The following is a 69,323-nucleotide window of genomic DNA, read 5'->3' on the forward strand; positions in this document are numbered from 1 at the left end:
ACCTCTCATCCGAAAGGCATCCTCAGTTCTGTCTGATAGTAATCTGTGGTTGGTAGAAGACAGCAACTGGACTTGCTTGAAAAGTCTTGAAGACGTTTCGCCTCTCGTCCGAAAGGCATCCTCAGTTCTGTCTGAGATAGTAATCTGTGGTTGGTAGAAGACAGCAACTGGACTTGCTTGAAAAGTCTTGAAGACGTTTCGCCTCTCGTCCAAAAGGTATCATCACTGAACAGAGGTGGGTGTCTATGACATCTATCAGCCACCTACAATGCAGCCATCAGCATTCTGATTCGGATTCTATGATGATCCATGAGAGGATAAATACTTGATACTCCCTATTAGACAGACAGAACTGAGGATGCCTTTCGGACGAGAGGCGAAACGTCTTCAAGACTTTTCAAGCAAGTCCAGTTGCTCTCTTCTACCAACCACAGATTATAATAGGCTCATATCCTCAATTGTGATTATAGGTAGAGTTTTTTTTTTTTTTAAATCTTTCTCGTGCAAGTTATTCCTTTTGTCTTTACTACTAATGACACATTCATGGAGCGACAGTTTAACTACAGTATACAGTATATTATCTCATCTCATCTCATTATCTCTAGCCGCTTTATCCTTCTACAGGGTCACAGGCAAGCTGGAGCCTATCCCAGCTGACTACGGGCGAAAGGCGGGGTACACCCTGGACAAGTCGCCAGGTCATCACAGGGCTGACACATAGACACAGACAACCATTCACACTCACATTCACACCTACGGTCAATTTAGAGTCACCAGTTAACCTAACCTGCATGTCTTTGGACTGTGGGGGAAACCGGAGCACCCGGAGGAAACCCACGCGGACACGGGGAGAACATGCAAACTCCGCACAGAAAAGCCCTCGCCGGCCCCGGGGCTCGAACCCAGGACCTTCTTGCTGTGAGGCGACAGCGCTAACTACTACACCACCGTGCCGCCACAGTATATTATATAAAATATTAATCCGATTTCTATTTATTTAGCTGCCATGTGGGCTTAATAAACAGACACAAACAAATAAATGTAGAATTCATACAGTGCTGTAGGGCGATGCTGTATAGGAATTGCACTTTATAATGCATCAACCTAGGAATATAATTCTCATTCCATGCTCCTGGATGATGTGGCGATCCAGAAGTAGACATTTCTGCAAAGATAATGTGACATGCAGGTACTTTATACCGGTATAAGTTGACTCAAAGCTTTGTGAATGTGCTGCTTGTAAAAACTAATCAGCAGTGAGATAAGGATAAAAAATGACAAGCATTCAACAACCGATCTATAATGCTGAATAAAACCTTTATTCTCTCCACGTTACGTTACAGACATTTAGCAGACGCTCTTACCCAGACCAGTTAGAGGTCAGGTACCTTGCTCAAGGACACTTCAGCCATTCCTGCTGGTTGTGGGAATCGAACCGGCAACCTTTTGGTTCCAAAGCAGCTTCTCTGAACTATTAAGGCATGGCTTTCCTGCATGAGCCTTGTAGAAATCCTCCAGCACTGCTTTCTGAAAGATTATGCTCGAGCCTATTCCGGGAATGCTGTACAATCTAGATGGAACAAAAAGAAATTTTTCGATAATTAAATTGAACAGGATGAACGAGATGAAGGCGCTGCTGAGTTGTTTTCTTCTTTGATTCAATCTACCTCAGAGCATTTGGTTTTCTTTAACCAATCATGACATTCGAAATTTTATCAAATGGTAGCCTGCCAAGTTTCTGTCCTCATGGTCTCGCTTTCCTGTCCATATCAGATAAACCTTTAAGGTAACAGCAGTCCTTCACTGAACCTTAAAGTGCATAGTTTCAAGGCCCATTCATCTTAATTAGTATTCGTTTGCATCAACATTGAGGATAACTCTAAATAATGCCAGGGCCTGCGTCTCGCCAAGAACAATGCAATCAATATGAGATCATTTAAACAAGTTGTATATCTTGGCTCACGGTGGTCTAAACCATCATCGGATATAAACCAACGCACCATGAGGAAGCTTTTTAGCTTCAGTTCTGACAGAAAACAGGGCTTTTTTTGTTCCACGAAGACAAAGAGAGAAAGGGGGATGGTTGTTTGACAGGATTTGCAGAACTGCAATACACACTTCCGACATCACTGAGAGAGGAGTCAAAGAACGTTTAAGAAGAATGCTAAGAAGTATAAAATCAAGTGAAAAAAAGATTGAAAGACTGATCAGGCGATATCAGATTCAAAATATCCAGTGAAAACTGGATGAAACACTTTTATAAACTTTTATACAACGATGCCATTGAATGCTCGAATCGGATTGGTCAGAATGGTTTTGATTAACTTTCTTTAACATCGAATACTTTCTTTGGTATCAGCTTCCACTAGGATTTAAATAGCACATGACCTAAGCCAAACAGCAAACAAGTAAACAGCTTCAATTATGTATTGTTAATTAATGAAGTAAGACTGTGGCACCGGGGGTGTGGTCAAGTGTCGGTTTGTGAATGGAGGGCGAGGGCGAGGCCGAGGAAGATGAGTGGCAAAGTGATCACACCTGTCGTTAATTAATGCTGTGTGTGTGTGATCACCTTCCCTGACCTCACCCTCCAGTCACAAACTGATGCTTGACCACGCCTCCAGTGCCACAAAGATGTACTATATAATCGTTGACCTGGTGATGGAAGGAGTCTCCAGTGTCAGAACTTTGTACCTGTTAGTACTGTACGTTTTCCACCAGGTGAAAGTCTTCTGGATATACAGTAGACATTTTTCTGGTGAGGAAACAAACACCTTTCTGTTTTAGTGATACAGGAGCTCTTCTGTGGGATTGGACCATATGGGCAAGCCTTCGTGCTCCATGCAAAACAATGAGCCTTCGACACCCATGACCCTGTCGCTGGTTTACCGGTTGTCCTTCGAATCCTTGGACCACTTTTGGTCGGTATTAACCACTGCATACCAGGAACACCCCACAGGATGTGCCATTTTGGAGATGCTCAGACCCAGTCATCTCGCCATCACAATTGGGCCCTTGTCAAAGTCGTTCACTTACGCTTGCCCATTTTTCCTGCTTCCAACTTCAAGAACTGACTGTTCTCTTTTCTTCAAAGTCCTTCCCACACAACGTGGCGCATAGGGCGGTGCTGATCTCCATTTCCATAGCCCTAGGCCTCTTGCCTATTACATAGCTAGGGTTACAGTGGGGGACTAGTCCTCTCGACTAGTGGGCAACTCCCCACTCGCATCTGTATTGCAACGTGCCTTGCCAGATAGCAGTAGGTACCATTTTTTATAATGGTCTTTGGTATGACCCGACTGTGAGTAGAACTCGTGATCTCCCGATCAAGAGGCGGACACGCTAACCACTAGGCCAACTCGCAGGTGTTCTCTTTTCTTGCTGCCGAATATATCCCACCCCTTGACAGGTGCCACTGTAATGAGATAATCAATTTTATTCACTTCACCTCTCAGTGGTCAGGTCATAATGTTATGGCTGATCGGTGTATAACGTAAGTAATAACAGGACTTAGCTTTGCTTCGTTAAATGGCTAACAAGTACAACATGTATTTTAATGAGAGTGTCAATGATGGTGTAGCTCACTCCGGCCCCGTCTAGTCCAGAAGGAACGATCTAAAGTGTGCAATAAATGTTGCGAGCTATATCCACTATATACGAGCTATATATAGAAGCTATATACACCCTAGGAATACCAACCTATTTGCCAGAAAGAATCCAGAACGGCGAAGAATTGCCCGAGAAGAAGGGATTTTTGTTGAACTGCTCATTAAGGCTTAATTAGTCCATAACTTCATTAATAATTGTAATTAAACAAATCTGGGTAGAAGTTACATGTATGCACCCTAGGTACCCCTACAGTACCTTCATGCCAGAAAGAATCAAAATCGGTGAAGAATTGAGGGAGAAGAAGTGATTTGTGTGGAAACTGCTCATTAGGGATTGATTAATTACTCCATATCTTCATTATTAATTGTAATTATGCAAATTTGGGTAGAAGCTATATGCACCCCAGGCAGACCTATCTTCCTGCCAAAAAGAATCAAAATCGGTGAAGAATTGAGACAGAAGAAGCAATTTTCGTGAAACGTGGACGCCGCCAGACGGACGGACGACAGGCAACACATGATGCAAATAAATCAGAAACCTGTAATTGTTGATAAATTGCAACGATGAGGAGTAAAACACTTTGGGTAACTCTGCTTCCCATTACTGATTATTGTTCTATAATAACAACCCCTGGAGCATTTAGTTTCTTCCATAGAGAACCTGCGATGGAAATGGTTTATGATCCAACCCGATGCTTCGGTTCAGACAGGTGAATGCATCTAAAAGGGTACGTAAGAAACATTTCACATGCTATACAGTATAACAGCATTACACTATATACTTTGTCCAATATTCTCCTGTGTGTCCCTGTACAAACTCTGAAGCACAGTGTAAATTAACCTGCCTTGACTCTGGTCCATTCAAGCACGACGACACAGTGTCCGTCTGCATTGTAAAGCGGGCAGGTTGGTCAATCTCCCGGAGAGGAAATGTCGTGATGACAGCCCGCGCCCATACTGTTCAAAAGACATCAATGACGGCCCTTTAATTTACTGATGCATTCCGAAACAGACAATTTCCTCAGCAATGAACCTCTCCTCTTCAGTAATGACACCGTTCAAGCCCTCTAACCAGAGGCATTTGAGAAATGTGTCTTCTCATTGTCCGTTGTTTCGAGGTCGGGATGGACAATTCAAGCATGCTCTACTCTGGCTTAGTTCGAAAACTCTGTTGCTACTGTTGAGAAAAAAAAAAGTTACGTTGCATAGCTTTAACTGAGATGTTCTTACTGGCCTGAGGGCTTCTTGTTAGATTTTACTTGTAAATACGCAGTGAAGAAGGAGCACTTCAAGTGATAAGAAACCACTTAATACTTACACAGCACAATCCTCAGTGCTGAACTTGTTCTTTGTGTGCACTGACAGGAAAAATTGGACCGAATACTGTCAGCTGTGCAATTTTAAGACCTCAATTATGTTGTTTTAGTAACATATTTACACTCAGCAGTCTTTTTATTATTTGTGTAATTAATGAATTGTCCAGTCAGCCAAATGGCAGCAGCGCAAGGCGTAAAATCAAGCAGAGACAAGTCAAGGGAAAAAACGTGATCTGTGTGAATGACTTTGGACATGCTTCTTGGTGCCAAATGGGTTGGTTAGAGGATTTGAGAATCTCCTGGGATTTTCATACACTGTGATCTCTCACAGAATAGTGAGAAAAATAAAAAATATCCGGGGGTTCTGAGAGCGGAAATACCTTGTTGATGAGAGAGATCAGAGCAGAAGAGTCAGGCTGGTTCAAGCCGATACAAGATAACTCAAGTCTTTACAACCACGGTGAGCAGAAAAGCATCTTGGAATACAGAACACGTCAACGCTTGAGATGGATGGGCTTCAACAACAAAAGACTATATCGGGTTCCTGTCCTGTCAGCCAAGATAAGGAATCTGAGGATGCAATGGGCACTGAAAGTGGACAGATGAAAATGAGATAAAGATCTGGTGATGTCCAGTTTCAATCAGATGCCTGTCTCATAATAATGAGATTTTTTTTTCTTACAGTAACAAATGACGTATTTCAACAATATTGGCTGGCTTTTTTTCATGGTATATCAGATATATTCCATTCAGCTAGCATGATATTGAACGAGTCGAAGACGAGTAGCTGAATGGAATATATCTGATAGACCACGAAAAAAAGTCAGCCAATACACATACACATTCAGTGGAACGATTATAGATTTTACAAAAAGTTAAGAATAGGGGGTTGGCGTCTTTCTCTTTCAAAATTCTCTCAAAATCTTCCGTTTTTAATGACGCAAATCTGGCGGCCATGTTTGTTTACAAATGATTCACAGTCGCTCGCTTGTGCGGAAGTTTTACATCTCTGACATCTCTTTTCCAGTTTTTCGATGTCCGTTGGTATGTTTTTCTCTTGTAAATATGCGTGAAGGATAGCTAATGAAGGTTTGGTTGCCTTTCGAGTGTTCAACGTGTCTTTCTCTTTCAAAATTCTTTCAAAATCTTCTGTATTTAATGAAGCAAACCTGGCGGTCATGTTTGTTTACAAATGATCACAGTCGCTCGCTTGTGCGGAAGTTTTACATCTCTGATGTGTCTCTTTTCCAGTTTTCCGATATCCGTTGGTATGTTTTTCTCTTGCGAATATTTGTGAAGGATATCTAATGAAGTTTTGGTTGCCTTTGAGTGTTCAACCCATCTTTCTCTTTCAAAATTCTTTCAAAATCTTCCGTGTTTGATGAAGAAAATTTGGCGGCCATGCTTGTTTACAAATTATCACAGTCGCTCGCTTGTGCGGAAGTTTTACGTCTCTGATGTGTCTCTTTTCCAGTTTTTTTATCTCCGTTGGTCTGTTTTTCTCTTGCGAATATGTGTGAAGGCTGTCTAATGAAGTTTTGGTAGCCTTTCGAGTATTCAGCATGTCTTTCTCTTTCACGGAGAACACAGAAATGCTTCAGCAGAAAACTCCCTCATCGAATATCCGCATCAGCTCTGATGTGTGACATCATGTCTTGACAACCATGCAATATCGTAAACCATATTCAATGCTCATTCTCCATCGGGTACAGCGACGTAATACATGCAGGATAAGCGATGTGCGAACAATATTGCATGCTGTCAAACAAAATGAATGAAACTTGCTAGAAGGGAATAGAACACGTTTTTATTCCATCGAAAAAGCGTCCTCATCTCATTATCTCTAGCCGCTTTATCCTGTTCTACAGGGTCGCAGGCAAGCTGGAGCCTATCCCAGCTGACTACGGGCGAAAGGCGGGGTACACCCTGGACAAGTCGCCAGGTCATCACAGGGCTGACACATAGACACAGACAACCATTCACACTCACATTCATACCTACGGACAATTTAGAGTCACCAGTTAACCTAACCTGCATGTCTTTGGACTGTGGGGGAAACTGGAGCACCTGGAGGAAACCCACGCGGACAACATGCAAACTCCGCACAGAAAGGCCCTCGAACCCGGACCTTCTTGCTGTGAGGCGACAGCGCTAACCACCACACCACCGTGCCGCCCTCAATACACTTTTGTATTTTGTAAAAAGGACACTATTTAGATTTAGACGTACACTACCATTCAAAAGTTTGGGGTCACTGTGAAATGTCCTTATTTTTGAAAGAAAAGCACTGTTCTTTTCGATGAAGATCACTTTAAACTAATCAGAAATCCACTCTATACATTGCTAATGTGGTAAATGACTATTCTAGCTGCAAATGTCTGGTTTTTGGTGCAATATCTCCATAGGTGTATAGAGGCCCATTTCCAGCAACTCTCACTCCAGTGTTCTAATGGTACAATGTGTTTGCTCATTGCCTCAGAAGGCTAATGGATGATTAGAAAACCCTTGTACAATCATGTTAGCACAGCTGAAAACAGTTGAGCTCTTTAGAGAAGCTATAAAACTGACCTTCCTTTGAGCAGATTGAGTTTCTGGAGCGTCACATTAATTTGTGGGGTCGATTAAATGCTCAAAATGGCCAGAAAAATGTCTTGACTATATTTTCTATTCATTGTACAACTTATGGTGGTAAATAAAAGTGTGACTTTTCATGGAAAACACAAAATTGTCTGGGTGACCCCAAACCTTTTGAACGGTAGTGTATAAGAATGCCTCACAAAGAGTTAACAGGATGATCTCAGACTTAATTCAGCACTCAGGGCTCGATTAAACATCACGATTAACGTGGGGGGTTTTGTTCATTCCCACCAGCCGCCCACAGCTGCAGTGTAATTATCACTAAACTCAAGATCAAACTTGTATCTTCAGCCTACGCGCTTCTGCCACATGATGTTTTGTTGGATAGAGTTGAATAACAATGCATTTATTTTTGTGCATGCTCAGAAAAACAAAACACAAGCTTTAACTGCACTAGTTGGGTCGCAGCCCACTGGATGAAAACCGAACCCCTTTGCGCACTGAGACGCACGCACAGGGCCCAGACTAAGTCACGTGAGCGCTCATGAACTTGTCCCTCCGGCCTGAGAGAGAGAGAGAGAGAGGGAGAGAGAGAGGGGGGAAAAAAAAAGAAAAGCAGGGATGGAATTTGAAGAAAAAGAGAACAAAGGACTCGGAGGGTATAAAACCTCTGCAGCAGCGCGGCTCTCGGGCACTGCACCGGATGAAGAGCGCGCGCGCACACCTCCTTTCCACACCTCTCTCTTTCATTCTCTCTCTCTCTCTCTCTCTCTCTCTCTCTCCCATCAAGTAACCAGTGCGTGCGAGTTCTGGTCCGGGTTGGATCGAAGCGCGCGCGACAGGTGCTGTTCGGGTGCGAGAGAGAGAGCGCGCGCGCGCGCGACAGGTGTTGTTCGGGTTCGAGTTGCGCGCGAGTTTTTTTTTTTTTTTTTAAATAAACAAACAAATAAATAAACAAAGCACGATGAGCGCGCTGCTGCTGCTGCTGCTGTCCTGCGCGCTGTGCGTTCACTCTTTCCCGCTGTCATTATCGCACAAAGACCAGCCGGTAAGTCAAAGGTTCAGTATAATCAACTACTTTCTGCAAATTTTTTCACTTTTTTTAAAAATTTGTTTTACAGATAGTCTGCCCATGAGAGGCCTGGCACAGTGAAAGAGCTCACTATACCCGCCCCTGTGCAATATAGGCTACACTTTATTCATTCCTAATCTAGGTACTAATAAATATCCTACACCGTTGGTGCATATTTTGCATATTCAGTGTGCATAATTTAAGGCGTAGCCTTTAGTTCTAAAAATGTAATCCTATCTAATTGTTTTTTTTTTTTTTTTGCAGCCAAGGACTTTGAATGACTCCAAAGATATTGTCAATTTATTATCTCGCCGATTTACGGTACACTACCGTTCAAAAGTTTGGGGTCACTTTGAAATGTCCTTATTTTTGAAAGAAAAGCACTGTTCTTTTCAACGAAGATCGCTTTAAACTAATCAGAAATCCACTCTATACATTGCTAATGTGGTAAATGACTATTCTAGCTGCAAATGTCTGGTTTTTGGTGCAATATCTCCATAGGTGTATAGAGGCCCATTTCCAGCAACTCTCACTCCAGTGTTCTAATGGTACAATGTGTTTGCTCATTGCCTCAGAAGGCTAATGGATGATTAGAAAACCCTTGTACAATCATGTTAGCACAGCTGAAAACAGTTGAGCTCTTTAGAGAAGCTATAAAACTGACCTTCCTTTGAGCAGATTGAGTTTCTGGAGCGTCACATTTGTGGGGTCGATTAAATGCTCAAAATGGCCAGAAAAATGTCTCGACTATATTTTCTATTCATTTTACAACTTATGGTGGTAAATAAAAGTGTGACTTTTCATGGAAAACACAAAATTGTCTGGGTGACCCCAAAGTTTTGAACGGTAGCGTTTTCATTCCTGAACTTTCTACTTCACAGCAACATCCAACGAACTGTTGGAAAAATTTCATCACTTTTCACGTGTCTATGGGTTCAAACCCAATGCACACAACCCATCTATTAAGCCAGTATGTCACTGGGCTGCGACAGCTTGCGAACGTCATTCGTGAGTGTGTTTTCAAAAGTGTCTTGAAACATTCGCGGGGCTTCTTGATTTCCTCGCAAAGTGTCGCTCCTTCGTCGCTGAAATTTTGAAAATGTTCAAAAAATTCGTGCGACAAAATTTCTCTCAAAATAGCTGCGAATGCGTCACCAAGCTGTCGCAAACCCTTCTCAAGTCAGTTTCCGTTAGGCTTCCTCGAGGCTTCCTCTACTTCCTCTTCTTCCCAGCCGGGCTGTGACAGCCTGCGATTAGTTGGAGACACAACAATTGCGGTAAAATATGGAAATATCAATTCAGTGTGATTCCAAGTGAAAATTGTCGCTAATTTTCATATTTTATCGCAATTGTTGTGTCTCCAACTAGTCACAGGTTGTCGCAGCCCAGTGAGATACTACCCTTAGGCTTATAGGAAAATACTATACTATTTATAGCGATGACACTTTTTATCGTCATTGTTTTTTTTTTCTCCTTCGCTTCAACTCATCGACCCAGTTTAAGAAATCTGACCGAAGTTTTATTGACAGTTAATATGACTTTTTTCCCCCTCTATACCTGAACCATTGTGATGTTTTCTGAACACACGTGTGACATATTGAACTTATACCGAGATCCATTTGTGTCAGATTTCAAAGCACAGTCATTTGCTTTAAGGAAGGAACAAAGGATCAAGCACCTCGGGTCTTTCTGCTACATAATGTGTTTGGTAATCAGAGACATGGCTCAGTAGGTCAGTATAATGCTATGTTCACATTAGCACGCTGGAGTGACTCAAATATCTGATTTTTATTTTTTAATCTGATTTGAGTCACTTTTATATGTGGTCCTAGATCGGATGCATATCCAATTCATGGCCCTGTGACATGAATGAGAACAGTTAGATCGGAATTCGTGCAGCTTTTTGCCTCTACGCATGAGCTGAGCTCTGTCTTCATCAGTCAGCACCGGCAGCGCGGCAAATCAACAATGGAGGAGAACTACAATAGCTGTGAAAACAGCAAAAGCTAGCTGTCTGGCTTTTTATCACCTTCTCGACCTGATCATGTGCAGCTGATTAGCTGTTTGCCGTCGTCCAGAGACAAAAGCAATGCATGTGTTTGCTACTAGCATGTCCATTTAGTCAGTTTTAATATCATGAGTGACTTTTATTGTTTGAAAAAAATTCGGATGACAGATGCGTTCATATTACAGTTAGATATACTGTAAGTCGCTTGTAAATATGAATGTGAACTGTCAACGTTGCAGCAAAAAAAAAAAAAAAATCAGAATTGAACAATAAGGCATGTAAAGTGAACATAGCCCAAGTCTCTTACATTACTACATCTATTATTCATGCTTCAGGCTGAACTGTGAAACAGTAGTAACACATTTCCTAACATCAGAAATCCCTCTGGCATGACATAAAGCACAAGCTAAACATAGCAGGTTTAAAAAAAAAAAAAAAAACTTCTATGAGCTCTGCATGTTGCTTCCTTTTCAATCCTTTCAGCTCATTCCCAAACACGCAGCGATGCATCACACTGCATAAACGGTCTTTCTAATCTCACTGTTTTTCCTAATCCACTGTTTTGTAAGATGTAGATGTGTGGAAAGTTTTTGTCCCCAGACCAGGCTATAGACAAGCCAGACAAAGACGAGCCACAGATGGCTGCTTTAACCCAGTTGGAGGCAGTCCAAAACCATTTTTAAGATTTCCCAAAGGAAGTCTTCGTATAGAAAATGAAGCCAAGAATAATAACCCAGAAAACGAAGAGCTCTTTGTGTATGCTCCCCTGATGTGCTGAGGAATCCCAGACACATCTTATGAAATTAAATATTACACAAGCGTGACATGGAAACATGGGCGCCTATAAACACTTTCACTTAATACGGAAACCTGCACGATCATGCTGCACTTTCTCAAACCACGAATACTAACATCTGAAACCAAAGTGTCTCCGAAGCTAATCGGATCATCCCCAGACCCCCTGTGTGGAAGGATAAGGCTCATCGTGGACAGAGTGCTGCAATGCCTCAGTTCCATGTGCACTCAATTTGTTCCTGACTGTTGACAAAGCTGCAGAGTGGAGATTATGCAGGCAGGGGCAAGCCATTTGGCATGTGGTGCAGAATAACAAACCCTCAGTTTGCTGACGCAGGGAAAAGGGAAAGAGCTAGATAGCGTCTGCAGCTGCATTCTCTGACCCCCCTAAGAACAGAGTGTTGGCCTTTAGAGGACTCTGACTATGCCCTGATTGGAAAATATAAACATCATTCACGATACCTTCCAAAAAAAAAAAAAAAAGAGATGCATGAATGGATTAAAGTATGCAGACGACTTAAGTTAAAAGAATGATATCAATATATATGCTGGGAAAGTTGTGCGTGTTCAGAGTCGGGCTACGCACATTTAAGTTGATTTTCGGATTATATAATATAACTATCCAAGTTATTAAAATCACCTGTGAAGATCAGGCTTCCTAGATTTTTTTCTTGAATACAGGCGTCCGAATTAGGGTTTTTAAATAGTGCCGAGACCACCCCTTTTAAACACAATCACTTCCTTTTAAACTTGAAAAAATTTGGGATAGAAAATACGGACTGAAGAAACAGATGACCTCTTTTTTCTTTGCTCTCATTACATTACATTACATTACATTACGGGCGGCACGGTGGTGTAGTGGTTAGCGCTGTCGCCTCACAGCAAGAAGGTCCGGGTTCGAGCCCCGTGGCCGGCGAGGGCCTTTCTGTGCGGAGTTTGCATGTTCTCCCCGTGTCCGCGTGGGTTTCCTCCGGGTGCTCCGGTTTCCCCCACAGTCCAAAGACATGCAGGTTAGGTTAACTGGTGACTCTAAATTGACCGTAGGTGTGAATGTGAGTGTGAATGGTTGTCTGTGTCTATGTGTCAGCCCTGCGATGACCTGGCGACTTGTCCAGGGTGTACCCCGCCTTTCGCCCGTAGTCAGCTGGGATAGGCTCCAGCTTGCCTGCGACCCTGTAGAACAGGATAAAGCGGCTACAGATAATGAGATGAGATGAGACATTACATTACAGGAAGAAGAAGAACTTTATTCATCACACGCTTGTGAAATTCCTCTCTGCATTTAACCCATCTGAAGCAGTGAACACACACACGTGAGCAATGAGCACACACACATATCCAGAGCAGTGGGCGGCCATGCTAACAGCGCCCGGAGAGCAGTCGGGAGTTCGGTGCCTCGCTCAAGGGCACCTCAGCCCAAGGCCGTCCCATATTAACCTAACCTGCATGTCTTTGAACTGTGGGGGAAACCGGCGCACCCGGAGGAAACCCATGCAGACACCGGGAGAACATGCAAACTCCGCACAGAAAGGCCCTCGCCGGCTGCTTGGCTCAAACCTAGAACCTTCTTTCTGTGAGGCGACCATGCTAACCACTTACATCCAAGCAGATGCTCTTTTCCAGACCGACATACAACATTCCCAGAGAAGCCTAGGGACCCGGTAGGGGTTAGGTGCCTTGCTCAAGGGCACTTCAACCATTCCTGCTGGTCCAGGGAATTGAATTGGTGACCTTTTGGTCCCAATGCTGCTTCTCTAGTCATTAGGCCATGGCTTCACCATTTTATCAATGTATATTTCAACAAAACAGGCTTCATGGTGACATGACACACTTTGTCAGCTTTAACTAGCTGGATCCATTAACGTCATCTTTTCAGAGACAGGAAGACACATATATGTGGAAACACTGATAAAACATACTGAGAGAAAGTAAAAGCATTCGCCAGACGTGTGCCGTGACGAGAGAAAACTTCCGAACGCTCACCAACGACTTGTAATATGACCAAGTTGAAAAAATAACCAATGGCTGATCTAACAGGAGTCACGGATAATGCAAATAGCTTTAATGACCAGATTAATGACTACTAATTTGGTTTAATTTTCATATTTCAACAGCTTATATATTCAATAACACTTGATCCTATTATGTTGCATTACCAACAGTTAGTTGCGTGCACAATTTAGTGAAGCCACAAGATACTAAATTGAAGTCATGAAATCGTAATGTGTTCAATCTCTTTGATCTCACTTTTAATTTGCTATTTTGATTTGTCAAATTAATAAAATAATGCCGGGGTTTTTTTGTTAACTCGATGTGTTGTCCTGTAAAGAAATCATGCCCACTGTTTGTACGATAAGCTGACCTAGCGCTCATCTGCTATGCTTTTAGCGTAGTTACTTACTTGCTAGTGTGCTGTTCATAATTGTATCCATAAAAATATGATCCTGAGGAGAAGTAATGTCTCAGGTTAAGATGCTGTCTTCTCTAATGGGATAAAAAAAAAGCATATTTCTGAAATATTTATTTTTTAGTGTATTTACGGTCTAAAGCATGAATTTCAGCATGACAGATTGTGGTTACTGTGAGGCAGTGACACTGGACTTTATACTGTTCCTCACTGAATGAGACACTGTGCAAGAAAATGGGCTTCAGGTATCGTGTATCTGAGATCTGAATATGAAGAGTTTGGTTCCAAAACACGATAAACGCCAAATTTGAAAAATTGAAACTCCTGTCACCAAACCATCAGCAATTATCATATCTTACTCGTACCATATTCGGTTTTCGGCAAAACACGATATCTGCCATTGATTTACACGCTGCGTTACGGCCTTTCATTTCAAAACGCAACAAGCGTCATCACTGATTTTTCTCCAAACCAGACATATCCATTTGGCCACTCGGAGACCGCCATTGGCATGAAGTCTTCTATTGGGGCTTTTCCACTACCAACGCGGCTGAGTCGGGCTGAGCCGTGCCGTGCTGAGTCGAGCTGAGTGGGGCTGTTGGAGTTGCATTTCGACTACAACCGCGCTGAACCGTACTGGCTGGAAGTGGGTGGACACATTGGGTGGAGTTAGCGAAAGTGGGTGGACGTCACGTGATGTCGTTAGGCGGCGCAAACAGTGACATCAGTGACCTTTTAAGCGGTAGTCTCACGACCCGGATAGTAAACAATAAACATGGAGGACATGGAGTCGTTAGTGTCGCTGGTCTTGGCGCTGTGGCTTGTTGTCACCGACAACGCCAACAGATACTGGCAAGAGCGTATAGATGAGGCGAGGCGCATAAGGCTTCTTCGATCTTCTAGTTTTCTGATCTTCTTCTTCTTCTTTGTCGTAATTCTTCTTCTTCCGGGTTTACGGTGTTTACAGATCCCAGTGTGCTCACGGGGCGTGTGTGGGCATGTGAGGACACTCCTCCTCACCAATCAGTGCACAGGGGAGTGTCTCCTCACACCCCTAGCCCCACTCGGCTCGGTTGGGCTCACTTCAGCCCCACTCCAAAACCGTGCGAGTTTTGGGTGCTGAGTAAGGCTGAAGTGAGCTCAGTCGTGCTGCTCTGAGGTAGTCGAAACGCGAGCCGTGTTGGGCTGAAGTGAGCTGAAAAAGGGTAGTGGAAAAGGGCCATAAGATGGCTGCGCCCATGAAGTAGGAAATTGCTTCGGCACTTCTCGCATTTATTGGACAATTTCACGCTGAATTATGAATAATTTCGATAAAATAATCTAAAAAAATTAAATAATCTATAAAATAAAATAACCTGTCATGAATGCACTTTAAATGCACTTTAAATAGAAAGGGCTATGTAGCATTTTGGGGGAAAATGCCGTGGCGTGGATATGTAGCGACTTGACAAAAAAATAATTACTTGGTTCAGTTAAAAGCTGTTAATTAGTTCTGGATTTCATTTTTGAAGTTTATTATCATTAAGGAGTTTGTCAATAAATTTTAAAACAGGATACAGTGGTTTTCCTTTTATCACTTCCCGTAATCAGAAAAAGTGTTTTTTCTCGAAACAATGGAATTGGATATATAGTGTTTTGGAACCAAACTCTCCATATCTTTATGCACAGTTTTGGTATTAAATTCTCATAAATTGTCATATGAGACGGCATTGACTTTACCGGTCCATTTTAACATAATTGTTTAATTGTTCTGCAGAAACAGCTTGGCAATGTACGAATTCACTGTAAGAATGGTGCCGCTTTGTGCCTTAAAGCGAGACGGCCTTTCGATTTCATAAAATTTGTGAAATTTAGTTCCTTCTGAAATGTGATCATTGCGATATATGTTTATTTCTGTAATATCTCACAAAATATCAGGCCATTCTGTGGCTGCAAAGTTATTTAATTTGAGCGCATTAAAGCAAATAACGTGCATAAAATCGCTCGCTTTGTGCAGTCAAGCAGACAGAGGAAGTCCGTGTGTGTGTGTGTGTGTGTGTGTGTGTGTGTGTGTGTGTGTGTGTGTGTGTGCGCATGCGCAGGTTTACCTTTGAGCGTGCACTGACAGTTCCATCATTCTGTCGCTAAACGAACAGCTGATCACACCGAGGTGCTCGCCGACCGCCGATATTTATTAGTTTGGTCCTGCGTTTCCTTTCCTTCGTATATAACATAATGTCTTTAATTCTTGCTTTCCGTTACTGTAGTCGGTCTTTCACGTTTCATTCGTGCCCTCCATTTTTCTCTCCTGTTTCAAATTTGTATCCCACAATGCCTTGCACGAACGGGAAAAGCCCACCACCACCATGTGATGCATGATGTAGTATCTTGAATTGGGTCATGGTGAAGCAGGAAAAAATAGCGGAGAATTTAGGGCCACATGGCCCTCAATTCATTAATTGTTCTATTTTTAAAAAACTAATAAAGTTGGAAGTCTGTGATTCAAATTCTGTTGCTTTCAGTCCACTAAACAAAAATAATTGGGTGTCGGGGAAAATTATTTTTATGACCCAAGCTTGAAAAATCTTAAAGGCAGTCTAGCTTTAAAGCTCTTGATGGATATTCTGGATATTCAGATCCTGCTGCAAATCCTCACACATCCTGTACAGAGTGTGGTTAGTAACAAAAAGGGGATGGTTTTTTTTTTTGTAATCAACTCTTCTGTTAATAGATGTATATTTGATTGAATATTGACTCGAATTGGAAAGCTAAAGCTCCAGTTCACTAATAATCATCTAAAATCTTGACATATGCAGTGAAACATTTGTAGGAAATGTTCAGAGAAAAACAGAAACTTGTGTGATCGGTGCGGTCTGCAAACGTGCACTCACCTGCTTAGATAATTGCAGCTTTAATATGATATATCGCAGAGAAAGTCTACATTCTCCTGCTATCATTTTTCAAAGAGGGATGTCTCAGTGTCTTCACCAGCCTGGCAGACAGGCAGCTTGAGGAGTTGAAATCACACTGAAATCATTTTTTGTCAGGAGTTACTCTTCAGTCGTGTTGATGGTGGTGATGGATTTTGCACAAATACAGATCATGTTGCAGTTTGAATCATTGAAGAACTCATTTGTCTAAAAATGTAGACCATTAACCATCCAAAAAACCCACAGAGAACCATCCAAAGATCATCTGAAGGAGAACCATTAACCATCAAGAAAGACCAGTGAGATTATTTTTTCCATTGTACAACAATTAACCTTTTAAAGGATCATGGGGGAAAAAAACCCATTTCCCAGTAAGGACCAATAATCATCCAAATAACCATCTTTTTTTTTTTTTCAAAGACTACAAAACCATTTTTCTTCCAGAGAAGTCTTAGGATCATTTTTAACCATTTAAAAGCATTCACTATACAAAGAACCCACAAGGAACCCATTGGGTAGAAACATTATTCATCCAAAGAACTCATCAAAGAACCCTTGAGGAACCATTTTTTTCCTAAGCATGTAGAACCTTCCAAAGAACATTTGAGAATGTTTGTTTGTTCTCCACTAAAGGTCGTAGCAGTTTTAATACACTAACTGATCAAAAGTGTAGATGGTGGAGATGTGAAGATGAAAAAAACAATCTTGAAAGTTAAGAAATGTTAAACTCCTGATGAAAAAAGGATCAGTTCAAAACTTAACTTCAAAAGCTAAACTCATACATTGATAAAAATGTAAGCGTAAAGTTAGTTTTAAAAAGTAGAAAAAAGTTAGGTAGAAAGAACTTAAGTAGAAAAATTACATTCAAAACTATTTTCAAAACGTAAACCTGAACTGAGTTTTAAAAAAGAAACTTAGGTTAACTTAATTTAAAACAGAAAACCTAAAAATAGCAATAGTTAAACATGTGAACTTAAACTTGGTGTAAAAAAAAAAATTAAAAACTTAGTTTAAAAACGTAAACCTAAAAAAAAAACTTAGTTAAATAGTAAAAAATGTACTTCAAAAAGGTAAGCTTAAAAAATGTTTAAAATAAGTAAACTTCGTTCAAAAGTAAAGTTAAAAACTTTGTTTAAAAAAGTAGACTTTAACTTAGTTTAAAACGAAACTTAAAAACAAGGAAAAAAAATCAACTTAAAAAAGTAAACGTAAATTTAGTTTAAAAATGTAAACTTCAAACATTTGTTTAAAAAAGTAAACTTGAAAAAACTTAGTTAAATAGTGAAAGACATACTTCAAAAAGGTAAGCTTAAAAATGTTGTTTAAAATAAGTAAAAGTTTCAATTTAAACTCAGTTTAAATTGAAACTTAAAAACAAGGGGAAAAAACAAAAATTCAACTTAAAAAAGTAAACAAACTTAGTTTTAAAAAAATCTAAGCTTCAAATCTTGGTTTAAAAAAGTAAATTTGAAAACATATTTTAAAAAAGTAAACCTAAAAAGACTTAGTGAAATAGTAAAAGACATAGTTCAAAAAAGTAAGCTTAAAAACATTGTTTAAAAAAGTAAACTTAGTTCAAAAGTAAAGTTAAAAACTTTGTTTAAAAAAGTAGACTTTAACTTAGTTTAAAATGAAACTTAAAAACAAGGGAAAAAAAATCAACTTAAAAAAGTAAACGTAAATTTAGTTTAAAAATGTAAACTTCAAACATTTGTTTAAAAAAGTAAACTTGAAAAAACTTAGTTTGTAAAAGCTACATTTAAATTTAATTTAAAATGAAACTTAAAAACAAGAAAAAAATTACTAAAATAAAATGAAAAAGTGAACTTAAACTTAGTTCAAAAATGTAAACTTCAAATCTTGGTTTAAAAAAGTAAACTTGAACACATCTCATCTCATTATCTGTAGCCGCTTTATCCTGTTCTACAGGGTCGCAGGCAAGCTGGAGCCTATCCCAGCTGACTACGGGTGAAAGGCGGGGTACACCCTGGACAAGTCGCCAGGTCATCACAGGGTTGACACATAGACACAGACAACCATTCACACTCACATTCACACCTACGGTCAATTTAGAGTCACCAGTTAACCTAACCTGCATGTCTTTGGACTGTGGGGGAAACCGGAGCACCCGGAGGAAACCCACGCGGACACGGGGAGAACATGCAAACTCCGCACAGAAAGGCCCTTGCCGGCCACGGGGCTCGAACCCGGACCTTCTTGCTGTGAGGTGACAGCGCTAACCACTACACCACCGTGCCGCCAACTTGAACACATATTTTGAAAAATTAAACCTAAACCGTGCTCAAAAAAGTACATTAAAAAATAATTAAAAAATAATCTTAACCTTTTTAAAGTAAACTTAAAACTTAGGAAAGTCATACCGCCTTTAATTGTTGCATTTAAAATGATCAATTTGTAAATTTGCGCACTCAATTTACATAAAATTGTAAATCGGTAAACACAGAAGAGCGACGTGATGCTGCTTCAGTACTCAGGATGAAAACATTAAACTTTGTCTCTGTGTAGCTTGGATATGTTTGGAGGACGTTCGCGTGAGGAAGTCTTACATTGTGCAGCACTGATATTTACGCCACATCCTTAACCTCCAGCCTCGCACTGCTTTTCCATGAGTCCATCCATAGCTACATGACCGAGATACTCCTCATTTCCTACTGACTAAAGGCGTTTTATATCTATCTTCCCCCATCGGCTTTAATCCTTTTCCTGTTTCTACGAAAACATTCTCCCTTGGCGGTGTAATCACTTCGCGTGTGTATACAACCTCCGAGCTTTCAGATTCTCTGGAAGCTTTTTTACGGGTAAATATTTACCCAAGTCGAATTTCCTCAGGATCACTCAATTTTTATCTCAAGTGTGGCTGAATTTTATCTGCTACAGGACGCCTTCGCTACTGGGACGGGCGTTTATCGCTCGTCTTTTAGTGACCCCATGTTGAAAGGTCTGTGGCATGCTACTGGCATGTGATGAAGAATGGGATGTTAACGGACAATGCATATCTGTATCTATATGCTGATTTAAATTTGTGGGCGTGGCCTAAATTGGAACGTTGTCGGCATGGCGTGTGAATTGTAGCTCAACCTCAGCTACATGACTCGAGTACATAATCTGTCCTCGCAGATATGGGGATGGGCATGTGTTTTACTCCCGCTCACGCAGTTATTACTGTAGTTTGTATCTCGCCTGCGATATTTTCGAACACGTTTAGTTGAGTCCCAATGAACGTGGTATTCCTTTGTCCCACAAATATCTTCGTATCTAACCTCTTTCTTGTAAAAACCTCGAACATCATTTTTGTTTTTTGTTCTCGTCCCACAGAATCCCAGTCTCTTGAGGATACACACCTCGAGGGTCAACCAGATACCCTGTGAATCTTTCTGGCAAGCTTCCTGGACAAACAAACAACGCTTACACCTCCTATTCATATCTGTTTATTCTGAATAATGCCTTAGTATTTCGGTTCCATCCCTACTGCATACTGCACGCTGTTTCCTGCCAGGTTAATTCATCTTGATGTGAACTGTGGGTCGCTAATTTCTTGCTTGTATTTTGTGGAGGAATGAGGAGCAGATGATATCACCCCTGAATGCCCATCGGATGATTGGTTGCCAACAGGGAGACAATTATCCTCATGAGCACTGGAGGACAGGAATTAGGCCAAGAGCTCTAAACCCCCCCCCACACACGCTTCCTTAGCTTTCAGCTTTAAACCCGGTCTCACTAGAAAGACACGGAGAAAGAAGATCTCCGGCCATTGGTTCTTGTTATAACATGTCAGGTCTTTTCATCTGCTCTTATGCCTCGTATGAACACAGACTGAAGGAGTTCAACCCCAAAATAATCATCTGTTTTAGACCTTAAACCAGCATACAAACCTGATCCACTATCTTCTCTCATATTCACTCGGGTCTTTCTGATAAAGAAAGCACAATAAGAGGTTTTTTTTTAGCTCTTTGACAGAGAAAGAGAGAGAATTGTTTCTTTAAGATGCGCTGGAATGGCATTCGGCGATTATATCTGTTCAATTTGCTCAGTACGTGACTTATGATCTGCGGAATATATCACTTTCACGTCGTCATCAGTTCACAGAATCCACCCCTATAACTGATGCTTATCTTTATTCCAGGAACAGGAATCAACAACATAACACAACTTCGCAAACAATATGTGACAATAGATTTTTGTTTTTCCCTCTTTCTGGATATAGACATGTTTGTGACCGGACCATTCCCTTACACGAACACGATACGACTTAACAATAGTAGTATAGTAATGCTAAAAATTTTGATATCTTGCTCATGAGCAGGACGTTACTCATACTTTTGGAAACAATTTGCAAATCTAGATGTACGTAAGGAATAAGCGTCTGCTAATGGATTAGAATTAATCGAAACCGGTGGTATGGCTATGGCCTAATGGTTAGAGAAGCAGCTTTGGAACTAAAAGGTTGCCAGTTCAATTCCCTAGACCAGCAGAAATAGCTGAAGGGCCCTTGAACAAGGCGCTGCTCCCCAGACTGCTCTAAGTATGTTGCTCTAGATAGAACATCTGCTAAATACCTGTAATGTAATGCATTGCCTTGCAGCAGATTGGGGAGGGGACTGTCAGAGAAAGTGATTCAACCCTTTTTTGACCAATCAGAATGAAGAATTCGTCAAAGCTGTAGTAACGCTCGTTTTCTATTAGTAATTATCTAGACGTGAAACTGCACATCACTTCTAAGCATGGTAGCCTCTAGAAAAGGACTTTCTTTCTATCCTGATCACTTCCAGATACTTCGACTTGTGCGTGCTTTAAACATGCCACCATTCCAGCCATCTAATGTCTGTGTCACATTGTAAAGATTCAGGAATGAACAGGTTATCCAATATCAGATGCAAACAATGCCTTCACTATTTTGCTGCACTCCTGCAGCTTCTCAACTGACAGGTGACAAATCTTTCAGCGTCGGAACATAAATCCAACAGACATGTAGCAGGGTTCATGCCTGGCTCGAGACACGCTATTATGGGAAAAAAAAAAAAACATTGTGTGAAGCAGCATGGTAGGTAACCTAAGAGACGAAGAGTAAGACATGGCCATGCAGGTATCATTTCCCGGACATGCATTGCCTCCCTCTCCTGACTTGCTGCATGCAGGTGGAGCCTGTAAAATTTGTAAAAAAAATTCCCCCACTTCTTTCTTTTTAAAGGTAAAAATCTTTCCTAGGCAAATTATCCCACATGACACATACATTATTATTACACACACAGGACACTTTTTTCGACACAATAAAAACATGTGTTCTATTCCTTTCTAGCAGGTTTAATTCATTTGGTTTGATAGCATGCAATATTCTTAGCGTATCGCTTATCCTACGTGTATTACGTCATTCTACTCAATGGAGAATGAGCCTTGAATATGGTTTAGATTATCGCATGGTTGTCAAGACGACATGACGTCACACGTCGGAGACGTAAAACTTCCGCACTAGTGAGTGAGCAACTGTGACGATTTGTAAATAAACACGGTCGCCAGGTTTGCTTCGTTAAATACGGAAGATTTTGAGAGAATTTTGAAAGAGAAAAACACATGTTGAACACCCGTAAAGAATGTGTATGTATTATAATAATAATAATAATAATAATAATAATAATAATGGCTGGCTTTTTTCATAGTATATCTTCGACTCATTCAGTATCATGCTAGCTGAATGGAATATATCTGATATACCACTCAACACCAGCCAATAATACAACCCCAATTCCAAAAAAGTTGGGACACTGTGTAAACTGTAAATAAAAACAAAAATGTGATAATTTGCAAATCATGGAAACCCTATATTTCTTTGAAAATAGTACAAAGACAGCAGATCGCATGTTGAAATTGAGAAATTTTATTGTTTTTTGAAAAATACGGTATGTGCTCATTTTGAATTTGATGTCAGCAACACGTTTCAAAAAAGTTGGGACGGGGCATGTCTACCACTGTGTTGCATCACCTCTACTTTTAACAAACACTCTGTAAACGTTTGGGAACTGAGGAGAGCAGTTGCTGTAGTTTTGAAAGAGAAACGTTGTCCCATTTTTGCACGATACACAATTTCAGTTGCTCAACAGTTCGGGTCTCCTTTGTCATATTTTGAGCTTCATAATGTGCCAAATGTTTTAAATGGGAGACAGGTCTGGATTGCAGGCAGGCCAGTTTAGCGCCTGGACTCTTTTACTACAGAACCATGCAGTTTTAATATGTGCGGAAAGCGGTTTGGCATCGTCTTACTGAAAGAAGGAAGGCCTTCCCTGAAAAATATTTTGTCTGGATGGTGGCATGTTGCTCTGAAACATGTACAGTATATATCATTCAGCATTCATGATGCCTTCCAAGATGTGCAAGCTACCCAATGTCATGTGCATTAATGCACCCTCATACCATCACAGATGCTGGCTTTTGAACTGTGCACTGATAACAAGCTGGATGGTCCCTCTCCTCTTTAGCCTGGAGGACGTGATGTCCATGATTTCTAAAAATAATTTCAGATTTCGATTTGTCAGACCTTGGGACAATTTTCCACTTCGCCTCAGTCCATCGTAAGAGAGCTCGGGCCAAGAGAAGGTGGCGGTGTTTCTGGATATTGTTTATATCTGGTTTTAACTTGCATTTGTGGATGCAGTAATGAACTGTTTTCACAGATGATGGTTTTCTGAAGTGTCCCTGAGCCCATACAGTGATTTCCACTACAGACACATGTCTGCTTTTGATGCAGTGGCTCCTGAGGGCCTGAAGATCACAGGCATCCAATGTCAGTTTTCAGCCTTGTCTCTTGCATACAGAGATTTCTCCAGATTCTCTGAATCTTTTAATGATATTATGGACCATAGATGATGTGATCCCCAAATTCTTTGCAATTTTACATTGAGGAACATTATTCTTAAATTGTTGTACTGTTTGCCCAAGCAGTCTTTCACAGAGCGGTGAACCCCTCCCCATCTTTACTTCTGAGAGACTCCGCCTCTCTGGAATGCTCTTTTTATACCCAATCATTTTACTGACCTGTTGCCAATTAACCAAATTACCTTTTTTTAGCATTACACAACTTTTTCAGTCTTTTGTTGTCCCTGTCCCAAGTTTTCTGAAACGTGTTGCTGACATCAAATTCAAAATGAGCATATATTTTTCAAAAAACAATAAAATTTCTCAGTTTCAACATTTGATATGTTGTCTTTGTACTATTTTCAATGCAATATAGGGTTTCTATGATTTGCAAATTATCGCATTCTGATTTTACTGATGTTTTACAGAGTGTCCCAACATTTTTGGAATTGGGGTTGTATTATTTAAATAGTCCTGCCAAAATATATCGTAATTAATTGCTATTGAGGAAGGCTCTATATTCATTGGTTTGTGGGTAATTTTTTTATACTGTATCTATCTTTATTTTATACTTTCAAGTTCTACGAATAGGGGCGGCACGGTGGTGTAGTGATTAGCGCTGTCGCCTCACAGCAAGAAGGTCCGGGTTCGAGCCCCGTGGCCGGCGAGGGCCTTTCTGTGCGGAGTTTGCATGTTTTCCCCGTGTCCGCGTGGGTTTCCTCCGGGTGCTCCGGTTTCCCCCACAGTCCAAAGACATGCAGGTTAGGTTAACTGGTGACTCTAAATTGACCGTAGGTGTGAGTGTGAATGGTTGTCTGTGTCTATGTGTCAGCCCTGTGATGACCTGGCGACTTGTCCAGGGTGTACCCCGCCTTTCGCCCGTAGTCAGCTGGGATAGGCTCCAGCTTGCCTGCGACCCTGTAGAACAGGATAAAGCGGCTAGAGATAATGAGATGAGATGAAGTTCTACGAATGCTGTTTCTCCATTGAAAAGCCACTCAGAATGCATTTTATTGGAAGTTTGTAAGCTGATAAAAATAAGCACACTTAACATGTGGAAGAAAAATAACTGAATATGGAAATTCATTCATATTTATTAACTGCTTTATCCAGGATCTGGAGCATATCCCTGTGAAACACACTGGTGGAAGTACACACTGGTTGGAGACACCAATCCATCACAGTGCACCATGCACACACTCATTCACACCTAGGATTAGTGTAACCAATCCTCCTACAAGCATGTTTTTAGAAAGTGGAAGGAAACCTGCAAGGAGGTCAGGATCGAACCAGGGACCCACAAGCTGGTCTTCGCAATTCATCCATTATCTGTAACTGCTTATCCTGCTCAAGGTCGCAGGAGCCTATCCCAGCTGACTATGGGCGAGAGGCAGGGTACACCCTGGACACTTCGGCAGGTCATCACAGGGCTGACACGTACAGACACACAACTATTCACACCCACGGTCAATTTAGCGCCACCAATTAACCTAACCTGCATGTCTTTGGACTGTGGGGGGAAACCAGAGCAAACACGGTGAGAACGTGCAAACTCCACACAGAAAGGCCCCCGTCGGCCACTGGGATCGAACCTAGAACCTTCTTGCTGTGAGTCAACAGTGCTAACCAGGGCTGCGTTAACCCTTGCCGAGGCCCTGGGCAGACACCCCCCCGAGGCCCCACCCCCGCCTGTTGTCAAATGCGCTCAGCAAATTCACCCCCTCAGACGTGCCTGTCTAACTAGACACAGAAACTTAAATAATGACAGTGGCACAATTAGAAATACTATTGAACGATAAAACTTTATATCCATCAACACCTATTTAATTGAGAAAAAGCAATGGTGAAATAGGCAATTGCATGGTGAAAAAATCCATCAGACATCACGGTTAACAAGTCTGGTTAACTAAAGTTTAGCCTCAAGAAGCCTTTGAATGAGTGAGTCAATGAACAACATGTCAAGAACATAACCGAGGCCTACAACAGTTTCTTTAGTATTCAGAACAAGAACATTCATTTGGTATATAACCGTTAATTTTCATTTTGGAATCCAGGCGACTTTTAACTTGTGAAAACAAAGAGCATTCAGTTTGACAGCCATGGGTCAACTTACAAGGGCACTTTCCTACTTTTCTGGAACGCGAAGTCATTAATTAAATCATTGAACTCAAGCTGGCGTAGCGTGTGAAGACATGGTGGACAGTGATCATATTGACAATGACGGGTGATTTATGCAACAGGACAAGGTGGGCTTCCTTACGGGTGGCGAAATGCATCAAAAATGTTATCAATATGATCAAAACTTCTGAAAATATCATTTCATATTTTCCGATCTCGCTACCTCCAAGGCCCCCTAGTGGCCGAGGCCCTGGGCAGCTGCCCGTGAAGCCCATTAGGATAACGCGTCCTTGGTGCTAACCACTACACCACCATGTCGCCAGCTGGTCTTATAGATTTGTTAAAATCCAAAACAAAAAGCAGCAGACCTGGAAACGCATCCGAGCCAAGCTGGATAAAAGTTTCTATTTATGTAAATTATCGTTTCACTGTTGTCTTCGCGTACACTTGCGATAATGAAAGAACCAAGCATGTTGGTTTGATCATTTCAAGGTACGGGTGTGCAAACTTTTGCACCCAGCTGTAAAAACCCATCGTAATGACGAGTTTGCGATGGCACGCTTATGGGCTTGTTTACAACTATGTTCTTAGCTCCTCCACATGCATTTATTTACCGAGCCTGGTATTTGTGTTTCTGTCATTACAGCAAGTTATCTGCTGACTCAAGAAGCTCGTCAAACGGCTCATTTATTTCTATTTTATTTATTTATTTACCCGAGACACTGATCTTAAATAGCAGCCAGACTCCTATGTAAGAAACATATAAAAGCACATAGAGAGAGAGAGCCAGTACTTGATAAAATAAACTCTCAAATAGAATGCGATGTTTATCGGAAATGGTGATTTCCAGTCCAAACTAATTCTGGAGATAAGTGCAAAGCTGACAGCTGAGAGATATTAAGAGTGCATTTGAAAGATGTTATGTGACACTAGTGGTTGTTTCTCTCATCCGGTCCTCCTGCTAGTTTTTTTTGTCCCTAATGGGAGTTCATGTTTGCTCTGACTCAATGGTCCTGTCTTGTTGATTTAGCCATTGACCTCTACTCTTTGACTGCTGTTGAACTGGAGACACCCCCGTGTTTTTCTTCCATCTCCATCGTTCACTAAGTGGCGCCTGAGGTCAATTTGTTGAGAGGGCAGTCATGAGTGTCCCTGGGTAAAAAAAAAAAGCAACACCCCCCCCCTTTGCTTGGCTTTCGAGAGTCAAGCAGAGTAACAAACTAGTTATTTAGGTATCTCACTGATTATACTTGTGTTCATCAAACCTTGTCGAGTGCTTGCTAAGTCAGCAGAACAGCTCAGATGGAAATAAACCCTTGAATCATCGTGATTGTTATGCTGTGGAATTCACGTGGCTCTTAATTGCCCCGGGGCTGTATGCTTTAAGTAACAATATCAAGTTGGACATGCCTGCCTTGACATGTCATTCGTTGTTTTGTCTTAAAAGTTGGGGTTACGACATTCATTTGTTTGTTTGTTTTCGCCATAACCTTTTACACTGATTTCATCTAAATTTCCTCTTGTTTTTTCCTCCCTCGTTTTATGTGCTTGTACGAATACAGCATGTCATTAAATAACATTACAGCCTTTAAAAACATGCCTAAAGATGAGTGAGATGGAAACGTTTTTTTTTTTTTTTAAATTAATTAACAAGATTAGTTCACCTTATTCTACCCTCTGGTCTGACTAGCATGAGAGAGAGAGAGAGAGAGAGAGAGAGAATTGAAAGGTACATTGAAAGAAAGCTGAAAGAAGGATAAAATAACATACAAGTTTGATCAAGAGACGAACAAATAAAAAACCAAGAGAATGAGAACAGCGATGGGTTTCCCAAAAGCCTCCTAACACAAAGAGCATCTTAACTAGGAGAGAGAGCATTCAATGCACTGCTCTCTCTACCATTTAATGGTGATCTTTGTGCTGCGATGCTTTTGGGAAATTCAGGTGGGGTTTACATTAGACCGTATCAGCGGATCATCAGATTAACGTTTTTAAAACGATTAGCGTGCACACAGCAACACCAATACACGATTCGCGTGCACACAGCAACACCAATACACGGATACGCTCGGCTCCGCAGGCATCCTGCGCTCCAAATCACTCCGCCCTGAACAGCGAGTGCCCTCTGGAGGGTGCGCACTCCGGCCCTGCGCAGCTCACAGAGCGCGCGAGTGAAGTGCACAAGCTGTGATTCGGGACTGAGCCGCTGTGTGTGTGATCCCAGCGCATATCACTTACCACTTGCAAGTGGAAGGATGGCAAGCCTAAAGACAATCATAACTACACAATGGGCAGTATTTGCATCAGTATTTGCAGTATTTTTATACTTTTATACTCTTTAATGAAAGGTGATACAAGGCGGAAGTCCGGGCCGTTTTTCAGCAGTCGCGTCACATGACCAACGCCAGCGAATCAGGAAGGTGGATGTCACAGTGACGTTGTCCAATGACGACGCCAGCTAGAGCTCAGCACAGCGTATCCGCGTATTCTCAATGTTTACACAGCGCCGGACCAGACATGATCTAGATTGAATACGTGGACCCTGGCGGATTCCCGTTTCCCGGCGTTTCCAGGCGTTTTAATGTAAACGGACAGTGCATCCGCGAAGAAAACGAGACAGATACGGTCTAATGTAAACTTGGCCTCAGGCTAGATCTGCAAACTGCATTCCTCCTCCCAGCCAATTAGCAAAGCCATTTCCTCTAAATACTGCGAAGGGAAACTGACAGTAATAATCCTTGCTGGGATAAAAATAAACCTCGCCCTTAAATGGAAACATACAAAACAATCAAAATGCCTGAGTTAATGGAGTTATGCAATAAAAGATGATTGGGGTGTTTGTGAGAGATTCCAGTGAAACTGCGCCTTCTGTGATAATTCAGTCCCACTTTCCCATTCCTGTTCTCTGTCAAGCATCCACCACCACCTTCCCACCATCTTCCTGTTCAGCTCCCTGCTCCTAAAATCTGTTTAGATCTTCAGCCAGAACTTCTGGCCTTCTAACCCAAGGCAGACCTCCAGCCGAGTCCTCAGTTTATTCTGCTTTCTTTCGTTTTGCAATCAAACATCTTGTATGGAGGATGTAGCACATATGTGGATTATTTAAAAAATGTGGAATTATTGATAGTGTTATTTAGTTATATTTTTGGAAAAAGTCTCCAGTGTCAGCGCTTTGTAACATTCAAAGGTAAAGCTGTAATTTTTCCGCCATAGGAAAAGATACCGAGATAGCTGTTTATCTGACAGGAACTGTCTTGTTCTGTGGACATTTCAGAGCATAACTCTGCTCCAAAGTGGTCAAAGGTTTCTAAACACCTGACTGTCACACCCATATGTGGTTCTTCCCCAAACTGTTGCTACCGTACAATGTTAGAAACACACAATTGTCTAGAATGTCTTTTGTATGCTGGAGCTTTACAATTTCCCTTCACTGGTGCTAAGAGGGGTGGCATGGTGGTGTAGTGGTTAGCACTATCGCCTCACAGCAAGAAGGTCCTGGGTTTGAGCCCAGTGGCTGACGGAGGTCTTTCTGTGTGGAGTTTGCATGTTCTCCCTGTGTCTGCATGGGCTTCCTCTGGGTGCTCTGGTTTCCCCCACAGTTCAAAGACATGCAGGTTAGGCTAATTGGTGGCTCTAGATTGACCATAGATGTGCGTGTGAATGGTTGTTTGTCTCTATGTGTCAGCCCTGCGATGATCTGGTGACTTGTCCAGGGTGTACCCACCTTTCGCCCATAGTCAGCTGCGATAGGCTCTAGCTTGCTCGTGACCCTGCACAGGATAAGTGGTTATGGATAATGGAGGGAACTAGGAGGTCCAAATCTGTTCCAGCATGACAATGCTCCTGGGCACAAAGCAAGCTCTATGAAGACATGGTTTGCCAAGGTTGGAAACCTGGTCAAAGAACTTGAGTGACCTGTACAGAACCCTGACCTCAACCCCAGTGAACACCTTGGGGCTGATATGTGGAATGATGTTAATAAATACATATGTTATGTCTTTTACTTTTTTCTTTGTCCATCTGTCTGAATTTAAAATTACTGATAGTTCTTATGTCTGTGCTTAAAGGCTTGGCCAGAGAAGATGCATCATTATCCGCTGAAGAAGAGAGGAAGACTTCTGCACCCCCAAGACACGCTAAATGAAGATTTAAAGATGAAGATATGGCAACATCACCCAGCTATCCCCAACAATGGGAGTGATATCTGGAACAGGCCACGGTGTGGAGTCCCAGACTACCCTTCAAAGCAAGAAAACTTCTATCATGTAGTACGTAGAGGGGGTTTATATGGTGGACGGCACCGAGGCAAGCGCTTTGCTTATTTGACCAAGGGATGGAACAAGACCAACTTCACTTACGCGTAAGGTGTTATTATTGTTATTTTTTTAAAATAAATGACTGTAACACTGTAAGTAAATGGTGCAAGAATTCTTCTAGGTGGAAAGCGTGAAAAGCATCATTTACTTATATTACAAATTCGTGGTATCTTTTGAGGTATCTTTTGATGCATTGCCAGTTATGATGGCGCAGATGTTCTCTAATAATTCATGGCCCCACACAGATCAGGTGCCTCCAGCTACACTCGAGTTTTTATGTATCTGAGGAATCCTGCTCGATACAGACACCTTGTCTTCTCACAACCCATAGTAAAGTGTTCATGAAAGGCTCTGAGTAAGTGATATTTCACAGTGAGTGAGGGTGTTGTGTGGGAGAGAGTGTCAGCTGTGTCTTGCTGTTCTTCCTCTTCTTTCATATCAGAAACATCCCCTTTTTCCAGGCCACCCATCATCAAGGTGTTTTATGTGTTTTGTCTGGATGTTCCCAAACGTCCAAGGTCTCAGATGGTCAGATGTACGTAACATGCCACTGTATCTATAGCACATGTCCTTCTTTTTAAAGTTAAAAAGCTAATGTTTTTTACTGCTTACCTTACATGGTAATCAAGCCTGCATTTCTTTGGGTGCCATTAGCATGTCTTGGGTCTTTTATGAGTCTTGAAGCTTCAAGCTGACTGAAATTCAATCACTTTTTATGAAGGTTTGTGATTAACGTTCTGACCTCTGCTCGAGACTGACTCGCTCCTTCTATTTCGGTCACTGAAGGTCTCCACTGAACATTTGACTTCCCCTGTAATTCGAAAGCAATAGGGTCATGACCTCAAGGTCCAGACAATCTGTCCGTAATGTGCTCATTCGTGTAACGGTGGTGGAACCCATGTGATTCCAGTTTCACCTCTGCCACTCAGCAGGAGATAAGAGACCAGGCTAAGCATTAAATTCAAGAGAAGCTGTCTGCCTGTTGGAGCCACTGTTGATTAAAACTCCCCCAGGTTTATAGCTCACTTGCTGGAATCATGACCCATAAATCTCTCATTGCCTTCCGTGCAGTTCAAGAACTCGATACTTTTGGCTAGACTGGTCTGCCCTGCTTTGCCTCTTCCATAAATACTAAAGGCAAAGAAACAAGGGCTTTGCTGCCTCATTGCATTCTTAGGGATAGAAACAAAAACATAGACATGTAAAGAGAGACGGAAACAAAGCAGAGAACAACAGAGAGAGGAGACGTCTGTCCTTAACTCCACTCTAAGCTATGTTTCTGTAGTATGTCTCTTTGGCCTAATGACTAATGTCTCAAAGAGGTTGTTTTTTGGCGTCGTTTATAGAGCCCCACTCAGCCCCGATCTAATGATGGGCTCTCCAGTCAGAAATGCTGATGGAGGATCAGATTCCTCACCTAAGTGACGCGATTTTTGTCACAAAGCCAAGACAAGACTAGACTCCTAATCTGCAAGGTTTTATGAAACCCAGCCAAGAGCTATCTTCTTTCCATATGGGGAACAGAGGGCCCCAGTTCTGAGATTTTCCTCAGTTAGAGATCATCTGATATACTTGACAGTTTACCAGGGGGATGATACAAGGTGGCACCCTTGAACTTCGCTTTGCCACCCTAATGAAAGGAAAAACCAACATAAAGTGTCTTCATAAAGTGTTAGATATTCATAAGCCACCAGAGCAGCCTCAATGCACCTTACTCTTTGGAACTGAACTGGACTGATGAACACCATTCGTTCCAAAAATATTCCCTCAGTAGGTCTTTTCATGATGGTACTTCTTGAGTGCTGTCTAACACGTAACCCCAAAATCTCCCATAGCTTTCAACTCGGTTGAGATCTAGTCACTGCAGAGGTTATAGCATATTATCATTTTCATTCTCATCAAAACAATGAACGCTTGGGCTTTGTGGATGGGGAATGGGTTCATCCTGGAAGAGACTGAACCTGACCCTTGACCAGGATTAATGGAGGTGCTTAGTCTGCCACAGTGGGTTCTCCTAATCTTGTCTATACTTGCAGAAATAAATTATGGTTCCAACAAGAACCCCTGGCCCACAGAGCTAATTATGTCTCAAGGATGAAGGTTGCCTGGAACAAAAGCCATAGCAAGCAATACAGATGCACAAGACCAAACAAGATAAGTAGAGGTGACTGATGGCGCATTATTTAGGACATTGTGTAGCCATATATAAGGAAGCTCCAGTGGAACATGATATGCTTCTGGAGACAGAATCTGCACTGCCAGCTTAATACTGATCTCCAGGGAGTGAGCTTGTAAAAGAAGAATTTTGTCCAACAGGACACTTTATTTTGCCTAGGACTAGTATTGACTGCTGAGCTCCCCATATGGCATCCAAGTAATGCTCTGCTTTATGGGGAACCTGATCCAGCAAACATCCCAGACTTAACTGCAGGTCATTATTATAGTTTTGGCCTGGATAGAGAAAGCGGTACCTGATCATGTGCTTCTCGTTGGGTGCCAATTCATTGGCAGGGTCAGTCTTTGACCCGACATTTAAAGACACTCCAAAGATCTGATGTTGGTATCCTTGCATTTGAAGACTTTTCATAATCTTTAGTGAGAGAAGTATGTCAGAGCTTATGGTGTAAATGGAGAAAACAATAATTCAGTTATGTTTAGAAGAAATAACAAATTACATACCCAACCTGGTGAAGTGGATCCTTTCTTTCTACATGACGAAAGGGTAAAGGGTGGTAACAGTTTTTTTTTCTTTTCTTTTTCTGAGGTTTCCACCTTATAATTACAACTTGAAGGCACATTCCTGGGCAACTTTAATGTCAAGCTCTTATATTTACAATGATTTTTTGAAGTGAATGTGTGACGTGTGGCGTCCAGGAAAATCCACTGGATGTCACTGTGGCTGAATTCAGGCAAAACATGCAAAAAAAAAAAATCCCCCAGATTTTGGTCATTAAGAAGCAGTAAAATACTGTATTTGACCATACTTGATTGGATAGCTTCATGCCATAATGAAAGGGACATAAATAGGAACTTGTTGATTCTACTTGGCTGGCAGGAATGGAACCCAGTGTGTTCTTCTGCTGTTGCATGCTGAGATGCTTTTCTGCTCACCACGGTTGTAAAGAGTTGCTATGAGTTGCTATATCCTTCCTGGCAAAAAAGCTCGAACCAATCAACAAGGTGTTTGTTTCCACCCTCAGAACTGTCCCTCGCTCATTCATTCATTCATTCACGCGATGTTTTTTGTTTTCCGCACCGTTCTGTGCAAACTCTAGAGACTGTTGTGTGTGAAAACCCCAGGAGATCAGCCGTTTCTGAAATACTCAAACCTGCAGTTCATCTGGCTCAAACCAACACCCATGCCACAGTGAAAGAACGTCACACTTTGAGATCACAATTTTTCCCAATCTGATGTTTGAATGAAGTGAATATTAACTGAAGTGCTTGGTTTGTATCTGCATGATTTCTGCTGTCAAGGGATTGGCTGATTAGAGAACTGCATAAAACACCAGGTGGGTGGGTGGATGGATGGATGGATGGATGGATGGGTGTTCCTAAAAAAAGTGGCCAGTAGAAAACGTTGACATTCCAACATATGAAGGGTTTTCCAGGCTGCCGCACATTGAGGTTAAAATGCTGGCATCTAAGTAAATGCCTTTATCACTTGTTCATCACAATACAAATCCAGATTGGCTTTGATTCATTTTTTGACAAACAACTGTAATATAATAGCTCATAGCCCGATGCCAAAATTCTGCACATCCTTTCTTTCTGGTGTGTATGAAATTATATAATGGTCTGAGGCAATGAAAGAGATGTTTGGTTGGATTCAGTGGCATGAGGATAAAACTTAAACACTCACTAACCCTTATATTGTTACCATGTCACGCACATGCTCGCTCATGTATCAAATCCTTTCGGGCCTGTCAGCGTCTGATGCAGGCTGAACAAACCCCCGTCAGTCCTTCTGCGGCTCAGCTTTCTCAGCAGACAGATTAGCCGAAAGCAGTGCTCTGTGGTTCATAATTCACCCTCCTCCATGGTACCAGACACCTCAGTATAGAGGATTATGGCATCTATGAAACCAGTTCATACTTTTGTGGGTGGTCTATAATGAACGTGCCTTTGTGTCTGCTTGTGTGTCAGGATCCTAAGGGCGCCACAGCAGATGAATTTGGAGAAAGTGCAGCAGGTGTTCAGAGAAGCGATACAGGTCTGGAGCTCTGTCACTCCTCTCACCTTCACCGAGGTCCGAAGGGGCCGTGCCGATATCACCATCGACTTCGTTAGGTAAGGCTTCGGTGCTTTGCATCACACTTGGTGATAACATTATGTGAGGAATTTCCAGTTCCATCTTGAGATAGCTGTGTGGTTTTGGAGTTTCCCAAATGCTTCTAGATAAATTAAGGTGAAGATCATTTTTGCAACATGATTCATCAGCTTGACTCATTAACTCTCTCGTGTTTGTTTGCACGAAAGAGATTTTGTTTGGGGACCTTTTTTGATTTATATTTTGTGATTTAAAACCAAGGCATTAACATCTGTGTGTTTTATAATTGCTTGTTTAATTTAAAGGTGCCCTTCCACCAAAAACGTTTAAGACTGGCTCTTTTTGAAATACCATAGTTCACTCCGGGTTGCATATGCATGCTGCATGCGAAAATGTAATTCTACTCCCATTCCCTGTATTAGCTTATGAAAGAAAATAGTCGGAAAAACGAGCGGATCTGAAAAAGCCATACGATCTTAAGTCACTTCGTAAATTAGTATTCATGGCCTCGCCCACCTTGGCTTGCGACCGCCCACAGGAAGGAAGTTCGGATTTAAACGCGAGGAGAGATAGCAGAGCCAGTGTTGCCAGATTGGGCGGTTTTAAGTGCATTTTGGCAGATTTGAACATATTTTGGGCTGAAAAACGTCAGCAGTATCTGACAACACTGAGCAGAGCCCATCTCATCAGTAGCTAATGAAGAGGACCTAACAGCAAGTTGAAAACATGTCTGAACAAGTTCATGCCTGTGTTATTTGTGGCAGTAACACATCACCGTTGCATTTCTTGCCCAAGATAGAAGAGGTGAAGAAGAAATGGTTGGAATTTATCTTTGGAACACCACCAGCGAAGGATAATGCAGCGTTAGTACTGTGTTCTGATCATTTCAACCACAGTGACTTTTCAAACTTCGGTGCCTTCAGTAGTGGTTTTGCTTCGAGGTTGCATTTAATCCCTGGATCTGTGCCGTCAAGACGATCGACCACCAGCTCACAAGCTGTAAGTAAAACATGAACTTTTTGTTCGAAGGTTTTTGTTCCAAAATAGCATGTTCATATTCTCCACGTTAGCATGCATGACATGGTCACAAGCTAGGCAGGGATGAGAGTTTTCCGCTTTTCGGCGGATTTCCGCTTTTTCTGAGTAAAAAACGACCTTTTTATATTATGCCAAATCCGTTGAGAATTTTTTTTTAATAATTCCGGGGGGTTGGGGTATGTTCCTTCATGCTGTTCAAACTTTATTAACTCCAACGATGTTTACACATTATTTGTAAGTCGCCATCTTTAGTCTCGTTTAAATCTCGTTGAATGTGATGTAAAATTCGTGTTATCTACATTGTTATTGGTCAAAACGTCGACGTCGAGACCATAATAGCCAATCAAAACAGTTTTTACAAAGACACCCACATTCTTTTTTTTAAGTCACTCGTTCATTTTATTCGTTTGTTTGTTCAGTAAAAACCCAAACATTTGTTGAATTTTTCTTATTTCCACGCGTTGCACCTCAATGATGTCAACGTGCGGTATTTTTCCCTTCGCGGTTTGTTCCTTCTCTCTCGCCGTAGTAAGACACCCACATCCGCTTGTTCTGACCCACTGGAGGTAGCGTCACAGTGCTGTTAGCCAATCAGAGGTAACACGTTTGCATGTCATGAATATTCATGAGTAAGAGCTGAAATCAATAAAGTCTTTCAATAAAGAGAAATGAAATCAATAAAGTCAAGTCAAAAGTTTTTGTTTTTGTGTATGATTTTAAGCTACATAAAGACAATGCAATTGAGCACACATACTATATACTGTAAAGTTTTAAACTCCAGCATTATATTATATTAATATATAAATTAAATGTTAAGCATGAGTCAATGACTTGACCTTATTATGCACTTGGAGCAAGATATACTAAGTATTAGTACTTTGTGGCAGAAAAACATAAAAAGTATACTAAAGTATAAGTTTTAGTCTTAGACTTTTGTTTATACTTTTCAGTATAAGCCAAGTATACTTCACTATTCTATTCTTAAGTATATACAACTCCGATTCCAAAAAAGTTGGGACAAAGTACAAATTGTAAATAAAACCGGAATGCAATGATGTGGAAGTTTCAAAATTCCATATTTTATTCAGAATAGAACATAGATGACATATCAAATGTTTAAACTGAGAAAATGTATCATTTAAAGAGAAAAATTAGGTGATTTTAAATTTCATGACAACAACACATCTCAAAAAAGTTGGGACAAGGCCATGTTTCCCACTGTGAGACATCCCCTTTTCTCTTTACAACAGTCTGTAAACGTCTGGGGACTGAGGAGACAAGTTGCTCAAGTTTAGGGATAGGAATGTTAACCCATTCTTGTCTAATGCAGGATTCTAGTTGCTCAACTGTCTTAGGTCTTTTTTGTCGTATCTTCCGTTTTATGATGCGCCAAATGTTTTCTATGGATGAAAGATCTGGACTGCAGGCTGGTCAGTTCAGTACCCGGACCCTTCTTCTACGCAGCCGCGATGCTGTAATTGATGCAGTATGTGGTTTGGCATTGTCATGTTGGAAAATGCAAGGTCTTCCCTGAAAGAGACGTCGTCTGGATGGGAGCATATGTTGCTCTAGAACCTGGATATACCTTTCAGCATTGATGGTGTCTTTCCAGATGTGTAAGCTGCCCATGCCACACGCACTAATGCAACCCCATACCATCAGAGATGCAGGCTTCTGAACTGAGCGCTGATAACAACTTGGGTCGTCCTTCTCCTCTTTAGTCCGAATGACACAGCGTCCCTGATTTCCATAAAGAACTTCAAATTTTGATTCGTCTGACCACAGAACAGTTTTCCACTTTGCCACAGTCCATTTTAAATGAGCCTTGGCCCAGAGAAGACGTCTGCGCTTCTGGATCATGTTTAGATACGGCTTCTTCTTTGAACTATAGAGTTTTAGCTGGCAACGGCGGATGGCACGGTGAATTGTGTTCACAGATAATGTTCTCTGGAAATATTCCTGAGCCCATTTTGTGATTTCCAATACAGAAGCATGCCTGTATGTGATGCAGTGCCGTCTAAGGGCCCGAAGATCACGGGCACCCAGCATGGTTTTCCGGCCTTGACCCTTACGCACAGAGATTCTTCCAGATTCTCTGAATCTTTTGATGATATTATGCACTGTAGATGATGATATGTTCAAACTCTTTGCAATTTTACACTGTCGAACTCCTTTCTGATATTGCTCCACTATTTGTCGGCGCAGAATTAGGGGGATTGGTGATCCTCTTCCCATCTTTACTTCTGAGAGCCGCTGCCACTCCAAGATGCTCTTTTTATACCCAGTCATGTTAATGACCTATTGCCAATTGACCTAATGAGTTGCAATTTGGTCCTCCAGCTGTTCCTTTTTTGTACCTTTAACTTTTCCAGCCTCTTATTGCCCCTGTCCCAACTTTTCTGAGATGTGTTGCTGTCATGAAATTTCAAATGAGCCAATATTTGGCATGAAATTTCAAAATGTCTCACTTTCGACATCTGATATGTTGTCTATGTTCTATTGTGAATACAATATCAGTTTTTGAGATTTGTAAATTATTGCATTCCATTTTTATTTACAATTTGTACTTTGTCCCAACTTTTTTGGAATCGGGGTTGTAAAATATAGTTTATAAAAAGTCAACTTCAAGTATACTTCCTCAGTTTTAGTAAAAAATAAGTATACTCATAGTACACTTGAATAAACTTCTTTTTGCTAATGCCGATAATTGACGCTCCATCTCCAGCATGCATGTCCGCATAAATACAGAGTGTGCAGCTGGGCTGGTAAAAGGAGAAAGGCTCAATAGTAAGGTCACACCTTTACACACCTGTCACGTGTTTTCTTCAGACCTTTGTGCTATACTACCCTGTACTGAGACCCCATGGTGTACTAATCCCTCCCACACTCCCTTTTCTCTGCTTTGAAATGCTGATGCAAATATTGCAAACCAGGACTTGTTTTCTCTGCAGTTTATTAGCGCTGTGTGCCTTCAAGCTGGTTTTTTTCCCCCCGATATATGCTCCTTCAACATGCTTTTCATTTTATAAAGTGCTTGGTTTACAATATCCTGCTACACATCAGGCTTATATAGATATTTTTATGTCAGTTTTCACTGGAGACTGTTTCCTACTGAAAACAAAAAAGTGCATTCTAAAAGCCAGAAATCCCCCCAACAGCTTTTGCGCTGTTTTAATATAAAGCTCCACGTTTCTGGTATAAAACCTCCTTGCACACAAACTGTTATGACTGACTTGCCATCTCTTATCAATAAACAGAAAAAAACGCTGATGTTCAAGACTAAATATACCTGAACATACTGGCTGCTGCAGTTAGGGACTACCCCGAGACGTTCTCATGCCCAAGCCTGTAAAGCTGCATCAATCAAACTTCATCTCAGTGATAAAAAGAGACTTTGCATCTGTTCAGATTTGCCCCAGTGTTGTGGATGTGAACATGCATGACTCAATTTGCAAGTCAGCTTTTTCTTTTTTCAGTCTGGCTGGCATCCAGGACCTTAACCCATGTTCCCTTAAAGTGCTGGAGTGTTAAGATTATCCACCCCTCTGCAGGAAGTGCTCAAAGAATGAAAACACGCACGGGATCAGATCAAATGTCCGTTTTGCTTTCTTAGGTCATACCAGAAGATTTTGTGTGTTTACGCAATGAACTCATGAAGCGATAGATAGGCATGAAATTGGGACTTATGATAAGCCAAACTTCACACTGTCCTGTTTTGATGTTCAGGTACGAACACGGAGACAAGCTGCCTTTTGATGGTCCAGGAGGAATCTTGGCTCATGCTTTCTTTCCTAGAAGCCACCGACAGGGAGAAGTGCACTTTGACTATGATGAGCATTGGACGTTGGGCAACGGCATGGGTGAGTTATTTGAGAAATCAGTGAGGGCAATTTGTTGGTGATGATTTGAAGATGTTAATCCATGTCTTCAGGTCTGAATAATGCTCATTTTTAAAAGGTCATTAGTTCAAATACGTTGATTAGTCGTCATTATACCACATGCCCTGAAATACCATGAATTCTCAATTCGGATTCGAAGGTGATTAAAACATTATCGTTTCTACAGTAAAAGCTTTTTTACATATTTTAAAACCAGGTTGTTATTTAACAAAGATACGGAGGTGGTTTCCCGTTGCCTTCCTCCGAGTGATTGAAGAGTTCACCATCTCTCTTACCATCCCAACTTCTGCCTGCTGATGCAGCCATTGTCATAAACGTTGTAGTTCATCTGCTGCCTATGCCGCTTTGGCACCATAAGTCACCGTTGATCATCACTCATACCCTGAGTAGGGGCCCCAACTAGGTACTATCCAGATGGGCAGTCTGGAACCTAGGCTTTTTAGGTCATGGCAGGACCGGATACAGTTTAACGTCATACCCAGGACCAGTGAAGAAGATTTAGAACAACTTTTAAAGATTCCGAAAGAAGAAAGTGAACAAAGAGGGCTGAGCATCAACTGGAGCCTATCCCAGCTGACTATGGGCGAGAGGCGGGGTACACCCTGGACAAGTCGCCAGGTTATCACAGGGCCAACACAGTGACAAACAACCATTCACACTTGCGGTCAATTTAGAACCACCAATTAGCCTCACCTGCATGTCTTTGGACTGTGGGGGAAACCCACGCAGACACGGGGAGAACATGCAAACTCCACACAGAAAGGCCCTCGCCGGCCGCTGGGCTCGAACCCAGGACCTTCTTGCTGTGAGGCGACAGTGCTAACCACTACACCATCATGCCGCCCTTACCCCCAAAATGCAAAATTGTTCTTGATGGCGAAGAAATACAGCAAGTGGAACAGTTCAACTACCTTGGCAGCATCTTAACCCAAGACTGCAGATGTAACACTGAAATCAGAAAATGGATTATGGTAGCAAAGAAAACATTTACAGACATGTCAAGTACCCTCACAAACAAAAACCTATCAATGAACACAAAGAAAAGACTCATGAAATGCTACATATGGTCCACCTTGACCTATAGATGTGAGTCATGGACACTGAGCAAACAAGATATGAATCACCTGGAAGCAGTGGAGATGTAGACTTACAGTAAAATGAAGAGAATATCCTGGATCAAAAAGAGAACAAATGATGAAGTACTGGCATTGGTCAACGAACCAAGGAACCTCACTCGAACTATCCGCTAAACACAACTGAGGTTCATTGGATATATCAAGTCAAGTCAAAGGATCTCATGCCAGGATCTGGTCTTCCCAGGCAGTCTCCTGTCCCAGTACTATCCAACTCCTTGAGGCGCATGGGTGCGGCACCGATCTCCGTTTCAGTAGCCCTCGACCTCTTGCCTATTACTATATAGCTAAGGTTACAGTGGGGGGCATGTCCTCTGGTAACCACGAGTTTGGCTTCCCCACCTGCATTGCAGCATGCCTTGCCAAATGGCAGTAGGTACCATTTTTATGATGGTCTTTGGTATGACCCGACCGCAAGTAGAACTAGCGATCTCCCGGTTGTGAGGCGAACACACTAACCACTAGGCCAGCTGGACATATAGTCAGAGCAAACTCAATTGAAAATCTATGCATCAAAGGAAGAGTGGAGGGAAGAAAAATCCAAAGAAGGCAAAGACAGAACCTTCTGCAGAGTCTGGCATTGGAAATGGGTATGAAAGCTGTGGACCTGTTACGGTTGGCGTGGGATAGAACTGGTTTCAAAAACAAAAACAATGTTAGACTCTGATTAGGCACTTGAAGAAGAAGTAGTATAATGTATAATAAAAAAGTAGAATTCTTGAAATGCTGAAATTGAGATCTTTATGTAACGTTTATGGAAGAAGTCTCCAGCGTCAGTCAGTTTTCCGCCACAGGACTGAAGACTCTGGTTTCTTGGTATCATGACACGTTGTGTTTTTGTCATATTAATGTTATGTTTTATTTATTTATTTATTTTTAAATGAAGCATAATGCATGTTCATCCATGTTCTTCAGGCACAGACTTGCTGCAGGTGGCCGTTCATGAATTCGGCCACACTCTCGGGCTGCAGCACTCCAATGATCTTGGCTCAGTGATGTCTCCGTTCTACAGCTACTCCTACCCACTGCAGCTCAGCAAGGATGACGTGAAGCGCATCCAGGCTCTTTATGGTGTCAAACTTATGAAACAGAAGAAGTCAGAGCTGGACACCAATGACATCATGATAGTAGTGAGCCATATAGTTTTCTTAGTGCTCCGATTGTTTAAAAGGTTGTCGGTTGACTTGAGAGAATTGTAAATATTCTGAGTTTCTCTGCTGCTTTCTTCTGATTTCAGCCCGATGTCTGTGACACAGACTTCGACGCTGTGTCGATGATCCGTGGCGAGCTGTTCTTCTTCAAATCGGGCTATGTATGGCGAATCCGTGATGGCAGACTGCAGGATGGGTATCCTGCTTTAGCCTCCAGACACTGGCATGGAATTCCTTATAATATTGATGCAGCATACGAGGACACATCTGGAAACATCTGGTTCTTCAAAGGTGAATAAGGATGATGAGGCTGACACTATTTTCTGAGTGGAAAAAAAAAAACCTGGCAGGACAAAATCTGGAGAGAAAATTTTTAGAGTTACACCTCTTTGGGTGAAAGCAGAGGGGAACCGTCAGGGCCTTCTAGCCCTTCAGAGAATCAGCATTTCAAATGTTACATTTAATTTCTTTCATAATTATTCTCTCCGGAGGGCGGCACGGTGGTGTAGTGGTTAGCGCTATCACCTCATAGCAAGAAGGTCTGGGTTCGAGCCCCGTGGCTGGCGAGGGCCTTTCTGTGCGGAGTTTGCATGTTCTCCCCGTGTCCGCGTGGGTTTCCTCTGGGTGCTCCGGTTTCCCCCGCAGTCCAAAGACATGCAGGTTAGGTTAACTGGTGACTCTAAATTGACCGTAGGTGTGAATGTGAGTGTGAATGGTTGTCTGTGTCTATGTGTCAGCCCTGTGATGACCTGGCGACTTGTCCAGGGTGTACCCCGCCTTTCGCCCATAGTCAGCTGGGATAGGCTCCAGCTTGCCTGCGACCCTGTAGAACAGGATAAAGCGGCTAGAGATAATGAGATGAGATGAGATGAATTATTCTCTCCTAATTCGGCCTCATTTTCTATCAAATTTGCTTCAGAAGTGAAAGGGTTACTGTCCTGAAAACATTAAAATCGAGTTATCCAATGAGATTTTTTTTTTGTTTGTTGCCTCTAGGCTAAGAAGAGTTTAAAGCTGCTCACTCATTGGTTAGGACTTCATTGCCGGGCCAGAAGGCCATGGCAGTGTATGTTTATGTCGGAAGTGATAGATGTATTAATTAACCAATCAGATTTTGATTTCTAGTGGGAGGGACCAAAAATTTATCGCCCTAGGCCTTCTCGAAGGCCAACGCTAGCTTAACCGTGAGTTGTTGCCGTCAGCACAGCACTGGAGTCACCTTCCAGCCCAGGGTTCGAATTATGAATTCATATTTGTGTATGTGTGGGGGTGTGCGTCTCTTTTAAATAAATAAATAAATAAATAAAAAGGAGCGGTGTTTACGTGGCAAGTAAATACATAAATAATTAGCCTAACGGGTGGACTTTCCGTGAGTGAGGGGCTACATGGTTCATTAGGCTATACTTGCATTCACACATAGTAGTCTTATTTATTGATTGATTTTGAATGTATTGCTTTTGCTATTTTCCAATAGCCTACACTTTAACCAGAGGGAGAATGCATTCTAGTAGTAGAAAGTAAAAGCCATTCTCTTACCATTACGCAGACAAAATAGACCAACGTGATCTGTTTTCAGCAGGCTATGGTCGTGATCTCATCTCATCTCATTACCTCTAGCCGCTTTATCCTTCTACAGGGTTGCAGGCAAGCTGGAGCCTATCCCAGCTGACTATGGGCGAAAGGCGGGGTACACCCTGGACAAGTCGCCAGGTCATCACAGGGCTGACACATAGACACAGACAACCATTCACACTCACGGTCAATTTAGAGTCACCAGTTAACCTAACCTGCATGTCTTTGGACTGTGGGGGAAACCAGAGCACCCGGAGGAAACCCACGCAGACACGGGGAGAACATGCAAACTCCACACAGAAAGGCCCTCGTCGGCCCTGGGGCTCGAACCCAGGACCTTCTTGCTGTGAGGCGACAGTGCTAACCACTACACCACCATGCCGCCCTGGTCGTGATCTTTTTCTTGAAAACTTAACCAACGAATGAAACCAAGGTTAAGTGGTTCTTTTTCTGAAAGGATTAACGTGTGTGTGTTAACATTTGCAAGCTCTGAGAAGGATAGTTTGTGCGCATAGTGGCGTGATGGTGCTGCATTCACGAGAGTATGCACCTAGCTGTAATGCATTATTTTGGAAAACATGTTTATTCTTATTATTATTTAAGGCTATTTGTCTATCTTTAATGTAAATATTATTCAGTATATTGATGGAAAATGAGCTTTATTTGTGTTTAAAATATAATGATGCTGCATTTTTGAAGACCCTCATAGATATATGATTTTACTGCTTTCATGGGAGCCAGTCTTCACTCTATTGGAGCTCAGCTCCCACATAATTCGAACCATGTTCCAGCCGGTGTAGAGTTCATCAGTCGTGTTAGTGAATGCTAATAAAGCGGTCAAGCCGGTGCTATCTATCGAGAGCAAGTAGCACAGGCTAACGACCGAGAAACTAAGATTTCTGTCTCCAGACTCTTCTTGCACACTCGCTACAGTATTTTTCACACAGACTTAAGTATTCATTTCCCGATGTAATTTACTTAGTTACTTTTAAAATCAACATCAACAACTACACACAACGGAGTGACCTGGTGGCCTGCTGCTAATCCTTTGCGAAATCCCTTGCCTTGTTGCTTTTTTGGTGTCTGGCTAATAGGGTAGACGGAATGAGACGGAATGCCATCAGAATGAATATTCTTCATATATTCCGGGATATTCGAAGTGCATTCTAAAAATTCTGACTGCATTCTGAGTGCATTCCAAACATTCGGGCCCATTCTTGTGGCCGGCCCGAATGTTTTGCTCATGCTGAAAACATTCGAGGTGCATTCGAAGAGGAGAAATATCGAACAGCATTTGAAGCACGGGCGATTGCTCTAAGACAACGAGGGAGGCTCAGCCTCCTCTAAAAATGACGAACATCGTGTAGGATGAATTGCGCTAGGCTTATGTTATAGCCGACCTTATAACATTGCTATTTCAGATCCAGAATCATAGAAATATATGTGCTCAACCCACTACAGTGTGAAATCATTCCGTTATAACTTTCCCCAGTTCGCCTAATGTGTGCGTGAGTTTTTCCCCCTCGTGACAGCGCGATGCAGCCCAGCCTCAGTGGATTGGGAGCTATGTGCTTGTCAATCTCAAAATGCAAGACGATTATTGGACAAATACTGCGAAAATGCCCGCCCACGGAGTCTCACGGACTCCCAACCTCAGTGGACTTCAACGGCATTTGGGAGCTATGCGCTTTTCAATCTCAAAATGCAAGACGGTTATTGGACAAATACTGCGAAAACACCCGCCCATGGGCTCCGAGCCTCACATGGGAGGGACATGGCAGTTTCCGCGAGGAGACTGGTGATTGGTGAAAGCGGCCGGATATTTTCCTTGATTGACAGCTCGTTTCAACTATAGACAGGCAGCGGACAGTGTTGCCAGATTGGGCGATTTCCCGCTCAATTGGGTGGTTTTAAGTGCATTTTGGCGGGTTTTGAACATATTTTGGGCTGGATAAAGTCAGCAGTATCTGGCAACATCAGTTCAGTCCCATGCGGATTCGCAAGTGCTGTGGTGTATTGTAAAGGCCTCTGCATGCTCGTGCGACAAGGCTTTCGCAGATAGCTTTTCGCAGACAGTTGTAATTTATTGTTGAGCGGGGATAATAGGCGTGCGCGATGTTATTCACCGGCACAACGCAAGGGGGCGCGAAGTTGCTAGGAGTAGTTGGTGGGTGTGGTTAGTGGAGTGTTTATCCTCCAGTTACTTATAATGACTAGAACTGGAGTCGTATAGATGTCTGTACTTCCTCAATCAACCGCTCTTCATGCTGCTCCATCTTCGCTCGTGTTTTTAAAAATGCCGGTCGTGAAAACAAACCAAACCGGGAAAGTAGGGAAGCGGAAGTGCGTGTACAGCGGATGTAGAGTGGACCAATCAGAGCCCTCTTGTCTGCGGCGCTGTCTGCGAGGCTTCTGCGGTGGTCACAATTTTTGGGAGGTGCGCACAGAGCGTCTGCGAAGGTGGGGGGGCTACGCAGACACTGTCTGCGGCGCCGTCTGCGAGGACTGGGTTGTCAGCATAAATTGGCCTTAAGAGATCAGCTTACATTTCGATTTTATTCATTACATACCGTACGGTTTCTACCAGCTTTTTTAGTTTGTATATATTTTCATTGTAAATAAAGTGTAAATATAGTGTTGTCAAGTTTGCTATCTTAGTTCCAGAAATGTCGTTTATTTGAGTGACTGAACTTGAACTTGAGGGGGCTAATCAGCTAGCAAGAAAGCTGCGCACGGATGCCGAGCATTGCTGATTTAATTTTGGCGAAGCCATTTGCCAGTCTTCCTTTCGAGGAAAAAATTAAAATTAAAGAGCAGGGTAGACCAACGCCTCAAATTGACTTGGTGAAAAAGGTAGGGAATAATACTCGTTCCTTTCAGCTCTCCTGATACGAGAAAGTGAATTGGCTAACAGCAAGTGACCCACATCAACAACAGTAAATAGGCTACTTTAGTAATATGTCATGGATGGACCAAAAATATAGAATCTATTTAAAATGTTTATGCTGAGTATATTATATTGGAATATATGTTTTTCTGGATATGAATTAAACACAGCTACAATTTGGAAAACATTTTTAAACAAAAACACAGCCGAGGTCAATTTTTAAACAACATGCCACAATTTTAAAATATAAAACGTTAAAATATACCCCCCCCCAACACCACCATCATGTATATTGGACAGTAGGCTAATGGGCCAAAAGAACCTGTTATTTCACAGTTTGTGACCCTGCCAACAATCAGCCAGATCAGAGACAAGAGTATGGGCAAAACTGATGTGTTTTTTCTTTTAAAATCTGGAAATATCGTAACCGACCAGCCTCCCCTGTTTGAAAGACTACCAGCCGCCACTGATTTGAAGTGTATTCTAACTGCATTCTGACTGCATTCTAAATATTCTTACGGCATTCAAACAGCATTCGAAATGCGTTCGAGGGAAAAATCGAAATGGCAAGCCACTCCAAATCCTGCCAGAACGTCCCGAATGAGCCGGAATGCCGTCGGAATGAAAATTCTTCGTATATTCCGGGATATTCGAAGTACATTCTGCATTCTCTTTGAATTCTTAGACGTTCGAAACATATTCGGCGGCTATTCTGGGAGCGTTCTGACTGCATTTGAGGTGAATTCGTACAGCATTCAAGGCACCTTCCAGCCAGACTCCGGGTGGTATTCGGGCAGCAATCGAACCGCACTCGTACAGCATTCGAAGTGCATTCTTAATATTCTTACTGCATTCTAATAGCATTCTAGGTATTCCTACTGTGTTCCAAGTACATTTGAACTGCATTCAAAAGCTAATACACCTGGAATGTGCAAGAATCATTCGAGGCGGGTTCAAAGTGCGTTCTAAATATTCAAACGGCATTCTTACAAAGCTGTAAGAATGTTGGTCAGTTTGAAATTCCCGCCCGAATGTGGCACGAATGTTGAAAAATTTTTCATTCCGGCTGGTTCTGCTTGATTCCTGCTAATTTCGAATAAGTGTGACGGGGCCTTAAGTTTTGGCTGAGCTCAAGTCCCAGCTCTAATAGTAATGGTTTGCCATTGGGCTCTATATACACATGGTATTCTTACCAAAAAGATCAAACATTGTCAATATTAGATCAAGGTTTTTCCTCTAGCTAATATTATTCCCATTAAATCCTTTTTCAAATGCGTAGATTTGCAGACATTCTATCTTTCCTGTGTTTATAAGCTGGTTTATCCATTAAACCTCACACCTGTTTTCAGTTTCTTTGTGGTCTGGGTTGTGTAATTAGCCAGTCCAGCTGAACGTAAGATGTTTGCGCTGGTCAGGTGTTCACAAATAAACAATGATCACGACTTTCCACATTTAGAACTTTAATAACGTGTCAAAAATGTGTTTGTTTTTTTACATTTTATGTTAAAACTAAAGATGTGACACTCCCGTTGTTCAACTTTTTCAAACCCAAGTTGACTTGCTTCCATATTTAGCTAGGTCTGTTCTGATCTCAACCAAACTGAACTTGAGTTATGACCTGACACTGATGTGATCATCTCTTCCCTGACTCCTGGTTCTACAGGTCAGAATTACTGGGTGTATGATGCTGAAAAGCAGATCAGCGGGCCAAAGTCAGTGTGGACACTGGGACTTCCTGTCGGTAACATCCAGGCAGCCTTGATGTGGGGTAAAGACAAGACCCAGAAGGTGTACTTCTTTAAGGGAGAAAACTACTGGCGTTATAACCCAAAGGATAACCGGGTGGACATGAGCTATGTTCGCACCGAGAACTGGAGGGGAATCCCAAATGATATTGATGCTGCTTTCCAGGATCGCTATGGTGAGAAAATTCTCAGTGTCCCTGTCAAGTCAGTGTCCTGCTATAATCTATACCTTCTGTGGAAAAGGTAGAACATTGTTCTACAATCTTTTCATTTGAGAGATTTCTGGTGTTGGTAGTAGTGGTGGTGGTGGTGATGGTTGGGGGGGGGTGGTTTCTGCCATTTTCCTCTTGTCAGGTTGAGTTGGACTATACTGAAAGAAGATGGTGGACATGAACCAGGGTTTATTGATGATGTGCTGCAGAATCCTTTGACGCATGCAATACAAAAAAAATAAAAAAAAGAGTTCATATTTGATTGCTGCAATAGCAACCCAGTGGCATGACATCAAGAGGTCAGGTCAGGTCAGGGTGGGGGGGTTCTTCTGATGGTGTGAAAAACAAACTTGCAGGACATGATAGTTGATGTTGATCAGAGACGTTAAGCCATCTGAAATCACATCACGAGTCTTATCAATGTGCCATACAGACCATGAGGGTGTTGATGGTGTTTGCTGCCAGGTTGAGCAGAGCAGAGGAGAGTCGATGAAAGATCAGTTCAGTTTTTCTAGATTGAGCTTCAGATAACGAGGAATGGATGCTGGAAAGGCAGTCAGATATCCTCGGAAAAACCTGTAAGCTGGATGGAGAAGTATGTAGCAGTGATAAAGAGAAGGGATGAGATCTGATCCCTGAGTCAAAGGATGGAGTATAAAGGTAGAAGAAAACAATAGTGGACCAAGAACTGAACCCTGGGGAGCTCCAGTAATAAGGTGATTAAACTGAATCTCTTCATTCTTCATGCTGCATGGTAGGATTGCTTCGATAGGTATGATGGTCCAAATTCCCAGGTCAAGAGCAGAAATCAGGTGGAAAACAGTATGAAAGGCAGCTTTGGTTTTGTATAAAGCTTCAGTGACTACAAAGCAGGCAGTTTCTCTCATATTTACTGAATATGCTTTTGTATCAAGTAAGGAATAAATCATGTTGTTATAGGAAAATAATCAACTATGGAGTGGTGTAATGTGGCCTGAAATTTTTTTTTTTTACTGCTCCAAAGTTAATTGTTTTCCAATGGCAGCATGTCTTTGAGTGTTTATTCCTCTTATACTACAGCTATTTGCCAACACTAACACTTATTGAATGTTTATGAAACAAGTTATCAAGTAACATTCAAATTCCTATTACCACTTGTGCTATAGCAGCTGTAAATAGTCATACTTTCTGGTGATTGCAAATTGAGTTCACATTTCACACAGGCAACAAAATAGACGTTTGTGTACGATACATGCGCTCAAATTGCTTTCTTTTGCTTTTTTTTTCAGGCTATGCCCACTTCCTGAAAGGCAAACAGTATTGGAAGTTTAGCCCAGTGGGGGTCGAGGCCCTTGAAGGATACCCTCGCTTCATCGGCATGGACTTCTTCAATTGCCCCGCCAACAAGTAAATAAACCTCCAGCACAAATGGAGCTTAACCGACTGAAATTGCTACAAACTTGAAGATGTTTCAGGACTTGTTTATGTTTAAACCAAGTTTATTATTCAAAGTTACCTGGATGATGTAAAGATGGTATATGATCTTGGTCCCAACATTTCACCCTCAGACAGGTTGTGTGCTATAGGGTTCTGCCTTATTACCTGAACATATATCGTTGCATGACCATCAGTCAGGTTGGATCAAACCAACAAATGCAAAACATGAATTCCTGGAAGATTTCCAGCCACACACAACCTTGACACTTCTCAGGAAAAGCATGTACACCCTGCCTTTCCAATTTCTTCATTTTCTGCTGTCTTGTGCAGAATTTGATTATTTATTGCCTGTATATTTTGCCATCATCTTCAGTATTGTAGTTACCGAGAACTCAGAACTCAACTCGGTGCCAAAATGTGCTGTTTCACTGAGGAAGAAAAACTTTTTTTTTCTTACTTAAAAAAAAAACTCGTGCACAACGGTACTAAAATAACACACAGGGAAGGCTTCTTGTACCGCAGCCGTCAAATTTTTATCCAAAGAAATACAATAGCTCAGGTGTATCACTGAGTGCTGAGAAAGGAGAAAGAGGAGGCAGTCAAAGGCAAACTTGACACACATCACGGTTTGTAATTTCGGAAAGACTGTCATTGAGTACAAGATAACATCCAAACAACATTTCTGTGACCAAGTTTCCTATTTTCTTTTCACCTCAGCAGGCATGATTTTGCGTATACCATGGCCACGTACCAGCAGTTTTTGCTTAATGATAACGAAATGATATGTAAGTAGCAAAAAAAAAAATTAGCTAGTTACCACCACTCTAATAACAACACATCCCAAAGTGTTTTATTCCTCTTATACCAAAGAAATTTACCAATGCTTAACATTTTTATTAATTAAAGAATTTCATGTATGTTTTATCCATTTATTGTAGTATTTTATGTTAAAAAAAAAAACACGTTACAATCAGTCATTCCAACTTACCGAGAAACTGGACCATGCAGTTCAGAAAATGTACTGACTGTTACAAAGCACTGACACTGGAGACTCCTTCCATAAATGTTAAATAAACACCGCTTTATAGAAAAGTACTATGGCAACAAATAAACATTTTGCTGTTGCTGCTGTTGTGAAATAGCAACAGGTTTTTAAAATCTGTGCCTTTGATTATGTGTAACGTCCGCCATAGTGTCCCGATGAAATGGCTGTTGTTATAGAAATGACTACTGTGAAATTAATTAATGCCAGCCAATCAGCAACGAGTATTTTCTGTGGTCATGGTATAATATGCCATATTTCAGGTTCTGTCCTGATTTCATCCCTCCTGAATACTGTGTTGTAACATTTTGCAGTGCAGGTCACTGATGCTGCCGTGTCAGTCATCTTTGCCTTGTTTTAATGACTACGGGACATTTTTTTGATGCCTTACACTGCTCAGGAAGTGAATTGTGCTCTAACCCAGAAGCAGAAGCACTGGTAATATGTTAGCGACCTTATAAAAGGAACAGTACTGTTTTCACTGTTTAATATAACCTCTTATGTAATCTGTGTTCTGATCTTCTACTTTAATCTTATGTATTATGTAAATAGGTCTGTAAAAAGAATTGTATAATATGTTTGATCCAATAAACATTTCGTGAAGATTTTCCATCTTGTCTTGTTGTTGGTACACCAGAGATACACACAACATAAGAAACATGGTTGGGTTCGTGTAACCTTAATGTAACTGTTTGTTAGTACTTGTTTTCCTGCTCATTTCAGCCATCTTGAAATCCGAAAGTGTGCAGTGTTTACACTCTAAAGCGGAACGGGTGTATTTCCTTTCTGTTCACTTGACGGTCTGGTTCTAATATATTCCGGCGAAGATCACACTGTTTAAATGTAATCCAGCTGTTTTTGTGTAATGCTCAGTTTGTTTTGTTCAACTTTTAGGCTGACTTGATGAAATCTGTTAATGAAGTGCATCTGCAAAAAAAAAAGTGCATGATCTGCTTCATTCGTGCTATTTTTGTTTCATCTTCATGCGTGAACATCTCATTCATCTCATTATCTCTAGCCGCTTTATCCTGTTCTACAGGGTCGCAGGCAAGCTGGAGCCTATCCCAGCTGACTACGGGCGAAAGGCGGGGTACACTCTGGACAAGTCACCAGGTCATCACAGGGCTGACACATAGACACAGACAACCATTCACACTCACATTCACACCTACGCTCAATTTAGAGTCACCAGTTAACCTAACCTGCATGTCTTTGGACTGTGGGGGAAACCGGAGCACCCGGAGGAAACCCACGTGGACACGGGGAGAACATGCAAACTCCGCACAGAAAGGCCCTCGCCGGCCACGGGGCTCGAACCTGGACCTTCTTGCTGTGAGGCGACTGCGCTAACCACTACTGTACACCACCGTGCCGCCAGTACAGGAAGTCAATAACAAAAAAAAAAAGAAAACATTATTGTATTTTAAATCCAACATATTTTAAGAAATTGTCACAGCTGTATTGTCACAAAGCGGCCATTTTGTGCATAAAATTTTGCTTTTATTACACTGTGGGCATGCTGATTAAAGGTAGATGGCCTTTCAGATTTTTCAAATCTAGATCATAAAAAGAATTTCCCCCGACACCCAATTATTTTTGTTTAGTGGACCGAATGCTACTGAATTCGAATCACAGACTTCCAATTTTATTATTTAAAAAAAAAAATAGAACAATTAATGAATTTAAGGCCACATGGCCCTAAATTCTCCGCTATTTTTTCCTGCTTCACCATGACCCAATTCAAGATACTACGTCATGCATCACATGGTGGTGAGCTTTCCCTGTTTGCGCAAGGCATTGTGGGATACAAATTTGAAACAGGAGAGAAAAATGAAGGGCATGAGTGTGCGAATGAAACATGAAAGACCGACTACAGTAACGGAAAGAAAGCAAGAAGAAAAGAAGTTGTTATATACGAAGAAAAGGAAACGCAGGACCAAACTAATAAATATCGGCGCTCAGCGAGCACCTCGGTGTGATCAGCTGTTCGTTTAGCAACAGAATGATGGAACCGTCAGTGCACGCTCAAAGGTAAACCTGCGCATGCGCACACACACGGACTTCCTCTGTCTGCTTGACTGTGTGAAGCGAGCGATTTCATGTACGTTATTTGCTTTAATCCCCTCAAATTAAATAACTTCCCAGCCACAGAATGGCCTGATATTCTGTGAGATATTACAGAAATAAACATACATCACAATGACCACACTTCAGAGGGAACTAAATTTCACCGATTTTATAAAATCGAAAGACCTTCTCGCTTTAATACTACTACTTCTACTGATCATAACCATGATCAAAGTTATTATACAGTATATACTAGTTTTATAATTACTTGCCTGTATGACTAATCTCTTGAATTGAACGTTTAATCCAAATCTCAATAACTCAAAAAATCAAAATCACGTCAACTTTATTGATTTGCCAATTGCAATTTTAATCAAAATACAGTTAGGTCCATAAATATTTGGACAGAGACAACATTTTTCGAATTTTGGTTCTGTACATTACCACAATGAATTTTGAACAAAACCATTCAGATGCAGTTGAAGTTCAGACTTTCAGCTTTAATTCAGTGGGTTGAACAAAATGATTGCATAAAAATGTGAGGAACTAAAGCATTTTTTAAACACAATCCCTTCATTTCAGGGGCTCAAAAGTAATTGGACAAATTAAATAATTGTAAATAAAATGTTCATTTCTAATACTTGGTTGAAAACCCTTTGTTGGCAATGACTGCCTGAAGTCTTGAACTCATGGACATCACCAGACGCTGTGTTTCCTCCTTTTTAATGCTCTGCCAGGCCTTTACTGCAGCGGTTTTCAGTTGCTGTTTGTTTGTGGGCCTTTCTGTCTGAAGTTTAGTCTTTAACAAGTGAAATGCATGCTCAATTGGGTTGAGATCAGGTGACTGACTTGGCCATTCAAGAATATTCCACTTCTTTGCTTTAATAAACTCCTGGGTTGCTTTGGCTTTATGTTTTGGGTCTTTGTCCATCTGTATTATGAAACGCCGACCAATCAGTTTGGCTGCATTTGGCTGGATTTGAGCACACAGTATGTCTCTGAATACCTCAGAATTCATCCGGCTGCTTCTGTCCTGTGTCACATCATCAATAAACTCTAGTGACCCAGTGCCACTGCCAGCCATGCATGCCCAAGCCATCACACTGCCTCTGCCGTGTTTTACAGATTATGTGGTATGCTTTGGATCATGAGCTGTACCACGCCTTCGCCATACTTTTTTTCTTTCCATCATTCTGGTAGAGGTTGATCTTGGTTTCATCTGTCCAAAGAATGTTCTTCCAGAACTGTGCTGGCTTGTTTAGATGTTTTTTAGCAAAGTCTAATCTAGCCTTTTTATTCTTGAGGCTTATGAGTGGCTTGCACCGTGCAGTGAACCCTCTGTATTTACTTTCATGCAGTCTTCTCTTTATGGTAGATTTGGATATTGATACGCCTACCTCCTGGAGAGTGTTGTTCACTTGGTTGGCTGTTGTGAAGGGGTTTCTCTTCACCATGGAAATATTCTGCGATCATCCACCACTGTTGTCTTCTGTGGGCGTCCAGGTCTTTTTGCATTGATGAGTTCACCAGTGCTTTCTTTCTTTCTCAGGATGTACCAAACTGTAGATTTTGCCACTCCTAATATTGTAGCAATTTCTCGGATGGGTTTTTTCTGTTTTCGCAGCTTAAGGATGGCTTGTTTCACCTGCATGGAGAGCTCCTTTGACTGCATGTTTTCTTCACAGCAAAATCTTCCAAATGCAAGCACCACACCTCAAATCAACTCCAGGCCTTTTATCTGCTTAATTGAGAATGACGTAACGAAGGAATTGCCCGCACCTGCCCATGAAATAGCCTTTGAGTCAATTGTCCAATTACTTTTGGTCCCTTTAAAAACAGGGTGGCGCATATTAAGGAGCTGAAACTCCTAAACCCTTCATCCAATTTTAATGTGGATACCCTCAAATGAAAGCTGAAAGTCTGGACTTTATGCCCATGTCCATTATATAACTATAACCTGAATATGTTTCAGTAAACAGGTAAAAAAAACAAAATTTGTGTCAGTGTCCAAATATATATGGACCTAACTGTATATTATCTGAATGAAGGAATAAAGAACATAAAGCTCCAGTGAATAATCAACATATGATTTTAAAAATAATGATCTGAATAGCTATATTACTCTATGCTCAATGAATTAAATTCGTCCTGAGGCAGTCCATGGAATTTATTTTACAGTTAAAATGGTGCCTGCTTTTATATAAAGAGACATCAACGTCTTTATGAACCTCCAAATCTTTGGGTTTCTCTCATGGATTGAAAGTATTATGTGCTTGCTAGAAAGGGATCAGCTCAATCCTGCAGCACTTTACGCTTCCCATTCAAGCCATTTCAGGATTTTCTGCTGCAAGAGTTTAAAGTAAACCTGATTTAAAAATGTCCTGACACGTAGGCTATGCACCAGATAAAAATATCCTCAGGGACGACTAAGGCGATTTCTCTGGTCCACAGCTTGGTTCTGGTGATGTTAGTTACAGTAATACACAGGACCTGGTATTGGGCATAATACAGATATTCTTGTTTTTTAATGGTCTGTGTACATGATGAACTGGTCTTCCACCAGTGTTGGCTCTGATCTGTTTAGAAAGCAAGTGCTCATCAGAACTGGTTTACTGATCAGAAGGCTGGGGGTTCAAGCCCCAGTACTGCCAAGTTACCACTGTGGGGTCCATGAACAAGGCCCTTAACCCTCTCTGCTCCAGGGGTGCTGCATCACTCTGATCCCAACTTTCTAACAAGCTGGGATATGTAAAGAAAAAATTTCACTGTGCTGTAATGTACAATAGCGATGTGCGACAAATAAAGGCTTCTTCGTCTTCTTGGATATCAGATGTGTTAGTATTAAGCTCAATTTGCACTTCCCTATTTTAAAAAGAGTCTTTCTACCTTTTTCTGTAGTCTTTTTTATGAAAAGATTTGAGTTGGTTTGCATTTGGATCCTTTCAGAAAATGGGCCCAATTTGGGCTTTAAAGTTTAAACTGATATTAGAGGATTAAGCTGAAATATATTGGCTAAGCCAGCTGACTGGTTAGCACAGCAAATTCTAATCATGAACATAGTAGTAGTTATGGTAAATTTTGACAAAAAAATTTTTTTTAATCTAAACTAGGGGAGAAAAGTCATAGAGAACATAACAAACCAAGACTTGGATACTAAAATCCATGTTGTGTTTACCTGTGAGAAATATGAGCTAGTTTACTAGCCACAGCTAGCTCACTTTGATAATGCTAACAAACACCAGTTTTTATGGTATATTTTGACAAAATTAGCTAAACTAAGGGAGAAAAAAAAAGTCATACAGAACATAAACTAATCCATGTTGTGTTTACGTGTGAGAACTGTGAGCTAGTTTACTAGCCATAGCTAGCTAACTTAGGTAATGCTAACAAACACCAGTTTTTATGGTACATTGACAAAATTAGCTAAACTAGGGGAGAAAAGTCATAGAGAAATAACAAAAATAATCCATGCTCTGTTTACCTGTGAGAAATGTGAGCTAGTTTATTAGCCATAGCTAGCTCACTTTGGTAATGCTAACAAATACCAGTTTTTATGGTATATTTTGACAAAATTAGCTAAACTAGGGGAGAAAAGTCATCAAGAACATAGTCACCCGTGTTGTGTTTACCTGTGAGAAATGTGAGCTAGTTTACTAGCCATAACTAGCTAACTTAGGTAATGTGAACTAGTTTTTATGGTATATTTTGACAAAATTAGCTAAACTAGGGGAGAAAAGTCATCAAGGAATAACAAACTAACCCATGTTGTGTTTACCTGTGAGAAATATGAGCTAGTTTACTAGCCACAGCTAGCTCACTTTGATAATGCTAACAAACACCAGTTTTTATGGTATATTTTGACAAAATTAGCTAAACTAAGGGAGAAAAAAAGTCATACAGAACATAAACTAATCCATGTTGTATTTACGTGTGAGAACTGTGAGCTAGTTTACTAGCCATAGCTAGCTAACTTAGGTAATGCTAACAAACACCAGTTTTTATGGTACATTGACAAAATTAGCTAAACTAGGGGAGAAAAGTCATAGAGAAATAACAAAAATAATCCATGCTCTGTTTACCTGTGAGAAATGTGAGCTAGTTTATTAGCCATAGCTAGCTCACTTTGGTAATGCTAACAAATACCAGTTTTTATGGTATATTTTGACAAAATTAGCTAAACTAGGGGAGAAAAGTCATCAAGAACATAGTCACCCGTGTTGTGTTTACCTGTGAGAAATGTGAGCTAGTTTACTAGCCATAACTAGCTAACTTAGGTAATGTGAACTAGTTTTTATGGTATATTTTGACAAAATTAGCTAAACTAGGGGAGAAAAGTCATCAAGGAATAACAAACTAACCCATGTTGTGTTTACCTGTGAGAAATGTGAGCTAGTTTACTAGCCATAGCTAGCTAACTTAGGTAATGCTAACAAACACCAGTTTTTATGGTACATTGACAAAATTAGCTAAACTAGGGGAGAAAAGTCATAGAGAAATAACAAAAATAATCCATGCTCTGTTTACCTGTGAGAAATGTGAGCTAGTTTATTAGCCATAGCTAGCTCACTTTGGTAATGCTAACAAATATCAGTTTTTATGGTATATTTTGACAAAATTAGCTAAACTAGGGGAGAAAAGTCATCAAGAACATAGTCACCCGTGTTGTGTTTACCTGTGAGAAATGTGAGCTAGTTTACTAGCCATAACTAGCTAACTTAGGTAATGTGAACAAACACTAGTTTTTATGGTATATTTTGACAAAATTAGCTAAACTAGGGGAGAAAAGTCATCAAGGAATAACAAACTAACCCATGTTGTGTTTACCTGTGAGAAATGTGAGCTAGTTTACTAGCCATAACTAGCTAACTTAGGTAATGCAAACAAACACCAGTGTTTATGGTATATTTTGACAAAATTAGCTAGTCAAATCAAGTTTATTTGTATAGCGCTTTTAACAATAAACATTGTCGCAAAGCAGCTTTACAGAATTTGAACGACTTAAAATATGAGCTAATTTTATCCCTATTCTATCCCCAATGAGCAAGCCTGTGGTGACGGTGGCAAGGAAAAACTCCCTCAGACGACATGAGGAAGAAACCTTGAGAGGAACCAGACTCAAAAGGGAACCCATCCTCATTTGGGCAACAACAGACAACATGACTATAACATTAACAGTTTTAACATGAAGTCAGCTTCGTTGATTCTATAAACCCCCCACCGACGGAAACCCGAGCGCAAAACCGTTCACGACAACCGTAGTCCTAAAGTCAGCAAGTCAACTGCAGTCCCCAGCCACAAAAGCACCACTGCAAGAGTCCAGAGCGTCCTCCAGGCGTGACCCCCAACTGTCCACATGGGGCTGCCCTCCACAGGAGCTGATGCGATGAGACTCCAACCAGACACAGGGCACCAAGATGGATCAGGCAAGTCTGAGGAGCAGAAGAGGTCAGCATCTCGATCCCAGGACCGACATGTAACTCAGAGGGACAGTTTTTTTTTTTTTTGGGGGGGGGGGGGGGGGGGTAGAGAGAGAAAAAAAACACAGGTTGTTAGGTATGCCCTAAGGTTGTTAGGTACACCGTCAACAAACTCGAGTGAGCAAGTGAGTGGGGGACTGACAGCATCTATACATCCCAGTTTACCAAAACACTCTATGTCTGAGGACCCTCCAGATCTACACCTTTACCTCATAAACACTATTAACAAAAGGCTTGACTAAACAGATATGTTTTCAGCCTAGACTTCAATGCTGAGACTGTATCTGAGTCCCGAACACTACTTGGAAGGCTGTTCCATAACTGTGGGGCTTTGTAAGAAAAGGCTCTGCCCCCTGATGTAGTCTTCACTATACGAGGTACCAGCAGATAGTCTGCACCTTTTGATCTAAGTAGGCGTGGTGGGTCATAGAGGACCAGAAGTTCACTCAGGTACAGTGGAGCGAGACCATTCAGTGCTTTAAAGGTCAATAGTAGTATTTTATAATTAATACGAAATTTGATTTCGTATTTACATTTCAAGTAACTACAGGAAAATTTCCTTTCGTTTGTAACTTAATTCCACTTATTTTTAACTCCTGTTTATTGCACTTTTTAACAGAATCAAAATGATTAACATTTTGTGATGTAAAATTTGCATTATGTATATTTTGTAAAATCAAAACTTGTTAAAGGTATCTATTATTTTCAGTTGTATATATTTCACAATATTAATCTTGGCGGCACGGTGGTGTAGTGGTTAGCGCTGTTGCCTCACAGCAAGAAGGTCCTGGGTTCGAGCCCCGGGGCCGGCGAGGGCCTTTCTGTGTGGAGTTTGCATGTTCTCCCCGTGTCCGCGTGGGTTTCCTCCGGGTGCTCCGGTTTCCCCCACAGTCCAAAGACATGCAGGTTAGGTTAACTGGTGACTCTAAATTGACCGTAGGTGTGAATGTGAGTGTGAATGGTTGTCTGTGTCTATGTGTCAGCCCTGTGATGACCTGGCGACTTGTCCAGGGTGTATCCCGCCTTTCGCCCGTAGTCAGCTGGGATAGGCTCCAGCTTGCTTGCGACCCTGTAGAAGGATAAAGCGGCTAGAGATAATGAGATGAGATGAAAATGATTAACATTTTGTGATGTAAAATTTGCATTATGTATATTTTGTAAAATCAAAACTTGTTAAAGGTATCTATTATTTTCAGTTGTATATATTTCACAATATTAATCTTGGCGGCACGGTGGTGTAGTGGTTAGCGCTGTTGCCTCACAGCAAGAAGGTCCTGGGTTCGAGCCCCGGGGCCGGCGAGGGCCTTTCTGTGTGGAGTTTGCATGTTCTCCCCGTGTCCGCGTGGGTTTCCTCCGGGTGCTCCGGTTTCCCCCACAGTCCAAAGACATGCAGGTTAGGTTAACTGGTGACTCTAAATTGAGCGTAGGTGTGAATGTGAGTGTGAATGGTTGTCTGTGTCTATGTGTCAGCCCTGTGATGACCTGGCGACTTGTCCAGGGTGTACCCCGCCTTTCGCCCGTAGTCAGCTGGGATAGGCTCCAGCTTGCCTGTGACCCTGTAGAACAGGATAAAGCGGCTAGAGATAATGAGATGAATGAGATGAGATATTAATCTTCAGAGTTGCTGAATCTCATTTGTTATCTTTGTTGTATTTAGTAAAGATGTATTCTGTGTAAAAGGACTTCCATCCATCCATTATCTGTAGCCGCTTATCCTGTACAGGGTCGCAGGTGAGCTATGGGCGAGAGGCGGGGTACACCCTGGACAAGTCGCCAGGTCATCACAGGGTTGACACATAGAGACAAACAACCATTCACACTCACATTCACACCTACGGTCAATTTAGAGCCACTAATTATCCTAACCTGCATGTCTTTGGACTGTAGGGGAAACCGGAGCACCCGGAGGAAACCCACACAGACACGGGGAGAACATGCAAACTCCACACAGAAAGGCCCCCGTTGGCTACCGGGTTTGAACCCAGAACCTTCTTGCTGTGAGGCGACAGTGCTAACCACTACACCACCGTGCTGCCTGTAATAGGACTTGATTGCAGCAATTTTTTTTTTTTTTTTTGTTTGTTTGTTTGTTTGTCTTAAGTGCACTAGAAATTATAATTTAAGGTTTCTGCTTTTATTGCAGGAATTTGTAGTAGATTTTATTGGTAATTACAGTGATTTGTAAAGTTCTGGTTAATGAATAAGAAACTAAATTTAAACTTTGTTATAACATTGTATTAAGTTAGTAAATAAATTTTCTGTTAAACGCCTAATAAAATATAATTCACACTTAAAATTCATGCTTTCTTTCATTACTTAATAAAAATAATAAAAATTTAAATTAACAGCCCAAGTTACACTCCCTACTTTCAGGAAAACACTCCAAACCTTACCCCTGCCTCAAGGTAACTACGGGTACCTTTTCAGAGCCAAAAAGGTACATATATATTCTCCCAAGCAGTACATAAATGGTACAAATAAGTACCTTGGCGGGTCCTGCTTCAGTGACAAGCTGTTGTACCCCTAAAGCACGGGCGATTGCTCTAAGACAACGAGGGAGGCTCAGCCTCCTCTAAAAATGACGAACATCGTGTAGGATGAATTGCGCTAGGCTTATGTTATAACCGACCTTATAACATTGCTATTTCAGATCCAGAATCATAGAAATATATGTGCTCAACCCACTACAGTGCGAAATCATTCCGTTATAACTTTCCCCACTTCGCCTAATGTGTGCGTGAGTTTCTCCCCCTCGTGACAGCACGATGCAGCCCAGCCTCAGTGAACTTCAATGGCATTTGGGCAGGGGCGTATCAAGCTTTCCAAAAGTGGGGGTGTTCTGGAATGGGGAAGCCATATCATTAGAAATCGGTTTATGGCTATATACACGCCCGGCGTGTACACTGTGATGTACTGTCAATGACCGATATGGAACTTTTTCATACCCATGGTCCATGGGTGCAAATGAAAGGGAGGACAGCAGAAAGCCTATAAATCCAGTTGACTCCAGCCAAGTTCTGCATTTCATGCAGAGATCTATCATGTTGGGTTTTGGTGTTGTTACTGCCAGGGCTATGTAATTATTCAGTAAGTGAAGGCAAAAAGTATTGAGTGATAATTCTAGGTAACAGGACACTGTTCTATAACAGAGATGTCAGTATTGCTGCCTACACTGGTATACACTGATATAAACAAAACCAAAAACTTCACATAGCCCAAGAAGTCATACACAGTGTATAGATCATACACCATCATGCATAACAGTTTGGACTGGGATCGCTTTGTGTGAGCAGGAGGCATGGCTAATCAGTTCATGTTGGAGAAGTGCAGCATCCTGGAAGGACCGCTTTAGTATAGCATTCAAATAAGACGGGGCAGTTCCTGCTTTTAATGTCTTTAATTATTCAAACTCGTGTACAAAACTTGTTTGCATCATGCATTACATCAGGTTTAATGCATAAAATTTGAAAATGATGCAATAGACTACACATACAACAAACACTTAATGGCCAAATAACATTACTGTACAACAATTATTGAACATTCATTCGATTTGAAATGCCTTTAAATCTCAATTGAAAAACTCTTCTAAAAAGTGATAAGCAGTTATAATGCATGAAAAGTAGACTTGGTACAAACACACACACACGTAATAAAAAACTTGCCTCAACTGACTTTACAACTAGTAACTACTATTAACACAATCTTTTAGGGCATGGCGCCTGGGACAACTGTTTGAACGACGGCATCGCAAGCACTTTGAGAAGGGTCTGTCTGCAGAGCCAGGCACAGTAAGCACCGCATGCGATGTCAAACCTGGAACGGTGAATCAGGAACGGTAAAACTGGTGTTGGCTCTGCAGCTCTGCAGACAGATACTGTATTACTGAGCGCTTTCGGCATGCTACGCAAACTGGCTATTATATTCACGCAACTGCTGATTGGTCGGGTGAGAAAAACTGTTTTGAGTCCTTTGTGTGGCTGTTTTTTGTCTAACGTTATGGCAATAGTTTACTTCCTTGTTACACATTTTATAGTAGCTGTATAATTTTCATAATGATGTCATTTTAATCTGACAAAAGTGCGGGGGATGAAAATGTGTTTCAACAAAAGTGGGGGGGATGAAACGTAGAGTAGAGTGGGGTAATACGCCCCCGTGGGGTAATACGCCCCTGGCCTGTTTTACCCAAAATAACCACCAGATGGCACAAAGTTACATTTCTATTGTTGCTATGGACTGGTTTGACAACGGGGATATACAAATATCCACTGTAGATTGCATATTAGCAACGCAGCGGAGAGAAATCAAATTTCATGGTAAGTGATATAATTTTCAGATATCAGTAAAACTGTATTTAGATAGCTGCTATTTCGTCAGATATCACAGCTGTGTATGTGGTATGAGTAGACAAGTCAGTACGTTAAAAAAAATACATTAGGTATAAAAAGTTGAATCACATTTTGAAAGTAAGACCCTTTTTTGTAAAAGTGTAGTCTGTGGGGTAAAACGCCCCCTTAATGGTGGGGTAAATGGCCCCCAGGGGGCATCGTTTCCTTTTATCATAATTACTGTATTTCATACGTTTCTGAATAGCAGATAGCGAATGAATTCATTGATTCAATTAGCATTATTTATTGATGCACTTGTTCTTGGTTAATTCATGTTCAATCCACACAAAATTATATTGAAATTAAAATGCGAAATATAATAAAATAATGCATCTATTCATTAATTCAGGGATATTTTCTTGTTTCTTTCACATTATAGGCTTAAGTAAACACTTTTGCTATCCAAACAGCTTTTTTTGAGTGAGGGGGCCTATTGCCCCACCTCAGGGGGCCCTTTACCCCACTGGGGGGGTAAAAGGCCCCCTTGGCACAATGTTTGTTTTTGTTAAAAAAAAATTAAGTATTAACTTTAGGCAAACTTTAGGTGGCATTATTGTTCATGTCACTGTTGTCAAAAACTATGATTAAAACTAAACACATGGTTCATTTCAACTTGGAGAAAAACTGAATTTTCCTTAAGGGGGGCTTTTTCCCCCACTCTACTCTACGCATCCCCCGCGGGTGATACGCCCCTGCATTTGGGAGCTATGCACTTTTCAATCTCAAAATGCAAGACGATTATTGGACAAATACTGCGAAAACGCCTGCCCACGGACTCCCAGCCTCACAGTGGGAGGGACATGGCAAAGCTTTCTGCAAGGAGACTGGTGATTGGTGAAAGCGGCCTGATATTTTCTTTGATTGACAGCTCGTTTCAAATATAGACAGGCAGCAGTGAATCTCAGTTCAGTCCCATGCGGATTCGCAAATGCTGTGGTGTATTGTAAGAGATCAGCTTACATTTCGATTTCATTCATTAGATACGGTTTTAGTTTGTATATATTTTCATTGTAAATAAAGTGTAAATATAGTGTTGTCAAGTTTGCTATCTTAGTTCCAGAAATTTCGTTTATTTGAGTGACTGAACTTGAACTTGAGGGGGCTAGTCAGCTAGCAAGAAAGCTGCGCACGGATGCCAAGCATTGCTGATTTAATTTTGGCGAAGCCATTTGCCAGTCTTCCTTTCGAGGAAAAAAATTAAAATTAAAGAGCAGGGTAGACCAACGCCTCAAATTGACTTGGTGAAAAAGGTAGGGAATAATACTCGTTCCTTTCAGCTCTCCTGGTACGAGAAAGTGAATTGGCTAACAGCAAGTGACCCACATCAACAACAGTAAATAGGCTACTTTAGTAATATGTCATGGATGGGCCAAAAATATAGAATCTATTTAAAATGTTTATGCTGAGTATATCTCATCTCATTATCTCTAGCCGCTTTATCCTGTTCTACAGGGTCGCAGGCAAGCTGGAGCCTATCCCAGCTGACTACGGGCGAAAGGCGGGGTACACCCTGGACAAGTCGCCAGGTCATCACAGGGCTGACACATAGACACAGACAACCATTCACACTCACATTCACACCTACGCTCAATTTAGAGTCACCAGTTAACCTAACCTGCATGTCTTTGGACTGTGGGGGAAACCGGAGCACCCGGAGGAAACCCACGCGGACACGGGGAGAACATGCAAACTCCGCACAGAAAGGCCCTCGCCGGCCCCGGGGCTCGAACCCAGGACCTTCTTGCTGTGAGGCGACAGCGCTAACCACTACACCACCATGCCGCCCTCAATAAAACATTTCTCAGTCAAAATAAGTAAAATATAGGGAAAGTGTCATTGAATGAAATGTGTGGCACCCAGCTCTATGTTTGGCTCCCCAAGGTCAGTGCTTGTGCCTATTCCAGAACACTCTGCTGTTATTGCTGAGGTTCCTGACAAAGAGCTGCTTTCAATCATGATCAATTTTTAAACAACATGCCACAATTTTAAAATATAAGATGTTAAAATATACCCCCCCCAACACCACCATCATGTATATTGGACAGTAGGCTAATGGGCCAAAAGAACCTGTTATTTCACAGTTTGTGACCCTGCCAACAATCAGTCAGATCAGAGGCGAGAGTATGGGCAAAATTGATATGTTTTTTCTTTTAAAATCTGGAAATATCGTAACCGACCAGCCTCCCCTGTTTGAAAGACTACCAGCCGCCACTGCCCTAAAGGTACAGTAATGTACTTTATTTTCTGAGTGTAAAGTATAAAGTTTATGTTCTAGGTGGATTTTTCCCCCTAAAAGTGAACATTATCCACCAAAATTGCAGGTTCTTCTTCTTCTATATGGGAAAGGCTTTCATGTTATTTTAAAGAACAGCCTCATACATTGGCTAGTTTTTAAAAAGTCCAAATTGAATTAAACACACTCACTCTCTTCTCTTACATTTTTCCTTTAATCGCTGCAGTGGAACAGAATCTGGAACACACCTCAGGTATGCATTAAAGACAACCCTGGATCCTGTTTTTCCATCCTGTTGAGAAGCAAACACACCTCCATCTCTGAGCCCTTACCAACAGCTTAAATGAGTCAAAGCACATGAAAGAGAAACACAAAGAGATCATTTTCCCTCTCTCACAGGGGGATTCCATGCAGATCATCTCCTTCTTTGCAGATTACTGAACTCTCCTTTTTAATGGAACCTTTGTTCCACTATGGAAAACTGCGAATGGCACATTACACATCGCACGTGTGTAGAAATCCAGCTGCAAGTCCAGATGTTCCAGTCACATCTGCGTTTTGGTAATGCTTTGTGTAATGCTTTCTGCTGAAGTCAGCGTTAATCATGGTCCAGTTGTTGTAAGGTTCTCGAGTTCAGACAGCCAGCGCCAGATGTCACTGAAGAAAAAAGAAATGAAATAACTATAATATAAAATTCTTTTATTTTATAGTTTACATGTTCAGTCAGTTTAGATGAAAGCGAGCTGATTAAATTAGTCATGAGCTCAGCGTCATCAAAGGGTAAGGGTCTGTTAGATTTATTTCAGTCCGACATGGAATATGTAGGGCGGCACGGTGGTGTAGTGGTTAGCGCTGTCGCCTCACAGCAAGAAGGTCCTGGGTTCGAGCCCCGTGGCTGGCGAGGGCCTTTCTGTGTGGAGTTTGCATGTTCTCCCCGTGTCCGCGTGGGTTTCCTCCGGGTGCTCCGGTTTCCCCCACAGTCCAAAGACATGCAGGTTAGGTTAACTGGTGACTCTAAATTGACCGTAGGTGTGAATGAGTGTGAATGGTTGTCTGTGTCTATGTGTCAGCCCTGTGATGACCTGGCGACTTGTCCAGGGTGTACCCCGCCTTTCACCCGTAGTCAGCTGGGATAGGCTCCAGCTTGCCTGTGACCCTGTAGAACAGGATAAAGCGGCTACAGATAATGAGATGAGATGAGACTCTTCAGACTGAAAGTATTTTGTGATACCTGGACTCCTGCACATTCACACTGTTCTCCAACCAGCCAATCATGTGGAAGCAGAGCAGTGCAGAGAATCATGCTTATACAGGTCAGGAGCTTCAGTTACTGCTTACATCAGTCATCAGAATGGGGAAAATGCAACTGTGGCAGGGCTATTGGTGCCAAATGGGTTTGAGTATTTCAGAAACTGCTGATCTCCTGGAATGTTCTCTATAGTTTACACAGAATTGTCCAAAAAACATCCTGTGAGCGGTAGTTTTGTGGTGGAAATGCCTTGGTGGAGGTGGAGGGAGAGAGAGGTAGAAAGAGAGGGGTAGAAGTAGAGAGAGAGAGAGCAAGAGAGAGAAAGCAGTAGAGGTGGGGGGAGAGAGAGACAGAGAGGGGTAGACAGAGAAAGGGAGAGAGAGTGAGGTAGAGAGAGAGAGAGAGAGGTGAGGAGGGAGAGAAAGGTAGAGGTAGAGAGAGGTGGGGAGGGAGAGAAAGGTAGAGGTAGTGAGAAAAATGTAGCGAGAGAGAGAGGTAGAGAGAGGTAGCAAGCGAGAGAGGGAGGTCAGAGCAGAATGGCCAGACTGGTTTGAGCCAACAGGTAAGCTACAGTTACATAAATAGCCACTCTTTACAAACGTGCTGAACAGAAAAGCATCTCAGAACAGACAACACTTCGAATACTGAGGCAGACGGGTTTGACTAGCTGAGCTCAGATTCAAAAAATACTTTTTGATTTATTACACATTTATTACAATCTATCAGTATAATCTTTATGCATAACAAATCAAAGGTTTTTCCAAGATCACATCTCAGCACATCGGAATATACCGTAACTACAAAATGGTTTTTGGTTTGTGTAAAACTTTAACAGCTGCTTTCAGAAAAATGTTTTACAAGACTTGTACAGTATGTTTTTTTATGTACAAACTAAGTTATAGATTTTTATTTTTTTATTTCGACATCATGGAGTCGGTATAAAAGCATTTTAGATTTCCTTTAGTTTTCTAGCATAAAGAAAAAAATGTTTGCATGTCAGGAAAGAAAGCAGTATATGATGTAAGCAAGCACTTTTCAGCCAAACACAAACACACATTTTGCTGCAAAAATAAGAAGCAAGTGTGACAAGAACTGTGTCTGGTTCTGTACGATGCTCAGTAAAACCTACAGTCATTTCCTTATCAAACTGCACTCATTGGACCAGAGATTTGCTCTTTATCATTTTTTTTAAATGTAGAAACATTTAATTTTATGATTTTTGAAGGCATCTTTGCTCTACAGCGTCTAAGACATTTACACAGCTCTGTATGAGCGTGTTATTGTTTCATATCACACACACTGAGTCAAATCCAGACATGAAATCTTTACCATGTCTGCCACACCCTTCAACGCTCATTATAACACCAATCACACGGACTAGTGCATAATGAGAATATTTGATCTCTCATACCCATTGATGAATGAGGGGTTTATTTGGGTCTTGAACTGCTTCCAGTTTCCATTCACATAAAAGTATGCAGTGGAAAATCTGCTCATTTACTGGAGCCCTTGGAACACTGAATGCTTAAAGAGACAGTCTGGATTTTTAGCTCATCCAGCTAACGAGTTTATACCATCATGTATTGTCTGTCGTTCACATTTCACAAAAATCACTTCTGCTTCTTCACTGATTTTTATTCTTTTTGACAGGAAGGTAGGTCTGCCTGGGGTGCATATACAGTAGCTTCTACCCAAATTTGCATAATTGCAATTAATATTGAAGATATGGAGTAATTAATCAATCCCTAACGAGCAGTTTCCACACAAACCGCTTCTTCTCTCTCAATTCTTCACCGATTTTGATTCTTTCTGGCATGAAGGTCGGGGTACCTAGGGTGCATAGAACTTCTACCCAGATTTCCTTAATTACAATTATTAATGAAGTTATGGACTAATTAAGTCTTAATTCAACAGCAGTTCAACAACAACAAAAAAATCACTTCTTCTTGGTCAATTCCTCACCATTTTGGTATTCCTAGGGTGGATATCGCTTCTATATATAGCTTCAACATTTATTGCACAAGTTGGCCCACTTTAGATTGTTCCTTCTGGACTAGACAGGGCCGGAGTGAGCTACGCCGTCGTTGACCGTCTTATTTATTTTTCAAAGATACTACCTTGATGGAAATCAAATTGATCCCCATGTTGATGAAGAATGAACAACTTTATCCTCCAGTAAAACTGGAAGTCATTGAGGACTGCTGTTAGTCAGGTGAATTTAAAGCTAGACTGCCTTTCAGATTTTTCAAGTGTAGGTTATAAAAAGAATTTTCCGACACTCAATTATTTTTGTTTAGTGGACTGAAAGCTACTGAATTCAAATCAGACTTCTAATTATTATTTTTTTTTAACAGAACAATTAATGAATTTATCTCCGCGTGGCCCTGAATTCTCCGCTATTTTTTCCTGCTTCACCATGACCCAATTCAAGATACTATGTCATGCATCACATGGTGGTGGGCTTTCCCTCAGGGATGTGATTTGAGGCTGGTGAAATTCTCTGAAAATTTTAGCCGAGGGTCTGGGGGCCGCAGGCCCCCAGCTGGTCCAGGGCAGCACCCTGGTGGGGGGACAAGGGGGGGGACAAGGGGGGGAAGCCCCCCGAAGCTCCTGGGTTTTGGGGTTTTCTGACTTAAAAATTGTACTAAAATGGCAAGCAAAACACACAAGAAAAAACTTGTCATGATTAACAAATTCAAGCCAATTTAATGGTCAACATGCAACTCTGACACACACACACTCGCTCACTCTCTCTCTCGCGCGCGCTCTCTCTCTCTCTCTCTCACGCGCGCGCGCACTCTCACTCGCCCTCTCACTCGCGCGCTCTCACTCGCGCACCCTCACTCGCGCGCGCGCACTCTCACTCGCGCTCTCTCTCGCGCGCGCACTCTCACTCGCGCTCTCTCGCACGCGCACTCTCTCACTCTCTCGCACGCGCGCACTCTCACACACTCTCACTCACTCACCCCCCCCCCAAAGAACCAGCGCGGCAGGGCCCGCTAGCCCCGCGCCTTGGGACGTAATTCGCCCCGAGGCGAGCCGCAGCGCTCCGCTTAGGTTTCGTTTCTATCCCGGGCTCCAACCTGACTTTGGACGCTCATAGCTCGGGCAGGGGAGGTCCCAGTATCCCCAAACTTGACAGCCAGAGACCTCTGCCCTCTCCCCAAAGAACGAAATCGCTGAACAAATGTCTCACAGTCTCATGTCCAACGTCTGTAGCAACCTCTTTCTCCAACCATTCCCAGCGGAACTTGTTTTTCACTATTCTGTCGATTTCTTTAACTCGATTTGCATCTTTACGCTCGATCACGGAGGCTGCCATCTTTCAACTCTGTTTGAAGCGAGCTTACGTACAGCTATCTAACAAGCGCGTTCATTGGTTGTTACAGAGCGATGGGCCAATCACGTACCTCGTTTCATCTCAATGACGTAATTGCGTCAATGAGATGAAACGAGGTACATGATTGGCCCATCGCTCTGCAACAACCAATGAATGCGCTCGCTTCAAACAAAGAGTTGAAAGATGGCAGCCTCCGTGATCGAGGCATAAA

The 69,323-nt window shown here is 41.6% G+C and overlaps 1 protein-coding gene across 2 annotated transcripts; it reads left to right on the forward strand.

Moving 5' to 3' along the window:
• Positions 1–8,181: 8,181 nt before the first annotated feature.
• Positions 8,182–50,968, forward strand: mmp11b (matrix metallopeptidase 11b). Of its 2 annotated transcripts, none has more exons than XM_060935422.1 (8): positions 8,182–8,549; positions 29,745–30,037; positions 34,140–34,283; positions 39,028–39,161; positions 41,249–41,463; positions 41,571–41,775; positions 47,607–47,864; positions 49,169–50,968. In XM_060935422.1, exons 1-8 carry the CDS (start codon positions 8,466–8,468, stop codon positions 49,288–49,290), a joined length of 1,455 nt encoding a protein of 484 aa, XP_060791405.1. In that variant the 5' UTR covers positions 8,182–8,465; the 3' UTR covers positions 49,291–50,968. The 2 variants fall into 2 exon arrangements, with proteins under 2 accessions (XP_060791405.1, XP_060791406.1); XM_060935423.1 differs by lacking the exon at positions 8,182–8,549 and adding an exon at positions 8,696–8,715.
• Positions 50,969–69,323: the final 18,355 nt, after the last annotated feature.

This window comes from Neoarius graeffei, chromosome 12, assembly GCF_027579695.1.
Source record: "Neoarius graeffei isolate fNeoGra1 chromosome 12, fNeoGra1.pri, whole genome shotgun sequence".
Classification (NCBI taxonomy): Eukaryota; Metazoa; Chordata; class Actinopteri; order Siluriformes; family Ariidae; genus Neoarius; species Neoarius graeffei.

Bases quoted from the DNA above. Each gene is read 5' to 3' on its own strand.
- mmp11b (XM_060935422.1), top strand. From the start codon at position 8,466: ATGAGCGCGCTGCTGCTGCTGCTGCTGTCCTGCGCGCTGTGCGTTCAC. The intron at 39,162-41,248 runs GTGAGTTATTTG...CATGTTCTTCAG, and splicing joins GACGTTGGGCAACGGCATGG to GCACAGACTTGCTGCAGGTG. The intron at 47,865-49,168 runs GTGAGAAAATTC...TTTTTTTTTCAG, and splicing joins TGCTTTCCAGGATCGCTATG to GCTATGCCCACTTCCTGAAA.